This window comes from Gopherus flavomarginatus, chromosome 17 (genome assembly GCF_025201925.1).
Source record: "Gopherus flavomarginatus isolate rGopFla2 chromosome 17, rGopFla2.mat.asm, whole genome shotgun sequence".
Classification (NCBI taxonomy): domain Eukaryota; kingdom Metazoa; phylum Chordata; order Testudines; family Testudinidae; genus Gopherus; species Gopherus flavomarginatus.
Window position 1 is genome coordinate 26,655,043 of NC_066633.1, and position 68,588 is coordinate 26,723,630.

Genomic DNA, 68,588 nt, shown 5'->3' on the forward strand with positions numbered 1-68,588 from the left:
CAAGGCCTGTAGTGTGGAGGAGGAGCTGGCTGTCAATGGGCGCTGAGCACCTATTTTTTCTCTGTTGGTTCTGCAGCCATGCGAGTCGCTGACTTGGCTCTTTTCGCACTCTAGAGAGAGGAGCAGAACCAGGGCTATGGCTGATCTATGGGGCATCAGGTGAGTGGCAGAGGCTTCAGGTGCTGAGAGTTTGCCTGACCCCTCAGGGACACAGTGTGAGGTGGTGCCCCAGGGATCTCTATGAAAGGAGCAGAACAGGATTTACTTGGGATGGGGAGAGAATTGAGAGTGTCTCAGGGGGTTGTACAGAGGTGTTGCCGGGATTAGAGACTGGCTAAAACACAGGCCTCACTGGGAGCAGGATTTAAACCTGCGCAGGGAAACCCTATTGGATTTCAACTCCCACATCTTAACCACTCGGCCATCACAGCTGTGAACACAAAAATGCCCCAATGCCAGAGAAACTGGTAAAAAATCACAATGCCCAGGTGTGAAGTCATCTGAACCACAAAATTCCCACCACAAACCTGGCTCCCAAAGCACGGGGGGGATTGGGGTTTGTTCTCTTTGCTTAGCCATGTGCAGTCACACAGACAGAGAGTTTAAAAGTCTCCCCTCCTGCAGAGCGGGAATGGGAAATGATTCTCAACTTGAAGCCTGATGTAGGGTGACCAGACGTCCTGATTTTATCGGGACTGTCCTGATATTTGCTTGTTTGTCCCGCGTCCCGACCGATGTTTGGTCGGGACCCTGGACAAACAAATAACTTTGTCCTCTGCTCCGACACACAGGCATAGTCTGGAGGGATACTTGCCCCCCCCAACTCCGCCCCCTCATTCCATTGGATCCATCCCCAAATCCTGGCCCTGGCCCTGCCCCCAGCCCCACCCCCTCACTGCCCCATTGGATCCCTCCCCAAATCCTTGCCCTGGCTCTGCCTCTTTCCCAAGCACACAGCATTCTTCCTCCCTCCCAGGTTTGCACACAGGCCATGCCCATGGCCGGGAGCGCAGCGCGGAAGCTGCTTCAGCCCTGCAGCCTGCGGGGCAGCGCAATGGGGCTGGGGGCAGCGGGGAGCAGGCAGGGCCCAGGTGGGCGGGGGGCAGAGACACACGTGGGGCTGACACGCTCCTGCCGGGAGCTGCCTGGTTCACCCCTTGCCCGGGAGCTGCAGGAAGGGCCCAGATCATGGCTCGGCTGCAGAGCTCGGATCCCAGGCTGGGCCCAGGAGTGACGGGATGGGGGAGCTGGGGGTGTATTGGGGGTCAGAGCCGAGAGTTGGTTGGAGATGGGGCTGTGCCACTGCCGCTTGGCGGCGGGGCGGCCCTCTGGTTTTTTTTTTTGCTCCGCCCCCCATGTCCTGATATTTCATCTTTGACATCTGGTCACCCTAGCCTGATATAAAGGAGGAAGTCTGGACCAAGGGGCGAGGGACTGGCCTTTGCTAGAGAAACCACTGTCAAGTTTTAGCCAGTTAGGATAAGTCAGCAAATAAGAACAACTTCAGGTATCAGTAACTGCTACAGGTTGCAAATTCCTACATGTAGCAGTTTCTGGCACTACACCTGCGCAGCTCTGCTCCCCGGCTCTTCTCGGGCTCCTGCTCTCTCCTTAGCTCTGCCCCACTCTCACCCAGGCAGTTCCAGCTCACATGGAGGATGGGACCCCCTGGCCTGGTGACTCCCTCATTACACTGCCTGGCCTGTCAGTGCAGCTAACTTGGAGCTTTGGCCTCTCCCCATTGTCCCTGGGGACTGTCAGTCTCAGGGTCCTGATTTCCCATTGATCCTTCCCCCTTCTATTGGTGCTGGGAACTAGCCAACCAACCCCCACCCCAAACACACACTAAGTTTTAGTATAGAGCCAAGAGCCCCCTTACACAAGCCAGCCCCATGAGGGTCACCGATGTGCAGAGAAGGCAGCACAAGCTGGTCCCATGGTGTAATGGGCAGCACTCAGGACTCTGAATCCTGTAATCTGAGTTCAAATCTCAGTGGGACCTTGTGTTGGCTTGTGGTCATAGGCGGCAGGTTATATACATCTGCGGTGCTCGGGCCCCAGGAATATTCAGGGCTGGGGGCCCTGCTCCAGCAATATTTGGAGTTGGGTCTCTTCCCCTGGGCCCTGGCACCCCTCCACCTGCTGTGGTGCGTCCCTGCCTGACAAAAAGCAGCAGGGGCCTGTCTCCTGCCTGCTCCTGTTGCTGGAGTAGAGGGATTCTGGGTAGAACTGCTGCCCCAGAGTCCTAGTGCAGGCTGCCCTGAGCCTCTCCAACACCCCCAACCCTGAGCTCCCTCTGAACCCTGATACTCTGCCCCAGTCCTGAGCCCCTCCTGCATCATGAATCCCTCATCCTCAGCCCTATGCTCCCTCCCAGAGGGTGCACTCCTTCCCACCCCCAGAGCCTGCACCTCTCACCCCTGCCGGAGCCTGCACCCAGCACCCAAACTCCATCCTAAAGCCTACTAAACCCTGCACCCTAATCCCCAGCCCAGGATCTGAAGCCCAGACCTCCCGCCTAAATCCCCTCCCAGAGCCTTAGGCAGGTGGGGGTGGAGTTTGGGGGCAGGTTCTGGGCACCACCAAAATTTCTACAAACTTGCCACCGATGCTTATGGTAACACCCCAGAGCTCGACTTCCCTGTCTCCAGCTGTGTAAGAGTGAATCTTTCCCCTCCTGCTGGGTGTCTCACACCTCCTAGAGCCAGGTCTTTGGCTGGGATGGCCACAATGGGTTAGGGCTCTAGAACTTGTTACCCTGATAGTTGGGATTCTTGCTGCTGCACCTGATGTTCACAAGCTTGGCCCTTGCTTCCTACCACACTTTTCCTCTGGCCCATATGGCGCTTGAAGAAAGGAGTGACAGGGCTGGGATTAACAGTCAGGGCTTGGCAGGAGGAAGACTCCCAGACTGGAGCCCCACACACCTTCCCTCCTCCGGGCACCTAGAGCAGAGGCAGCCCAGCTCTGTCCGCTGGATACCTCAGCAGTGTAGGTGAGTTCATGTAAATACAGTCTGGTCCCAAAGCCTCCTCTCAACCCTGGTCATCAGTAGCTGCCAGGGGAGAGCTCATTCACACCTCGCTTACAAATCATCATTTGAAATTCTAAGGTTGGCCAACACTGCCGAAGCCAATGCACCGACATTGTCAGCAAACACAACAGCTGGGTGAGGAAACCTGGCTTTGTCCAGACTTTCCATACCTATTTTACTTTCTCAGGTACAAGTAGTTTTCATATGTTGTATCTGCTTTTAAAGTGTGTTAACGTTTCTATTTCCATTCAAATTTGCAACCAATGACAACATTGGCAACGCTGCGTGTAACTACCTGACCACTGAGGGAGGGGGTGTTGGGGAAATTCGGGGAAGGGGGTGCACAGCCCCCTGATTGGGGGGCGTATAGGGAATGCCCAGTTTCACTGAATTGAGTCTCCTACTGCAGCACCTCAGTTGGTTACATCAGAGAGGAGCTGCAGTGTCTAGGCAGTGGGATGCCTGTGCCTTTAAGAGCCCAGCCCTGGGAAGCCCATGCTAAGAGGTGCTGCCTGTGAGAGGGGAAGTAAAAAAGCCCTCTGCTCCCCCCACCCATGTTTGCAAACACTGGAGTCTCAGCCCACCGGGATAACTGTTACCCCTCTGCCCCTGCCTGTGCCAGGGTTTAACCCTCTGGTAGCACCTCCCTCTGGGCTTAACTCTGGATCCTTCCCCCCTCCCTGACTTTGCCTTTAGTCTCTCTCCTAACTCTGCCTCCAGCTGCTTGACCCCCTGACCAGTCAATTTCCACCCCCTGCTCAGACCCTGGCCACCCACTCCTCTGATTTGCCCCCCTTTGCCCCTTTTTAATCCCTGTAAAAAGTAGGGAGTGCTGGGTCCCATTCTCTGGAGGGAGGGCTGGGTGCCTGGCCCCTGCCAGCCCAATGCTCAAAGTGCCCGATGATCTTGTGGATGTTTGCTGAGTGCTGCAGGGTCACCCGAAGGGGGAGAGAGATGTGGTTAGGAGGTGATGCAGCCAAGGGTGCCTCACCCAACACTGAGATGCAGCTACCTCTGGAGTGAGTTACACAAGTCAGCAAATGAATATGGAACAAGAAACACATTGAAAGGACCAAGGCAGCTGCAGTAGGTGGAGAAAACCAGAAAAAGCAGTATCCCTGGATCCCAGCCCTGCCCCTCCCCCACTCTACCCCCTAATCTCCACTCCCCTCCCACATTTGAGGGGAGCCCAGGAGTCTTGGTCCCCAGCCTTGCCCACCCCCATATTTTGATATGGCTCCATCCAACAGCTGCCCCCACAATTGCAGGGCAGTGCCACAGGGCACACTGGGGCCTGCTTGTTTGCACAGGATGGGCAATGCCAGTGCTCCAGGATGGGGAGAGATGATGCTAAGGGAGAAGCAAGCAGCAGACAGCTCCCATGACAGAGAAAGAAATGCTAGGGGGTGCTGTGCTGCAAGGACTGAAGGGAGTTGGCAGGGAATGGGAGGATCTTCCCTCACAGCAGGTGCGTCTGTCTCCCTTCCAATTCCTCCCCAGCCCTACCCCAGCCCAGGCAAATCCCGGCCCAGCTACCAGGGTTAAATTTGGCCTGGATTCCCCAGCTGCTAGGGGTGGGGCGTGGGGCTGGGAAGCATGAGCCTTTACTCCTCCTTCCCCAGACACAGTTGCATGGGCACAGACCAAAGGAGCCTGCAGCACTGCTGCCTAGAGGAAACTGAGGCACCAGTAACTGATAGACACATCATGGCTCTCCTCATCCTCATCCTCTTTTCCATGTACAACCTGGCCAGGGGAGAGAGGGGTAAACTCAGGGCAGTTGCATAGTTAACCTGTGGAACTCCTTGCAAGAGCATGTTGTGAAGGCCAAGACTAAAACAGGGTTCAAAAAAGAACTAGATTAGTTTACAGTGGATAGGTCCATCAAGGGCTATTAGCCAGGGTGGGCAGGGATGCTGCCTGTAGCCTCTGTTTGCCAGAAGCTGGGAATGGGCAATAGGGGACGGATCACTTGATGATTCCCTGCTCTGTTCAGTCCCTCTGGGGCACCTGGCACTGGCCAGTGTCAGAAGACAGGAGGATACTGGGCTAGATGGACTTTGCGTCTGAACCAGTCTGGCCGTTCTTATGTCTCCCTTGGCGCAGCAGTGACACCCAGTGGGCAGTCAGAGTAATGCACAGGTGTTTTCCTTGGCGCAGCAGTGACACCCAATGGCCAATCAGGGTAACACACAGAGTATGTATCCCTAGGAGCAGCAGTGACACCTCGTGGTCATTCAGGGTAATGCACAGAAAGCGTTTCCATTGATAGAGCAATGACACCCAGTGGTCAGGTGGTGTAATGCACAGCATGTGTCTGCCCTCTACGAGCAGTGACACGCACGGACCAGTCACGGTAAGGCACAGAATGTGTTTCCCACCAATCAGGGTACCACACAGAGCATGTTTCCCTTGGAGCAGCAGTGACACCTCGTGGTCATTCAGGGTAATGCACAGAAGGTGTTTCCCTTGATACAGCAGTGACACCCACTGGTTAGGTGGTGTAATGCTCAGCGTCTGTCTGCGCTCTACTAGCAGTGACACCCACGGACCAGTCACGGTAAGGCACAGAATGTGTTTCCCACCAATCTGGGTAAGGCACAGAGCATGTTTCCCATGGAGCAGCAGTGACACTCAGTGACCAGCAGGGGTGGCATCAGACTCTTCTCCTCTAGTGGGGGACTGAGGCTACATCTACACTACAGGATAAATTCGAATTAGCTTAAACCGATCTTATAAAACAGATATTATAAAGTTGATTGTGAGCCTCCACACTAGGCACATGAATTCGGTGGTGTGCGTCCATGGTCCGAGGCTAGCGTCGATTTCTGGAGCAGTGCACTGTGGGTAGCTACTGTAAAATAATGAGGCCAATAACGTCAATTTGCGTCCACACTAATCCTAATCCGATATAGTAATATCGATTTTAGCGTTACTCCTCTCATTTTGTAGGAGTACAGAAATCGATTTAAAGAGACCTTTAAATTGATATAAAGAGCAGTGTAGTGTGGACGGGTGCAGCGTTAAATCAATTTAATGCTGTTAAAATCAGTTTAACAGCATAGTGTAGACCAGGCCTGAGATGGGGTAGACAAAAAAAATTGGGGAGCTGTGCCCCCCATCACCTGGCCTCACCCTTCACGGGGGCCAAGCCTCTGTTCCTTCTCAGTTAAAGGCCAGGCTCATCTCCTCTCCCCCCGGCTAGGGTTTACAGCAATACAAACTTTATTAAAATAAAATAGTAAACAGGGTTTACTTAAAATATTCTAAATCTGTCCAAATTTTAGTACTGAATCCAAAGTTCTCTTAAAGATCCCATCAGTAACCAAAACCTAAATGAAAAATTGAAACCAAAAACAAGGCTTAATTTAAAACCCAAACATTAAGAAAAACTTTGTTTGTAAAAATAAAAACTAACAAATGCTGTAAATTAATAATTTCAACATTTTATCAAAAAAGTGTGCTACAGCAGAATGATAAAATAACATCAAATAAATAAGCATGATCACTAAAACCTCCTATAAAGCAATTGAATCCTTGAATACTGGTCAAATCGTAATAAAATATGCAGAACTATGTCAAAACTAGTGTTGCAAGTCAGCCATTTCAATCCAGCAAATGTCAATTAAAAGCTCCATTCCAACTAAAAAAACCAAAACAACCCAATAAACCAAAATGGTCACAGCCTGAAACAAACCTACACAGAAGCAAAATTAAACCTGTACCAACATTGGAACAAACAATGTAAATTTCTATTTCTAACTTCTTGTGTCTCCCAGGAGGAAGGTGTTTTGCACCCCAGTAGCCAGGCTGTCACTGCAGCTTTCCTTTCACTAAATAAGATTTGTACCAAATATAAATTGCCCTCCAATTTCTCTAAGAGAAATTGAAATTGTATCTTTGCACTAATATCCCAAGTGTGCAAGTCTATCCCCTCAGAGCAGCCTCACACCCTGAGGCCAGGGGAGAATCCCAACTGGTTTGTGCATTTGTAACCCTGGGGCCTGAAGCTCATGAGAGAAAGGGAAATGAGCCATCTTGGAGCTTTCCGATACCATCTGCGGGGAGCACAGGGATTTGACTGAGTGACATCCTGGCTAATATTCACCTTGTTCTCCGCCAGCAGGCTCCACTGGAGAGCTCGGGAGTGACTTGACCATGGCAGCACCCTATTTACATATTAAAAGACGGCATTTTGGGGCCAATGGGGTAAAATGTGAGTACTTTTGGGGTTGGGACCCACATGAGAAGGAATGTGGACAAACTGGAGAGAGTCCAGAAGAGGGCAATAAAAATGATTAGGGGACTGAGACACATGACTTACGAGAACCTACAGGCCATATCCTGTATGTTAAGCTAAGGCAAAGTTAGCATATGTATATTGTGAGCTTTTACTCAGAGAGGAAAATCGACCTTTATCACGTTACTTAAAAAGGTAAGTACCCATGCCTGTCCAAGACCTTTACTTAGGCCATGTCTACATCTAAAATTTTGCAGCGCTGGTTGTTACAGCTGTATTAGTACAGCTGTATAGGGCCAGCGCTGCAGAGTGGCCACACTTACAGCAACCAGCGCTGCAAGTGGTGTTAGATGTGGCCAAACTGCAGCGCTGTTGGGCGGCTTCAAGGGGGGTTCGGGGAACGCGAGAGCAAACCGGGAAAGGAGACCAGCTTCGCCGCGGTTTGCTCTCGCGTTCCCCGAACCACCCTGCAAACCGCAGGGAAGGAGACCTGCTTGCTCGGGGGTTCGGGGAACGAGAGAGCAAACCAGGAAAGGAGACCAGCTTCGCCGCGGTTTGCTCGCGCGTTCCCCGAACCACCCTGCAAACCGCAGGGAAGGAGACCTGCTTGTTCGGGGAACGCGAGAGCAAACAGCGGCGAAGCTGGTCTCCTTTCCCGGTTTGCTCTCGCGTTCCCCGAACCACCCAGCAAACCGCAGGGAAGGAGACCTGCTTGCTCGGGGGTTCGGGGAACGAGAGAGCAAACCGGGAAAGGAGACCAGCTTCGCCGCGGTTTGCTCTCGCGTTCCCCGAACCACCCTGCAAACCGTAGGGAAGGAGACCTGCTTGTTTGGGGAACGCGATAGCAAACCGGGGAAGGAGACCAGCTTCGCCGCGGTTTGCTCTCGCATTCCCCGAACCACCCTGCAAAGCGTAGGGAAGGAGACCTGCTTGTTTGGGGAACGCGATAGCAAACCGGGAAAGGAGACCAGCTTCGCCGCAGTTTGCTCTCGCGTTCCCGGAACCACCCAGCAAACCGTAGGGAAGGAGACCTGCTTGTTCGGGGAACGCGATAGCAAACCGGGGAAGGAGACCAGCTTCGCCGCGGTTTGCTCTCGCGTTCCCGGTACCACCCTGCAAAGCGTAGGGAAGGAGACCTGCTTGTTCGGGGAACGCGATAGCAAACCGGGAAAGGAGACCAGCTTCGCCGCTGTTTGCTCTCGCGTTCCCGGAACCACCCAGCAAACCTCAGGGAAGGAGACCTGCTTGCTCGGGGTTCGGGGAACGCGAGAGCAAGCCGGGGAAGGAGACCAGCTTGATTACCAGAGGCTTCCTCAGGTATGCTGGGATACCTGCTTATTCCACGGAGGTCAAGAAAAGCGCTGGTAAGTGTCTATACTTGGTTACCAGCGCTGGATCACCAGCGCTGGATCCTCTACACCCGAGACAAAACGGGAGTACGGCCAGCGCTGCAAACAGGGAGTTGCAGCGCTGGTGGTGCCCTGCAGATGTGTACACCTCCTAAGTTGCAGCGCTGTAACTCCCTCACCAGCGCTGCAACTTTCTGATGTAGACAAGCCCTTAGACCAATCGACAATGGAGAATAGCATAGGGTTTTATTCAGTGTTGTACCCACAGATTTAACAGGTACACTACAAGGTAACTTATGTGCATATGTACATGTCATCAGCAAGCACAAACATACTAGCCTATGAAGTAAATGTACCCTAATTTTTTGTGAGTGAGGAATGAAATTTGAGCATAGGAGGAAGGATTTCCGGCCCTTGTGCCCTATAAAAGAGGTAACCCACCTCACTAGAGCACTTTGCTCTATCATTGTGACTTAATTCCTCCACTCTCTCTCTATGTACTATCAGTAGGCTGTACTTTTTCTTAAATTTTAAGTTTCAAGGGAACTAGGCTAAGTTCGGTTTCCCTACGTTTTTAGTCTTTGTTTATTAGGTTTTGATTTTAAGTTTAACATATTCAAGTAAACCCTAAGTAACACCAGCATTTTCTAAGCACTGCATCTTTCATTTAAGAATTGAGAAACCTGAACTGCAAGGCTGGTCCTGTGTCTCTTACCACCAGGTTATCAAGGAAGGCTGTGAGTATATTAACCAAATCTTTGTTGCATATAATGCCATATGTATCTTTTGAATAGCAGTAATGCAAATGTAACTTTGTAAGTCAATTAAATTAAATAACATGTAAGCTAATCAATTAAATTTTCATCAAATTATCCAAATTAATATTATTAGTACACCCTAAATCACGGTACATGGGACAGAGAGTTGGAGTGCAGAGGTATGAAGGCACTGGTTCTAGAGGTGCTGACTCTGAGGTGGGGTTAGAATGAGACATTCAGAGTGCAGTAGAGGACTCAGGGTTAGGATAGAGAATGGGGCTGTGAATGGTCTGGAATGAGGCCAAGAAAGAGAAAACTGAGATGCAAGAGAGAAATCAAGCTAGAGCAAAAACCAGAGAAGAAATATGCGATGTGAGCTGCAAAGGGGAAAAAAAACCTCTGCCTATCCCCTCTCACCAAAGCATCTAAGAACCAGATGAGAGACATCTCTCTCCCACTACAACAACAATTCCAGTTGACCTGGACTGAGGAAGGAAATCTTCTCCTTTGCAGCACTAGCAAACCTGGACTGAGTCATGAACACCTCCCCACATCCAATCTGGTGTTCCTGGCCTGGGACACGGGAGGCGCTCCTCTCTTCTCCATTTGGGACATGACGGGATAACAGAAGTGACAGGGCTTTATGGGAAATAATTATTTGACTGATTCATGTGCAAGTCCTAGTCCTTCTTAACACAAACAAATGGTTTATCCTGCATGCTGATGCCAGTTTGGAGGGTCTGGGAGCAGTCCTGTACCAGGAAGTGGAAGGAAATGTAAATCTGTAGGCTTTGCCAGCTGAGGACTGTCTGATAGCGAAACTCGCTATCCCATCCACCAGCAACAGTTCTTGGTCTTGAAATGGGCCATCACTGAGAAATTTCAAGACTGCTTGTGTGGTGCTCAGTTTCAGGTGTGGACAGAGAACAATCCACTGACTTATGTGTTAACAAGGACTAAGCTGGATGCTACAAGGCAGAGATGGGTGGCTACTTTTGCTAGCCATAACTTCGCATTCAATACCAATGAGTTAGTATAATAGGGAATGTGATTTATCAGGACCACCAATTCTTGGCTGGCGGGAGAATGTAAGCAGGGTCGCTATGAACCCTACCCTGCCATCTGTTGGTGATCTGTTGTAAAGGCTTTTTGAGGCTGATGTCATTTGCATGGTTCCACCCACCCCGGATTGCATGATGGGAGTGCTTGTCCAAACGGTCATTTCAGCTGCTGTGGGATCCCCAGTCTCTTTGTTATTGGGGCAGGAGTAATGCAGTGTATTTTGCTGTTCGTTTTGGATCAAGGAGAGAGTAACTGTAGCTGGCATTTGAGGCCTGAGAGCTTCACCCTCGCCTGAAAAGTACTCATCATTAAGGGGTCTGGGTTCCCAGTGCCCAAGGCTTGTGGGAGGCTGGAATGGATGTTTGTTTGGCAGCTGGTGCGTGTTGGTTTCATTCCTGCTGTTCCTGGTATGTAAAGACAGAGGTGTTTTGGAATCTGTTTGAGTTGTTGTTAGTGGTGCAGTCGTTGGCCTTAAGCTTATGCTGTTTGATTTCTTTCAGGGTGTGTTTTGGTTCTGAGAGGTAAAAGGCAGCTGCTGTGTGTGTGGTGTTATGGAGTGAGGTGGCAAAGGTTGATTTGCAGAGGTGGTGCATGTGCCACAAAAGTTGTAGGGGCCCACCCCCAGCTCTGGTCCCAGAGGCCAGAATTTGTGTAAACCTACCCATTGACCTGTTACTAAGAATCTGGTTTCAGAGTGTGGCACAAAAGCTGTGCCCCACAGCTTAACTCTCAAAATCCAACCTGCAAAATTTTTTTTGCTGTGTGAGTGGTGAGGAGCTTTTTCCCCAACTATGGAATTGTTTTTAACTTCTAGTGTGGAAAAGAGATCACAGCATAGCCCTTCAGAAAAACTGGAAAACTGCTTTGAGTTACTAACCACTTTTTATCTATGGCTAGTTCTAAACATGAGTTAGAAACATAAAACATCCTATTTTTGAACTGGAGAGACACAAAGAGCATAAAATGTGCATTTAAAGATTCCACAAGAAATCCATAGCATTAAGTGCAAATATCCCTTTTCAGTCTCTCTTATTTCACCATGTTTTGGAACCCATGTCCCTTGCCTAATGACATTCATGTAGGTTCGGGTGAGTCCCGAAATCATGAACCGCTAAGTTCCGTTCTACTGTCCTTGATTCATATCACCGGAATAACTGCACTTTATTACCACTGCCCTAATAAGAAAGAGACTGAGGATCCCACAGCAGCCGAAATGATCCTTTGGACAAGCACCTCCATCATGCAATCCGGGGTGGGTGGAACCATGCAAATGACAGCAGCCTCAAAAGGCCTTTACAACAGATCACCAACAGATGGCAGGGTAGAGTTCACTCTCACCCTGCTTACATCCTCCCCCCAGCCAGGCAGATTGGACAAATGACCCGGGAATAGTATAAAAATATTGCTCAGGCAGGCAGGAGTGAAATCAGGAAGGGCAACTCATGCTTGGAGTTGTAGCTAGCAAGAGATGTTAAGAGTAACAACAAGAAGGGTTTCTTCAGGTATGTTAGCAACAAGAAGAAAGTCAATGAAAATGTAGGCCCCTTACTCAATGAGGGAGGCAACCTAGTGACAGAGGATGTGGAAAAAACTAATGTAGTTGATGCTTCCTTCTGTCCCCATCTTCACGAACAAAATCAGCTCCCAGACTGCTGCACTGGGCAGCATAGCATGGAGAGGAGGTGACCAGCCCACTGTGGAGAAAGAAGTGGTTCGAATCTATTTAGAAAAGCTGGATGAGCAAGAATCCTTTGGGCTGCATGCGATGCATCCGAGGGTGCTAAAGGAGTTGGCGGGTGTAATTGCAGGGCCACTGGCTATCTTTGAAAAGTCATGGTGATCGGGGGAGGTCCCAGATGACTGGAAAAAGGCTAATGTAGTGCCCATCTTTCAAAAAGGGAAGAAAGAAGGAGGATCAGGGGAACTACAGGCCAGTCAGCCTCACCTCAGTCCCTGGAAAAATCATGGAGCAGGTCCTCGAGGAATCAATTCTAAAGCACTCAGAGGAGAGGCAAGTGATCAGAAGCAGTCAGCATGGATTCAGCAAGGGCAAGTCACGCCTGACTAACCTAATTGCCTTCTGTGAGGAGATAACTGGGTCTGCGGATGAGTGGAAAGCAATGGAGGTGTTACTCCTTGACTTTATCAAAGCTTTTGATACAATCTGCCACAGTATTCTTGTCGGCAAGTTCAAAAAGTATGGGCTGGATGAATAGATTATAAAGTGGACAGAAAGCTGGCTAGGTCGTCGGGTTCAGCGGGTAGTGATCAATGGCTCCACGTCTAATTGGCAGCCGATATCAAGCGGCGTGCCCCAAGGGTTGGTTCTGGGGCTGGTTGTGTTCAACATCTTCATTAATGATCTGGAGGATGGCTTGGACTGCACTCTCAGCAAGTTTGCAGATGACACTAAACTGGGAGGAGCGGTTGATACGCTGGAGAGTAGGGATAGGATACAGAGGGACCTAGAAAAATTAGAGGATTGGGCTGAAAGAAACCTGATGAGGTTCAGCAAGGACAAGTGCCCAATCCTACACTTAGGACGGAAAAATCCCATGCACTGCTCCAGACTAGGGACTGAATGGCTAGGCAGCAGTTCTGCAGAAAAGGGCCTAGGGGTTACAGTGGATGAGAAGCTGGATATGAGTCGACAGTGTGCCCTTGTTGCCAAGAAGGCTAACGGCATTTTGGACTGTATACGTAGGGGCATTGCCAGCAGATCGAGGGACGTGATCGTTCCCTTCTATTCGACATTGGTGAGGCCTCATCTGGAGTACCGTGTCCAGTTTTTGGCCCCACACTCCAAGAAGGATGTGGAAAAACTGAAAAGAGTCCAGCCTAGGGCAACAAAAATGATTAGGGGGCTGGAAGACATGACTTATGAGGAGAGGCTGAGGGAACTGGGATTGTTTAGTCTGCAGAAGAGAAGAATGAGGAGGGATTGATCGCTGCTTTCAACTACCTGAAAGGGGGTTCCAAAAAGGATGGATCTAGACTGTTCTCAGTGGTACCAGGTGACGGAACAAGGAGCAATGGTCCCAAGTTGCGGTGGGGAAGGTTTAGGTTGGATATTAGGAAAACCCTTTTTCATGAGGAGGGTGGTGAAGCATTGGAATAGGTTCCCTAGGGAGGTGGTGGAATCTCCTTCCTTAGAGGTTTTTAAGGTCAGGTTTGACAAAGCCCTGGCTGGGATGATTTAGTTGGGGATTGGGTTGGACTAGATGACCTCCTGAGGTCCCTTCCAACCCTGAGAGGCCATGATTTTTAAGCTGTTCCCATGTATCACGGTGAGCTGCAGCTCAGCGAACCCCAAGGATCTGAGGCCAGCTACTTTGCAGGAAAGACAGACCAAGCAGCAAGTACAACACGGGGTCGCACCCCGGCCGGCAGATAGAATCTCATGTCTGAGATCCCGGCTCCTGTTCTTTGCAAAGTGTGTGCTTTTGCTCCAGATTTTAGCTGTGGGCCAAGTGCCCTCTGGCTTCTCGTCCGGGCTCCGTCCTCCATGTGCCTGGCCATCAGCGGGACTGTCTCAGGAGAGCAGCTTCCCCACCCTCACTGCATCCCAATCTCCGCCCAGCTGGGGAAGGAACAGAGGCAGCTCGGAGAAAAGACTCCTTTGAGCACCGGAGACGGCCGGAGCATCTTATTTGCATACTCACAGTGCATTGCCTGCAGTGAAGCGAGTCCCTGGTCAAGGGGCTGGTTTTGCTCCCTGTGTCCCCGGTTCCCATGATCCAACTCAGGCTGTCAATCGGTTCAATTCCATTTCCTCTAAAAGCTAGCAGTTTAGTGGGCTATGAGAGTAGTCACCCTGACTTGTGGTAGGATATGCGGTTGCCCCGGCAGAGACTCTGCTTTTTTTTTTCTTTTTCTTTTTTTTTCTTCCTTCTTCTTCTTCTCTCCCCTTCCCAGTTTGTATAAATCTTTTGCCTTTTGCTAAAGATTTTTGTGGAGAGGAGCATTTATGAATTTATACCCAATTTTTTTGAGGCTTTGTTTTGGTAAGGCAGTTCCCTGTTGTGAAAAAAAACAGAAGGATACTATCTCAACTAGTGTCAGTAACTCAAGCTTTTCTATTAGTGTATGAAAACAACTGAGAGCTCTGAAAATGACTGTGTGGGATTTTTTGCCCTTTTTTTTTTTTGAGCTCATCGTGTTAGTGAGATGGCTTCCTAGCTAACAGGGGACTGTTTTATGGTGTGTATTCTGCTGGCTCTTTGGTTTCATAAGTTTTTGGTTATCACATTTAAAGAGCAGCAAAGAATTGCGTTGTTGTTTGTGTTAACGTTTGGTCTGTCCTAAGAGTGTATGGTTTGGAGTCATTTGTAACTCTTGGGTTAGTTATTGTCAACAGCTTATTTTTGGGTCCCTGAGTTGAAAGGCTGCTCTTGCGGATTTCAGTTTCTCATTGTTGGAAGGTCAGTTAAAGAGCTGCTTTCTTAATCTAGTCCATGAGGGTTCTTACGCCGCCCTCCTTAATATACCTTCCAGAAGGTAATTGCATGGTTTCCCTCGTCTCCCCACAGAAGAGAAATTGTCCATCCCTTTCCTGTTGGGAAAACACCAGTGTTTTTAAATGTTTTGCCCAGATGAGGGATAGTTCATAGGAGCAGAAGAGGAGGAAGTTTGTGGCCATTTGAGTCAGATTCCTAGCATTTAAGGCCAGAAGGAACCAGCCGATCACCTCAGAGGGACTAAGGGGCACCAATGCCCCAAATAGCGAGGAACTGCTTTGATGCAATTGACTGTATGTTTGAGATAGTTGCGTGGGAAGGAGCAGAAAAGAGCACTGGGGCTGCGGAATAGCGCTTGCATAGGCTTTCTTTGCCCTGGTTTCCTATAAGAGTTAACAGTGAGAGATTGGTAGTCACAGGTCAGTGGGTGGGTTTATGGAAATTAGGAGTCTAGAGGGGAAACCAGGGAGAGGAAGGCATCTGCAAGACTTGTCTGTCTTTGAACAGAATTGTGTGTTAAGGGTTCTTGCTTTGAATTCTTCCACTGGAGTCATTTCGGGGAAGTGAGTCAGTCTTCCGCAGAGTTCCCTAGTTATGGTGTTTGTTGCATGTCTGGGAGCTCGTCCTGGTGAGGTAGAAATGGGTGGGCGCAGGGGTGTGCGTGCGTGGCAGAATGTCAGTATTGTTTCTTGGCTCTCTGGAGCTAAGATCAAAGCATAGTGGCTGTTCATTATAATCTGTAATATGTATTTGGTGTAAGCACTGTGTATTAGCTTGATTTTTTGAAAGAGAAGAATTAGTGAGAACAGGAGCTTGCTTTGTCTACTCCATGCATGAATGTGGTATTGCAGTGTCTCCAGGAACAGTGTATCTGCTTTAGGAGAGAACCTTCTGGTTAGAAAAACAGAAAAGAGTTAAACTGTGATGATTTTTTTTCAAGCACATTTTTTTTTTGAAAAAGCAGAAAAATATGGTGTTTTTAGTGGTTTTGTTTCTTTATGATAAACACAATACAGTTACACTTTCTTGGAAGCGTTTTGTGAGTCTGCAGATGTGAGAGGTTCTTCTTTGTCTTGCTAGAGAATTATTTAAGAGGCTGGACTTCTTCTTTCTGCTGTGAGTCTTTTCAACAGTATGAGGGACAAATGCTTTCCAGACTCTGGGTCTGTTGGGGAGATGGTTGTTGTTTTTGTTTTTCTTGGGGTGGGGGCTTGGTAATATTTGAGATTACGTGTACATCAACAACTGCACGAGTTACACAGACTTCTCCGTACCCGACCTACGTTCTATGTATCTTGGTTCGTAAGATCGAGACAAGGCACTAGATGTCGTGCTGCATCCGGCACACAAGGGCCCCAAGCCTGATTTTTTCCCCCCAAACTGACTGTAATCTAAATGCTAAATAATTACCCTTAACTTCTCATTATTGCCACCCTCACTATTGGAAAATCCCCAAAATCACAACAGTGACTTACAAATCATGAGAATTCTTTGTTTAAAAAATGTAATGTGGGTTCTCTATCTTTCCCTTCCAGTTTTCTGAACCGGGCAAGCTTGAAACTTGCTTTTCTAGTGCAGCCAGATCCCCAGAGAGCAGGAGCCCCTGGAGCCTGGGGCTGGCAGGCAGTGGGGTTCCTCACGGTTGTGTATTAGACACACACTTTGATCTCACCCACCAAGCATCAAGTGTGATCTCCTCAGGCACAAGAACAGCCTTAACATGGAGTCACAGACAGCCCCCTTGGGCACCCTGACTCTAGCTTGCCACCCAGGTGTGGTAGAAGCTGCTGTAACACTCAAACTCTGTATGTCCTTTAGGGCTAACCCTAGCCCAAGAGCCAGGATCCCTTGCTTATGCTTAGAAGGCATGCCGTCTCCCTGAAGTCCAAGCAGCATCGCGGGTGGGGACAACAGTTTCTTTCTGACAGAGATTTTTATTCCATTCCCCCAGAGCTCAAGCTGATGGGGGCAAGTGTTTGTGCAGGTCTCTGCCTCCTCGTGGGTGTGTGAGGGGGAGCAATCAACCAGGTCTTTTGTCCATGGATGATCCACAGAGGCCTGTCTGATGTCTCACTCAGGTCCTTCTCCTGTTGGAAAGGAGATGACGCTTCTTCTGGTAAACTAGCGTTTCACACTTGGTAATGCTTCTCTCCTGACCGGTGGCGGAGTGGCAGCAAGGGGGTTTACAGCTTTAGTGCCAACGCTTATATATCACCTTACAACACAGGCTACGGCTATTATAGGTGAGAAGAATGCATGCAGCAACTGACGAGCTAGTCATAAACTCTAAACACATTTTTATGAATCTAATGCCTGTTTTAACAACACTAACAAACAGGTGAGCAAGACTAGTTTCCAGCCATGCGTTTGTCACTTATCAGTAAGGCCTAGGGGCCTTGGCGTGAGCTGGCACCTGGTCTGCCAGCGTCAGAAGAGGATCTTCCCTCTCTTATCCCCAGGTGTTTGTACTGGGAGCAGTACTGTTCAACTTATTCATAAATGATCTGGGGAAAGGGGTAAACGGTGAAGTGGCAAAATTTGCAGATGATACAAAATTGCTCAAGATAGTTAATTCCCAGGCAGACTGCGAAGAGCCACAAAGAGATCTGACACAACTGGGTGACGGGACAAGCAAATGGCAGATGAACATCGGCGCTGTTAAGTGCAAAGTAATGCACGTTGGAAAACAGAATCCCAACTATCCCTATAAAAAGATGGGGTCTAAATTAGCTGTTACCACTTGAGAAAGAGATCTGGGAGTCATTGTGGATAGTTCTTTGAAAACATCCACTCAATGTGCAGCGGAGTGTTGGGAATCATTACGAAAGGGATAGGTAAGAAGACAGAAACTATCATATCGCTTCAATATCAATCCACAGTACCTCCACATCTTGAATACTGTGTGCTGATGCCGTCGCCCCAATCTCAAAAAAGATCTATTGGAATGGGAAAGATTCAGAAAAGGACAACAAAGATGATGAGGGGATATGGACCAGCTTCTGTCTAAGAAGAGATTCATAAGATTGGGACTTTTCATCTTGAAAAAGAGACGACTAAAGGGGGATACGACGGAGGTCTATAAAACCATGACAGGTGTGGAGAAAGTAAATATAAAAGAAAAAAAAAGCTGTGGCTCTTTGACGGCAGCTCAACCACACTGCTTCTTCTGCGGCAGTTCGGCGGCGAGTCCTCCCTCCCTTCCTCTTTGGTAGACATTTGGTGGCAGCTCAAAGACTAAGACAGGAAATGGGGGACCCGCCGCCGAATTTCCGCCAAAGACCAGACATGCTGACCCGATACCAGACGGGCCGCCCCTTTGAATTGGCTGCTCCAAGCACCTGCTTGCTACGCTGGTGCCTGGAGCCAGCCCTGCTCCCGTGACAAGCAGGGGCTGGTGCAGAGCATGGCAGGGCAGGGAGATGACATCTCCTCTAATAGCGGGGCCCTTTCACAGCAAGGGAAGCACCTCCCCACAGTAGCACAGACCCACTTACTCCTCCTGCTTTCTCCTGACACCAGCACCACCCTTCCCAGCAGCACCTGCTTCCAGACTCGCACCAGAAATGGGAAGTTTAGGCCGGGCCTGGCAGCAGCTGTCAGGAAATGGAAGCAGGAGACACAAACACTCCCATTGTGCTGTGGGGCCCATCCTGGCTGGTGGGAGATGGAGGCAGTAGACACTACCACCCCCATGGTGCCGTAGGGTTTTCAGATAGGGTGCCCTCCCCAGGGTTGGGCTCCAGGGGAGGTTTGGCATCTTAAGGGACTGGGTGAAGAGGCTTGGAGGAAGTTTGAAGACCAACAGTGAAGGGGAAGTTGGACACTGGCCAGAATACCAGAGAGACAAGGCAGGTGAGGTGATACCTGTTACTGGACCAGCTTTGGAGTCACACAAGGTCTTCTTCATGGAAGGGAAAGGTGCTCAGAGCATCACAGTTCAACAGAAGGTGGAACACTCTGCCCCGAACACCAGACTTCCCCTACTTACTGGAAAGGGGCGGCAGTCCCCACTGTCCTGTCAACAGCCCCACCACGTAACCCAGAGGTGGCTGCATCTTAGCACCAAGACACCAGTGGTCACCGCTCCAGAGGAGATGGTACTTACAGGCCACTGCCCTACGTGGCCACCAGACGTCACAGACTGTGGTCTGTCTTAGCTGGCCCCACATGTTACTGCCCCAAGAGGTGAGGTAAACACAGGCTACTACTCAAACTGAGCACCTGGGGTCATTGCAGCAATGGTTAAGGGGGATACAGGCGGGGCACTGCCGCACATGGCCACCAGGTGGCACTGCTGCAATGGTGCTGGTGCAGTGGAGATGATAAACAGGCCACTGCCTGATGTGGCCACTACCACAATGGTGTGGGGAGAGGGGGAGGGAGATACCAATAGGGCACTGCCACACCAGGGCACCACGGGGAGGTCACTGCTCCAATTAGTAGAGATACACATCGGGTAGTGCCCCAACTGGGGGCCCTACCCTAGAGAGAGGGGGGGCTGGGGAGAGAAGAGGAAATCAAAGGCCACTGCCTCACTTAGCCATCGGGGTCACTACCTAAATAGGGGACACACACACACAGGGCACTGCCCCACTTGACCAGCAGGGGTCACTGCCCCAATTGGGGGATATACAGAGGGTATTGCCCCACAGGAATGCCAGGGATCAGTGCCTGCCATATCTGGCACACGGGTAGAGGGGATAGGGTGACCAGATGTCCCGATTTTATAGGGATAGTCCCGATATTCGGGACTTTTTCTTATGTAGGTGCCTATCATCCTCCACCCTGTCCCGATTCTTCACACTTTCTATCTGGTCACCCTGGGGGCGGGGGAGGGAGGGGGCTACACAAAGGGCACTGCCATACTGGGCCAACCGTGCACATCCCTAGTGGGGGAGTGATACACACCAGAAGCAGGGCTCACTGCCACAAAGGGGTTGAAAGACACCCAGGGCACTGCTTGACACAGCCACCCAGGCACCCTGCCCCCTTGGGGGAGGTGAAGAATACACCTTGGGCACTGACTCCTCTGGCTATTAGTGGTCACATGCCCAATATAGGGGTTGGGGGGGAGTAAATATACACAGGGGACTGCCCCACCTGGGGAACACGTGTCAACGAGATGAGAGTGAGATAGGCAGAGGGCCCTGCCCCAATGGCTGATATACACACAAGGCCCTGCCTCACCTACGCACCAGCGCTAACAGGCACAATGGCAGTAGTGGGGTCACACAGACAACTGACCTCAGTTGCCACCAGGGGTCACTGCAGCAATGCTAGGGGGGATACATGCAAGACATTGCTGCCCCTCGCCACCAGGAGTCACTGCTCCTACAAGAAGGCACCTACAGGACACTCCCGTGCCTGGCCAGCAGAGGTCACTATCACTGGGGAGGGGCTATGGGGAAGCTGAGAAAGAGCAACTAACTGCAGTGGGGAAAATCATAATCTACCGGGGAGAAAGAACGGACTCCGCTAGGACATCACACCAACTCCGGCCAGGCTGGATACCAGCAATTCGGGGCTGGAGCAGCTCCAGCTAGAGGCTGGGTGGAGACAGGTGACCTCGGTTTCTGCGCTGAGCAGGCTGCTTTGGCAGCGAGGAGGGACAGGGAACCCCCTGCCCAGGGTCTTGCTGCCCAAGGAAGGGGAGATCTGCGGCACTCTTTGGAGTAGCTGGTTCAGCAGCTGTGAGCCACACGCTTCTCCCTGCCTGAGCTCTCCAGGAGCACATTACGCACAGGTGTGCGCTGGATGTAGGCACCAGTGTAACAACAGGGCCAGACTCCGCTGAGTGCTGCCTGTGAGAGACAGGGCCAGAGTCACACGGGCAGATGGGGGAAGGACATGACAGAGCCAGCGGCCATGAGCTGATCCCATCACAAGTCCAGCCTGTGACATCACCATCCGTCCCTGCAGCTCTCCATCTGTCCCGCTGTCCGTCCAACCCTCAACCCCCCATCCAACCCCAACGTATGCCACACATACCCCTTCACCCATCTGCCTCACACACTCATCTATTTCCTCATGCATCCTGCTGTCCCTCTGATTGTCCCTGCAGTGCCTAGCACAAGGAAGCATAGTGGACCCTGAGTGAGGCTTTTGGGTGATGCATAATGGAGCTAGCGGGTGAAAGGGGCATCTCTAATCCCAGCCCCACTTCTCCTCTGCCCAAAGCCATGACCATGAGCCCACCCCTCTCAGTCTCAGACCTCACAGCCCCAAAGACATGAACGGCCACTCACACTGTGACCTAGTTACAGCAATGAGGTCTTCCCGAAGATAGGAGGTGGGAGGAGCAACCCTCAATCCTAGCAGGCAGGACACATCCTTCCCAGTATGGCAGAGACCCTGCCCATGGGCAGATAGACCCAGCTGAGCCCATAGGAGACTAGGGGAGGGGGAGCAGAGGAAGAGAATGCAGGCAACTGAACATGACAGGTGTCCATGAAAGGAAAGAGAGAGAGTTTGAGTGAAAGTTGGCCAACACAGAGATAGAGACCTAGGAGGACGAAAGAAATTCACAACAGGGAGTCACCCTCATGGATCCAACTTTCTGCTAGGGAGCACACACCACTCCTGGCCAGAGAGATGATCAGCTCTCGCAAATGGCAACATCATCTCCCCTGAAGCCAAAGCTAGTCCGGAAACCAACACCCAGGTAACAAGAAGTCCCTGCCTGGAGCCAGGACGGCTGTGACCAGAGCCCTTCCCAAACCAGATACACATCTCACCAACAGAGACGGTTACTCTTGTCCCAGTTAGGCAGCTCTTGCCTGACATCATCAGGATTCACGCTGTCACTGCTCTCGATCACTTTCCATCTCACCTCAGGGCTGGACTCCGTTCCTGCGACTTCTTTTCCCTTGGTATGAAACACAACACAAGAGGAAAAGAAAAAGCAATGGTGGTGAGGCTCCTCTTCTCGCTACTCCCGCACCCCAGGGCTTCGGCTTTAACCCTCCTCCCATTCTGCCATCACAGCTACAATTAGAAATCTGAACCCGGGGCTCACACCTGGTTGTCTCCCCAATCCTAGGCCCTGTCCAGTATGTCTCCCTCCACAGAAGTTTATCTGGCCTCATCTTGCACTCCATCTTCATATTGCTCTTCTCCTTCCCAGAGCTCCTACTCTGCTCCTCAGGCCTGTCTGTCCTCAGCTCTGCAGGCAGAGGGGAAGAGGCATGATGGGAACACACACACTCCATTCCAGACACCACACAGCATCCACAGGGTTACCAAAACACCTCATCTTCGGCCAAAACCACACCCCACCCCGAGGGAGCAAAAAGCCTTTGTGAGCACAGCACACACAAGACAGGAAAACATTAACACCCACAGCCAGCCCAGCCAAAGTAGGAGCTTCCTCACCTTCCCGGCCACAGGTCCATGGGGCTCATGGATGGAGAAGTTTGCTGGGCTGTGGGGGTCCCTGAAGAACTAGCTCAGCACGAGAATGACTGGGATGTATGTGGAGGCCTGACTGTGGGCTGGGGTGTCCAGGAGGACCTAAGGGAAGGGAATAGGGGGATTAGAGATAGAAGAGGGAGGGGTTACCAAGGAGCATTGTGGGAATGTGGGATTTAGAGAGCCCAGAGTGGATGGGTGTCGGCGGGTTGGACAACCCCACAGTGGTTGAAAAGGGGAACCTGGCAGGTTTGGGTGTAGCAGAGATTGAAGATGAGGAACCTCACACCCTGGGGATGATCTGGGGGAGTGGGAGGATGGGAAAGTGGGGCCCAGCAATGAGAAATGGGTTGGAGGCAATTAGGGGTGGGGCGCTGAGAACAGGGATGGGGGAGGAGGAGGAAGGGGGGGCAGGGTGCTGAGGACGGGAAGGAGGATGTGGGGGTGGGGCGAGAGGAGGTCAGTGTCGGGGTGCTGAGGATAGGGGGGAGGAGGAGGTCGGGGCAGAGGGAAAGGCCAGGCAGAGTGTACACGATGGGGGAGGGGATGCTGGGGGCTGAGGGATCCCCACAGATGAGGGTGGGGCTGGCGAGAGGGTCACAACAGATGATGGGACACTGGGGGGGCAGGTTGTGGGGGCTTTAAGGTGCTGTAGGGGCCCTACAGAGGGAGAGGAGGGGGTGGTGCTGGCCGGAGAGTCACAGAAAATGGGGGGTGGACACCGGGGGGGCAGGTTGGGGGAGGTTGAAGGCCCCGCGGCCCCAGGCTGCCGCTTGTGGGGCTGCTCCCAGGCAGCTCAGCCCCCCCCGTTGCCCCCCCAGGCCCATCGGGGGGCGGGTGAAGCCCTTTCACTCCGTGCTGCCTCTGCCCTGTGCCCCCCCCGCCCGGCTCCCACGGGCCCGGGGCTGCTCCCGGGGCAGGGGCTGCTCCTGGCGCCTGGAACTGGGTGTCTGAGCCCCCGGCCCCCCCGTGCGGAGCCGCCACTCCCCGTCCCGCCTCAGCGCCCCTCGGCCCGGCCCCGCCCGCCGGCTGCCCCCGAGCCCGCGTCCCCCCCGCAGCGCCGGGCGGGTCCCACTGGTGCCCCCCCTGGCTCCCCGTGGGGAGGGGGAGGGGGCAGCGAAGCCTCGGGGCGAGGGAATCAGGCCCGCACCCCACGTGCCGAGTCTCTTGTCCCGCGCTCTCTCCGCCAATCAGGGAGCGGGGAGGGGCGCGGCGATCTGACGAGTTACGGCCCCTCCTCCAATAGAGGCCGCGTGTGAGAGGGAGAACTACGCTTCCCAGTGTGCACCGGGAGGTGGCGCGTTGCCTGAGCAACTGGTCGTCACTTCCGCTCTGAGACGAGCCAGGAACTACAACTCCCAGCCTGCCCCGGGGCATTCCCGTCCTCTCGAGTGTAGGAGAGGGCGGGTCCCTGGGTCAATCGCACACCTCCCGCCCCGCCCCCCAGAGATCCCCGGCCCCGCCCTCCCCAAGCTCCGGCTTCTGACGCGAACTCTCGTGTCCCGAGGTCTCGGCCTGGCCACGCCCTCCGCAGGGCGGCGCCCCCCAGTGCGGTGGGGGCTGCCCGGCGCCTGCTTCTCCCCTGGCCTCGTCTGTGCCGCCCCGATGTGACCCGCGGGGCTGCCCCACTCGGGGGGGGCGTTGGGTGGAGCCCTATGGAAACACGAGGGTGGGCAGGGCTGGGAGCCAGGACTCCTGGGTTCTCCCCCAGCTCGGGGAGGGGAGGTTAGGAGGTAGAGTGGGGGAGGGGCTGGGGGGGGGTCTCCTGCCCAAGAGGCAAGTCCAGGAGCTGGTGTCGGCAGCAGGTCACTTGTGGGCCCCAAGTGTCCGATCTGGAAACAGCTGCCTGTCCCCGCGCCCGGGGACTGCGCGTGGCTGGCAACCGTCTCCTTGTACCTGAGAATTATCCATACACCCCAGGGGTGTGAGCCCTGCGCTCCCCTGCCAGTGCCTGGGGCACAGAGCCATGTGTAGGAGTCACTCTGCGGGGATGTCAGTTCGTACAGACTTTGCTGGTGCTTTTTCTGTAGCCTGTGGTAAAATGAGGCAATTAACTAGATGCGTTGATGGAAGTTCTCTGCGTACCCTCGGGGTACACGTACGCTGGTTGAGAACCACTGATGTAGGGGAACCCAGGCCCACCCCCTCCCATTCTGACTTCCAACCCCATACCCTGGGCAGCTGGTTCAGCTTTGCTTACCTTGCATCAGCCTCAAGTCAGCTTCACTGGGTCACCACTTCCACCATGGCCAGACATCAGAGAGAGGAAGTTTCCTCTCAGCTGTAAAAGCAGCAAGGGCTCCATGAGGGGTCGGTGCTGGTGGAGCAATTATTGACACTTTCTCTAGTCTCCTTTTCAGATTTTGCCCCATTTTCTCTTTAATTCTCCAATGTTAATTTAACAATCTCAGATTTGGGATATTTTCACACCCGTTTGACCTGCAGCAAATTTCCTTCCTTTCTTTGGGAAATTGTCCTGAATCATTCCCCAAAGGAAAAGGGGCTTAATGGATGCAGTTTGCAGAGCCCTGAGACACAGCTGCCTCTAGGGTGGGCTGGGGTGGCCTTTCTCTGCTGGCGAGGAAGGGGACAGGAGGAAAAAGTCCGCAGTGGAGACTGTCCAGCACAAGCTTACGCAGTCCTGGCTACTGCTACCCCCAACTGCCAGTCACCTGCCTGCCCCTGCTTCTGCCTCCTTCCCACTGCCAGGAAGTTTTCCTGCTCCACACTCCCCTCACATACCCTCTTAAAGCACCTCCTCAAAGGGCTCCCTGCTGCCATGTGAATGGTGTGTGTGTGTGTGTGGGGGGGAATTATTGCTGTCTGTTAATTGAACTTTCACTGTCCAATTACTCTCACTTAATATAAAATCTCTTCATATTCGGGTGATTTTCTCTCATTAGCAAATGTTTCTTTTTAGACCCATTTCTTCCCCAATTCTCAAAGATAGATATAAAATATCCTGTGTGCAGCGCTGTAGTAGGCAGGGTGGTCCCAGGGTATTGGAGGCTTCCACCTTGGTTTGTATACAAATGTTTGGTGTTATTCTCCAGACCCATTCCTTATGAATACTAACTTGATGTTAACTTTTTTGCTGGCAGCTGTGAATTGAGTGGAGCTTTTCACTGATCTGTCTACAGCAACATGCAGATCCCATTCTTGGGTTGTGTAGCCGATAATCTGTTCTGCTGCCGTCGCTAGGTGTAATGCATGTTCAGTAGGGGTTTCTCCCCTCTTCCCTTTTTGTATTTCCTCTCCCTACTAGTGTTGGAGTGTCCTTCTCCTCAGGTTAGTGTATTAATGATCTCATCTTGGGGTCATATGTGTCAATTCGTTGCTACGTCTTCAGAGAACTATCCATGATGACTCCAAGATCTCTTTCCTGATTAGTTGTAGCTAAATTAGCCCCCATCATATTGTATGTATAGTTGGGGTTATGTTTTCCCAACGTGACATTTATCCACGTTAAATTTCATTTGCCATTTTGTTGCCCAATCATTTAGTTTTGTGAGAACTTTTTGAAGTTCTTCGCAGTCTGCTTTGGTCTTAACTATCTTGAACAGTTTAGTATCGTCTGTGAACTTTGCCACCTCACTCTTTACCCCTTTCTGCAAATCATTTATGAATAAGTTGAATAGGATTGGTCCTAGGGCTGACCTAGGAAAATGACAGCAGCAAGATGGAGTCTGGAGTCACATGGGCAGGTCACATGTCCATGCATGATTCAATTTGCAGGCCTACGACATTGTTTACATGTTAGTTTGAATGTTCCCAGGAAAGCTCAGATGTGGATTGGCATTTTCCAAAGTCCATTGTCAGTGAAGCGTTTCTTGATTAGGCACTTACTGAGAATAGTCCTTTCTCAAGAAGCTGACCAAATGCATCACTGAGGCTACTGGAAATCAAATACATTTGAGATACAAGTACATAGCCCATATTCATAATTTCAAATACAAAAATGGTACACACATACAGCTAGTATAATTATAACCAGCAAATCATAACCTTTTCATAGACACCTCACATTACAACTTTTGCACAATATTTGTTGCAAATATATAATAGTGGTGGCAGCAATGATCTATATGGTCCCAGTTGATATTAATAATGTCACAGCCTACAGAGAAGTGAGAGGGAGGTGTCTTCTAGCAGGCGTTTCTCCTACATTTCTCCATTGCCGCTTGGGCGGAGGCGAGAATGGAGCAAAACACGCCTGGCTCAAGGTTTTGCGTTCAACTTTGAAGATTAAGCCTGAGCCTCCGGCATGGGTGCTGGGAGATGGATTTCTGAGTTGCATCCAGCACAGTCTTCGGGCCTGAGCTGAAACCACTGAGGCCAAGAGAGACAGGTTTGAGGTGGCCTTTGAGGCTCCCAGCAGGTCTTGAGGAGCAAGGGGTTACCGCCATCCCTGGGGGAGCTCAAACCACCATCCTTTTGATTAACAGCAAAACACAAAGACTCATTGCGCCACAGAGACACATGTCTGCTGTTACCAAGGCTGCTGCCTAGCAGCGTTCGCATCTGCCTGCCAGCGCTAGAGCTCGCAAGGCAAGTGTGGGTGCTGGAGGTAAAGAGCCAGTAGAGTGACACAGCAGCTCTAAAGGGTGATGAAGGCCAGGAGTGAGGGGTTCAGGGCATGGGAAGGGGCTCCGGGCTGGGGCAGGGGGGTAAGGATGCGGGAGGGGGTGAGGGCTCTAACAGGGGATGAAGGGCAGAAATGAGGGGTTCAGGGTACAGGAAGGGGCTCCTGGCTGGGCAGGGGGTTGGGGTGCAGGAAGGGGTGAGGGCTCCGGCTGGGGATGTGTGTAACCTTCCCCTTTCCATAGCCATGTGTCTGAGCCACCAGGGCCAGCACGTACAAGGCCTCGCTGCCGAAGCACTGACAGCGTCCAGTGACGCTACACCTGGCCCTCTACTGACAGCTCAGGGGTTTGGTGTCCTCTAGCACTGAGACTCCACAATAATTACAGCGTTATTTCTAATGGGTTAAAGCAGAACTTGTGCTGAGATTAACACGTCCCTCGTGGGTCTGGGGGTTTTACAGCATGAACTGGCTCTGCGTGTGGGTACTGTGCATGTGTTCGAGTGATACCAACATGGCTGAAACACATAACTCCCCATCCTGGGGGTTTCCATCCCCCCGATTCCTTCCACGGGGGGTGCTGACCCAGCTCCTCTACACCCAGATGCCCTGATGGGCAGCAGTCGGGATGTTGGGAGAGGTTCTGTTTTCTGTGCCTAGTGACAGCCCCAAAGTGACTCCCACCAGCCCCCATTGCCTTGCCCTGCAGCTGCCAGTCTCTGAATCCTGGCCTGGAATTCGATTGGAACGAGGCCCCTGGGAGCTGGAGAGACCACGGGTCAGACACTGCAACATTGTAGCCAGAACATCCATGTCTAGATTTTAAGGCCAGTCAAGACAACTAAATAATCCTGTCTAACCCCCATGCACGTGACAGGCCACAAAGTCACTCCTGCACTGAGCCCGACCACTGGGATTAAACCAAAATATTCCAGCCCTTAGGAGAATATCCCGTTGTGTGCCACAGACGGAGCATAGGAGAGGCAGAGGGGTACCAATACTGGAGGCCCCTGCACTGGAATGGATTTGGTGAGATGTACCCAGCTGATCTGGGCAAGTGACTTGTGCCCCATGCCGCAGAGGATGACAAAAACTCCAACATCCCTGCCAGTGTGAGCTGGGGGAAATTCCTTCCTGACCCCAGCAATGGAGATCAGGGAGACCCTGAGCATGAGAGCAAGGCCACCAGCCAAGCACCGGAGAGAAATGGTTTTCTATCTCACCCGAGAGCACTTTCTTCAGCCCCCCCGGTCCCCTCTTGCCACCCGCATTTGGGTGGAGAATCCAGCATAGCCCTGGGTACTTTGTTCCAATGTTTAATCACCAGATTGCAAATGTGTCCCTTATTTCTCATTTTAGTTTCTCTGCCATTAACTTCCAGCCACTGGTTCTTGTTCTGCCTTTTGCTGCTAGGTTAAAGAACCCTTCAGTACCCAGAATTTTCTCTTTGGGAGGGGATTTACACACTGTCATCAAGTGATCCCTTGGTCTTCTCTGTGATAAAGTGAGCAGACTGAGCTCTTATCTTGCACTGGAAGGCAACTTTTCAGCACTTTTTTTTCTCTTCTCTGCCCTCCATCCAATTTTTCATTCTTCATCTTAAAATGTGGCCAAGATGACTGTGTGCAAGAGTCCAGTGTTGGTCTGAACAATGTTGTACACAGAGATAACACTAGTGCCCGATATCTAGTCACTGTTCTCCTGTCTGTACATCCAAGGACGACCACAGCATCGCACGGGGATTTCATGCTGAGCTGTTTGTCAATTATGACACCTAAACCCTTCTCCGAGTCACAGCAGTCTGGTCTTGCTCATTAGTAAAGCTCAGTGTGTTTGAATGGCCACAGCTTCCCAAGTGCTCTGTAACATGCACAAGGGATTCCCCTCCTCAGTCCCCTTCACCTGCTGCTGGTCTCTTATTTCTTTCTTCTTCTCCAGGATCTGCATGTGTCATTGTGGGGGGAGTTCTCCTCCTCTCTTTGCCTGGGAGCGATGTGACCCCCCCCCGGGTGGACTGACCAAACCCAGGATTCCTTCAGCCTGAAAGCAGAGGGGAGCCTTCACCCGCTCCCTCTTTAAGGCTCCAGTCCCAGATCCTAAATTCCCTGCCAAAGCACAAAAATCCACCCTGAGCCCAACTCCTCTCTCGGTGGTGATTTTCTTTCTCCCACAAATCTGTCTTGAGGACACAGCCCTGGGAACAGGTGAACACAACCGCTGAGATTTCCCTTCGCAGCCTGCAAGGGGCAAACGCCCTATTAAACAGCTCGGGAATGTCGTCTTTTTCTTTTCTTCTTTCAAAAGTAACTTCTTGTATTTCTAGTCTCTTTATATGACCCCCCTGATTTGCCGCTTCCAATTCTCTGCTGTACACGCCAGCACTGGAGCGGGTGAGGTGCCTGGACCCATCCTGTACTAGGTACATGGGGGACTTGCAGGATCAGATCCTGAGATCACTTTGGAGGGAAATTCTAACCCCATTCAACCCCGACCTGTTCCTGGGAGGTGTCGGTATTGACCCAGGCTGCCGAGCACCATGGAGTGAAGAGACCAATTTTATCAGTAAGTCAGACCCCCCGGCTGCCCACTGCTTGGATCACCTCCCCCCAGGTGACGCGAGTCGCCCTCCAGAGCCATTGCTGGGCCCTGGGGGGCAGCCACAAAAGCCATGGGGATGGGCAGCTCCCAGGAGTCTCGGCAACGAATCTCCAGGCCGGAGGGTTTCCCCTAGTGCCGGATACACCCTCAGAGTCCAGCCAGCCAGCAGCTTCCACCCAAGGCTAGAGCGCTAACAGCAGCAGCGTGGCTGGGGGGCTCGGCCAGTGACTGGGGCCAGTCGCCTGAGCATGAACCCAGCCAACCCCAGGAGATGGACCCGGGTCACCAGCCCAACCCACCACGTGGCTGCTGCCGCTACCCCATTAGTGCGTGAGCTCCTATGGACCACGCTGGGGAGATCCCCCAGCTGCAGGGTAGATGCCTCTGAGTGCCTGGCAGGGCACAGCTCCTGGCTGCCCTGCCCTGCTGAGTTCTCTACTAGGCTGGGTGGATCTGGGGCCAAGGGTGCTGGGTGACAGGGGGGCGCTGGCTCTGGGCTGGGACTGTCACTTCTCCCCCACCCATCCAACGGGATCACAGCAAATGAAACCAGCTCAGCCTGCAGGAGAAGAGTTCAGTCCAGGGCCCGGTGCATTCTGGGAGTAGGGACGGTGCAGAGAAAGGGCAGATACAGGGCGCCTCTGAACACTCTGCGCAGAACTGCCTGTCCTGACCCACAGCCTCTGTTATCCCAGCCCTGGGCTCCCCTCTCACTGCTCTGCCAGTGCCCCTCACTCCCGATCCACAGACCTCCCTGCTCTGTATCTGTGACTTCTGCTACTGAACCACTAGTGTGCTGACTCCTATTGTGAGACATTTCTCTGCACAATACTGCTGCTATTCCAGTTATTGACTCCAGGAAACATTTTCCTTAGCCTGGTTCCACATGTTACTGGTTTCTATAGCAAAGGCCAGTCCCTGGCCCCTTGGTCCAGACATCCTCATTCACATTAAGCTTCAAGTTGAGAATCATTTCCCATTCCCGCTCTGTGGGGGGGGGAGACTTTTAAACGTGTTCTTTGTGCGACTGCACATGGCTAAGCAAAGAGAACAAACCCAAAATCCCCCCTGTGCTTTGGGAGCCAGGTTTGCGGTGGGAATTCTGTAGTTCAGATGACTTCACGCCTGAGCATTGTGATTCTTGACCAGTTTCTCTGGCAGTGGGGCAGTTTTGTATTCACAGCTATGATGGCTGAGTGGTTAAGGTGGTGGAGTTGAAATCTAATAAAGTTAACCTATGCTGGTTCAAATCCTGCTCACAGCAAGGCCAGTATTTTAGCCAGTCTCTAACCCGGGCAATACCACTCTACAACCTCCTGAGACACTCTCTATTCTCTCCCCAACCAAGTGAGTCCTGTTCTGCTCCTTTTATAGAGATCCCTGGGATACCACCTTGCACTGTGTACCTGAGGTGTCAGGCAAACTCTCAGCACCTGAAGCCTCTGCTGCTCACCTGGTGCCCCATAGATCAGCCATAGCCCTGGTTTTGCTCCTCTTTCTAGCGTGCGAAAGGAGCCAAGTCAGCGACTCCATGGGTGCTACAGGGCTGCAGAACCAACAGAGGAAAAAAAAAAAGGTGCCCAGCAAACACTGCTGCCCCTGCACCTCCCACCTGTTAGCAGGCCTGGCTGACAAGCTCCTCCTCTTCTCCTTCAGTGCCTCCCGCCGGCCATTGATGGGGTGTGCTGGAGGAGTGAGGAGAGAAAGAAGTGGGGCAGGGTGGGGTGGGAAGAGATTTGATGGTTTGCGGGCAGGGCCTGAGGTGAAGCAGGCATTGAGCACTGCCCGGGAACTCTCAAAGTCAGCGGCTCTGAGTGCAGAAGCCTTCCCTGAGTCTGAGCTGCCAGGATCCCTGCCGCACAGCAGGTGCCACAAGTCTCAGCCTCTCTGGCCCACCCATGGCTCTGGGCACCATCAGGAATCATTTGGCTCCTGGCACACAAGGCAACTTAAAAGCTGATTCCCTGGACAGCAGCTCAAACCCTGGCCTCTCCCATTAAGAGCCAGGCGCTCTACTGACTGAACTAGCCAGGCTTGCTAAAAGCCTCCACCCCTCCTCTTCTTCTCCACGGCCACTGCCAATTCCTCCGCCTCTTCCTACCTCCTACACCTGAGGATCACTAAATCTCCTCATCTAGACAGCCAGCCTGTTCACTGCACCCCACTCCCCCATGCCTGAGCCTCCCTGCCAAAGTCCTGCACCTGGCTCCATAGAATTAATTCTCACGTGTCACTGGGAACTCTACATCTTGTGCCCAGAGAGTCTCGGCCTCGCTCAGTAGAAGACCCGAGAAACACAGTGTCTGCCTTTTCTAAAGAAGTGCTTGGAGGAGGCTTTTCTCCCCTGACCATGTGGCCTAATTCTTAAGGTGTCTGACTTAAGATCAGGAGATTGAGGGGTCAAGTCTCTTCATGGTTGTGTTGCTACAGTTTTACCTTTGTGCTGAAAGTCCTGCTTCCTTCAGAGCTGGAACCTCTTCTTGGCTGCTCAGGCCAATGCTCTGGCTTCAGCTAGAGCCTCGGGAAGGAGTTGGGGTTGGATGTCACAAAGGCTGGGGCAGGAGCCCCAAGTCCTTCCAGTCTAGCCTTTGCCATTCCTGACTTGCCAAAGAAAATGGGCGGCTGCCTGGGCTAGCGTGTAGAGCAGTTTCCCTCTTCAAAGTGTGTGCCTGTCTCTGTGCTTGAGGGGGCTTGGTAAATAGCACCTTGGGAGCCTGGGTGTTTCTCTGCATCTCGCCAGCTGGGGAAAAGCCTCTTGGGGTAAAATCTCCTGCCCCACTGCAAAAGTGAGCACTGTGAGTAGGAACAGACAGAGGTCACACCAGGGGATTGGCCCTGCTTTCCTACCTTCTTCTTATGTTGGCCACAGAGCATCAGCAGCTGCCCTGCATGCTGGTCTGTGGGTCGCTTTCAGTGGGTGTTTGGCATGGCAGGAAGCAGCCTGGCTGGGGGTCTTTGTGGCTGTCTGCTGGCCATGCATAGGCATGGTCCTCCCCTCCTCTTGCCCCACCTTCAGTTGCTCTGTGGCTTATAAACCATCCCTTGGAGTTGTCAGCACCAGCCGCCTCTGCTCTAGGTGTGCGGAGGAGGGAAGGTGTGAGGGGCTTCAGGCTGGGCTCCACCTCCCTCCTGCCAAGCCCTGACTATTAATCTCGGCCCTGGCACTCCTTACTTCAAGCGCCGTGTGGGTCAGAGGAAAGGTGTGGCACGAAGCACAAGGGCCAAACTTGTGGGAATCAGGTGAAGCAGTAAGAATCCCAACCAGGTCAAACCACAGGACTACAGGCAGCCATAGCCACCTCTACACCCCAATCCATTGCAGCCATCCCAACCAAAGACCTGGCTCCAGTGAGTGTGAGTCACCCAGCAGGAGGGAAAAGACTCACTCTTAAACAACTGGAGACAGGGAAATTGAGCACTTTGAGCTCCAGGGCTTTACCACAAACCAGCACAAGGTCCCACTGACATTTGAACTCAGACTGCAGGATTTAGAGTCCTGAGTGCTGCCTATTACACCATGGGACCAGCTTGTGCTGCCTTCTCTGGCCATCGGTGACCCTCACGGGGCTGGCTCGTGTAAGGGACTGTGGGCTCTTTATTAAACTTAGTGGGGTTTTTGGTTGGCTCGTTCCCAGTCCCAATAGAAGGGGGAAGGGTCAATGGGAAATCAGGCCCCTGAGACTGACGTGCCCCTGGGGCAATGGTCACCAACTGGTAGAGAACAAGTAAGAATTTGTTAGCGGAAAAAAATTCCTGGTGAAAATTGGCAAAGCTGTGGAGATTTTGAAAAGTTCCAGTGAATTTACACATGAAGATACAAACAGAGAGACAAACACACAGAGAAAATGAGAAAATCACACACTGCACAGGCCCACACAGACATAAACAAAAACCAAACCCACACAGCACACAGAGGCATATACACAAAAGGGAAAGCCACACAAAACATAGAAAGAACAAATCCACACCAAAAAACACAGCAAAAGCCCGCAACAAGAAAGCACAAAACCCACATACCAAAAGAATACTAAGCAAAAAACCAATCTGCATGCAAAAGTCATACACACACACACACCTAAAACTATGCCAGTCATCCACCAAAATCACACAGGACCCACATGCACATCAACACGACAGACGAAAACCACGCCAACATACAGAAAGCCAGGCAGAGTTTGAGTCTCACAGCGAAGAGGGTGAGCACAAAGGTGGTTTGGGGAGCAAAGATTGAGGGTGAGTCGGGGGCAGTGCTCTGGACTCTGCTTGACCCCTGCTGACACAGTCGGCTGGTGGAGAGCAGAGTCTGGTAGATCTGTGGAATCTGCCCTGCTCTCTGTAAAGCAAGGGGACTTTGGTGTTTTCTGAGCTGTAATTGTATTTTCTGCAGGGCAAACTGATTGGCAGAACCCATTTGCTTAAAGAAAGCTAGTGCTCCAGGGGAGGTTTGAACTCACAGCTTCAGCATCACTCCACTCAGCACTGCTACTATTAGTTCTGGTGCACTAACCGATTGCACCTCTGCTGTCTGATTGAGAGTCTTGTCTCCTTGATTCATGGCTGGATTAGGGGTTGAGGGGGTTGCACTAACTAAAACAAATCCATATTAATGGCTGCAGAATGGCAGCAGCAGAGGTGGGGAGTCTCCTTCTGTGTGATAGAGCTGGTTCCCCCTTCCATTGCTGAGAGGAAGGTTGGTGCTTTGAACCCACCTGGTGCTGGAATGTCCTATGGGTGAGATTAACAAGACTCTTGAGAAGAGAAGGGAAGGGAAGTCTTTTCTAGTCCTACCTAGCTCCATTGGTCTCCTGGGGCCCTTTCGGCTCTCTGCTCCCCTGTTGGGGAGATGCAGAGACAAGCCCCCATCTGGGTGAGTCACCGAGAGGCTGTGTCCCATGGAGTGTGTGTGGGAGAAGGGGAGGGTTGGATTGGGCTCAAGGGGAGAAGGTTGTGTGTGACAGTGTGTGGGGGAGGAGGAGGGTGTGTTCCTTAGGATATAAATGATGGAAAACACAGGGGCAGTGACAGTGAAGCCCCATGTCTCAGTGTTATGACCCTGTGTGGTGCTGCCGTTCACCTTCCTCTCCTATGGTCTCATCTTTCATTGAATCCAGCATTTTTTCACCTGTCATCATCCCAGAGGTGTCCCACATGCCTCAGATACAGAGTGTCCCTCTTAGAGACGCCGAGGACTGGAACTGAATTCAGCTGCAGGACAGCTCTGCTAGGTCTTTATTCATTTGAACAGGAAAATGCTGAGTGTTTAAATTCATCTCAAGCCCCCTGCCTCCGTTCAGCAAACTCCTGAACATACTGGAGATGGGTCTGGAAATCGATTTTCATTCGAAAAAGTTTTTCAAGGGAATAACTTGGATGGGAACTAGGAAGCCATTATCCTGCATAGGAACATTCACCCACTGATCTATACTCTCAACAGAGAGTGTCATGTATAGCTCAGAGTAGGAACAGCTTTGAACCTGGGGGTTAGTGACTTTCTCTCTATACAAACACCACAGCTTACAAACTCCCACCCCGCTCTGTGTCACCAGAGCATAACAACAGCTCTCCTTGGAGCACACACAGCTCCCCAGCTCCATGCCCGTCAGTCTCTCCAGCATTACTCCAATACCTTAAAGCAGGGCCTCAACCTCAATTTACCTTAGGGCCAGTGCCAATCCTCCAATCCTCCCAGTGGTTCAATAATGTCACTCATACCGCTCAGAACCTGCCCCCCAAAACTCTGCCCCTCAACTGCCTAAGGCTCTAGGAGGGAGTTTGGGTGTGGGGAGGAGGTCTAGGGTTCAGGCCCTGGGCTGGGGTTGGGGACTGGGGTGCAGGAGGGATGCAGGCTCTGGGGGGAATTTGGGTGCAGAAGGGGTGAGAGGCTGGTCTCTGGGAGACAGTTTGGGTGGGGGAGGAGTTCTGGGGTGCAGGCTCTGGGATGGAGTTTGCAGCGCCATAACAAGGGCGAGGAGAGTGAGGCACTTGTCTCGGGCGCGCAAAGCAGAGGGGCACAGCTCTACCACGATCAGCGGCGCTTCGGTGGCAGCTCTACCGCTACTGCTTCTTCGGCAGCAATTTGGCAGTGGGTCCTTCTCTCCGAGAGGGACTCAGGGACCCGCTGCCGAATTGCCACGAAAGGATGAATGAAGCAGAGGAGGCAATTGGGCAGCAGGTCCTTCCCTCAAACAGGGACTCAGGTACCTGCCACCAAAGAGCCTGGAGCCAGCCCTTGCCTCGGTCACAAAAATTCCTTGTTATGGCTCTGGGAGTTTGGGTGCTGGATGCAGGCTCTGGGCTGGGGCAGGGGGTAGGGGGAACAGGAGGAGGGGTGGGGGTGCAGGCTTTGGGAGGGAGTTTGGGGGCAGGCAGGAGGGGGTGTGTGGAGGGAGGAGGTGCAGGCTGTGGGAGGGAGTCGGGGCAGGCATGTGTGGAGGGGCGTGCAGGCTGTGGGAGGGAGTTTGAGGGCTGAGGGGGTGTAGAAGGAGGGCATGCAGACTCTGGGAGGGGCCGGCAGCCACTGGAGCGAGCAGGCAGACACTGCTCAGCTCCGCTGCACTGCCAGGGCCCCTTAGGGGGAACACCTGGGGGGTGGCAGGTGGGGCCAAGGGAGTGACCCAGTCCCAAAACTGCTGGAGCCCCACTGGCAAGACCTGGGAACCAGGAATGCCAGCCAGTCAACACCTTTAAGAGGAGACGTCCCTCTCCCTGTCAAAAACTGATCTTTCTCCTTCCGTTCAGTGACAGCCTGAATTGTTCCTTATCCCGGCAGAGCCAGAGGACTGAAAGCAGCAACATCAAACCCCTGTGTAGCTCGCAGGGGTGGACATAAACACTCCCTGGTATCTGAGGAGATGTTTAGCTTTGCCCTTGGTCAACTACAAGGCTAAAGGGAAAGGAGGTGGCGCCAGGTATAAAGAGTGAAACACGACACATCATAGTTATGCCCATGGTGGCTGCAAAATATTTTTATATACTTCTTCTTATCATCAGTGTATTGTTTTCTCTGGAGTCTAGGCCTTGACCAAGAAATTTGTACCTCGATAAAATAATCAACTGCCCCTGGTGAAGGCAATGGACTTGACACCCACTGGGGTGTCCTTACACAGATACAAGTACTAACAACAATGGCTGCCTTTTAACCATAGATTTTAGCCATAAATTTTAATCAGGGCAATACATTGAAACAAACCCCTGTTAAATCATTTCTCAGCCCAAGTCCTTTACCCACATTCCCTAGAGCATTGGGCCACCATGTGGACGTTTCATTTCCCTCCTCAGTTTCACACAGAGACACAATTTTCTTTGCACAAATCCGTGAACAGCAAAACCTCCCTGTGTCTCTTGTCTGAGCCAGAGCACTCGATTCCAGTGAACCCTTCTCTCCTGCAATGGTGATGGGCAGACAGAGGGGTCGTGGCACCTGCATCCCTGCCAGGGATATATTAGCTCAGCTCTTTCTTTCTGCTGCTGTTGTTAGTTCAGGAAATATCAAGGGTGTAGTGCAAGGCTGAGTTCGCACACCAACTCCCTGAAATATTTCAGTGCCCCAGAGAAATCCTGCCCCCTGCTATTGGAACGATGTGCTGGAGATTTGACTAGGAAAGAGACTGTCTGAATTGTCAGAGTGGGGAATGAACAATCTACAGCAATGTCTTTAACACAAACACACTCTAATCCTGTTCCAGCCAAAAGGGAAATGGGCAGGAACTCTCGCTGTTCAGCCAAGGACACACTTACAATGATGTGCAGCCGTGAGTGTGCTGGGGAAGCTGGTCTGAGCAAACAATATGAAGTGACAATTCAGTGAGAACAGAATTATCGTGTTGTGAAACAATTGTACATCAAGTAGTTGTGGCCGAGTGGTTAAGGCGATGGACTTGAAATCCAGTTCAGAATGTGAGTAGTGACCTCGTCTCCTTCCTGCACCTGCTCTACATTGCTTCCCAGCAGCTTCTCCCCCTGCAGAGTCACCCCAGCACTGCAGTGTGGCTGCCCAGGGTTCAGCAGGGGCCCCTGGCAAGGACAGTGGGTGCAGCTAACAGGTCAGTATGCCTAGCAGTGAGGCAGCTGTAAAAAAGCAACACTCCCCCCAGAAGTAGAGAGACAGAATTCCCCAACTTTAACATCATGATCCCCTGTAGAAAGCCACGTGAGTCAGTTGCATTTTCACAGGGAGATGCAAAAAAAACGTGACACCAAATTTTAAGTTGAGTAAATAACGTTGGGGAGATAGTTATTAACCTCATAAAAATATACAAAAGATCCCTCAACATAACACCTGAAAGCGAAATATGAACAGAGACAAACCTTGTCAGCAAAGGCTCATTTCCCAAACGGTCCTCAAAACGTTACTAATTCCCACCCCTCCTCCATAGCAGCTCTGTGCAGTGTAACTGTTCTGCAGGCAGCTTCCCATTAAATGCTGTTGTGGGACATTCCCAGGCCTGGAAATGTACCAACAACAGAATTTGAAGCCAAACCTGGCTCCCTGCACCAGGCAGGATTTGAGCATTTTGTCCCCGTTACTTTGTCTTTGTCAATAGTACAGATGCCATGGTGGGCTCTAGGCTCTGCTTGAGGGATCCTGGCACAGGGGCTGATGGGGGAGAAAGGATTGTAGATTCTGACCTGCACTCTGGAGAAGAGGTAATAATTGAATGGGGTATTTTTAACTCCTCCCCTTCTCAGTGTCCCAGGGCTGGAATTCTACATTCTTCAGGGCCAAATGAGGGGGTGATGACACTTGGGTAATGAAAACCAGTACTCCAGGTGAGGTTTGAACTCACAACCTCAGCATAGCTCCTCGCAGCACTGCCCTATAAGTACTGTGCGCTAACCAATTGCACCACTGGAACACCTGTTAATTAGTATTGTCCGAGACCCCTAGGCTGATAAAACCAAGGAGTGACCCCAAAACATTCTCTGTGGAGCTGAGAGCAGGTAGTGACAAGTGTTATACTCGGTAGGGTGGATTCTTCTTAAGGATTCCAGGCATTATTTGACCCTTTTGTTGTTCCCTGTGTAATAACAGAGCTGACTGAGACTCACTGCACAGTCTTGCTGCAGACCAACAGATCTGAAATCACTGATAACCAGGTCTAAGCATTAGTCCTGCTTTGGGACAGTGTTTCTCATGCAAGAAACTGCCAAGACTGTGCTAGCAGTGAGGCTCCCTCACTAACAGCTGAAATCAGGGAGAGCTGTGTGAAGTGCAGGGCCCCAGGGGTGCCTGAACAGGGGGGAACAACACCCCAGGACTTTTCAAAATGGGAGGGTTCTGCCTTGCCACTTTGTAATGACTGTAAGGGTGAATGATGAGGGGAGGGGATGGAGAGCAGTGAGCGGGAGGAGGGGTCTTGGGGGAAGAGGCAGCGTAGGAGCGGGGCCTTGGGGAGAAGGGGGGGCATGGGCGTGGCCTTGAGTGGAAGGGGTGGGGCTACTGTTTGGGCTCTGGTGGCCGCCACTTTCAGGCAGGGCTGCCCGGGGGGGGGCAAGTGGGGCAATTTGCCCTGGACCCTGGGCCCCGCAGGGGCCCTGCAAGCCCTGGCCGAGGATTCCTTCCCTGGCTAGAGGCGCCTTTTTAAATTTTACTCACCCGGCAGCGGTCCGGGTCTTTGGATGCAATTCCGCGGCGGGTCCTTCAGTGCTGCCGAAGACACAGAGCGAGTGAAGGACCCGCTGCCACTGAAGACTCGGACGCCACCCAATGAGTACAAGAGCCACCGGGGGTGGACCCTTTTTTTATGTCCACTACCTCGCTTTGCCCCAGGACCCCAAATCCTCTGGGTGGCCCTGCTTTTAGGGAGCCTGTTCCACTCCTGGTGGGACCACAAGACGTCCCAGAGCAGAGAGGGTGGCCAGGAGAGCAGTGACAAGGTGGAATGGCAAGTGACTGGCAATGTGGCCAGACAGCAGAAGGAGAAAGGGGCTTTCCCCCCGGGAGGTGAGAGGTGAACTCTGGGTTTTCATTGACCCAGGACAGTAGCTGTGGGTGAGGTGCAGTGAAGGGAGGGGCACATCCACAGAGCTTTTGGTGTCTGGATTTAAGAGCCCGGGCCAAAAGGCCACTGCCCAGCACACTGTGGGGCAGGTGTTTTGCTCATAGTGTTGTGTTATGAATCCTCATTGTGGTGTTTTCTCAAGTTAATACAAGGTGAGTTTCCTCCTTTTTCTTAAAGTTTCTTTTCTACACTCAGTGGTTGTGAATGGGGAAAGTATCGCCTCTTAGAGGCATCCAGTGGCCAGGGCTAGTTTAGCCAGGTTACTGGGTGGGAGATTAAGCAGATTGTGTGTTGTATTGTTGAAGAGGAGCCCCAAGGACCCAGACAGGGAATTGTAACTTCAACCTTCAGAGTAAGAGCCAGAGGTGCTGCCAGCTGAGCTAGCCAGGCCACCTAAACATATTAACCGCTTTCACCACAAGAGCAAACACCGGGTACTTCTGTGCTTCTCAGCAGCTGGGAAAGAGCCTCTTGGGGGAAATATCTCCTGCCCCACTGCCAAAAGGAGCCCCTTGAGTGGGAACGGTCAGAGGCCCCACCTGCTTTCCAACCACCTTGTGATGCTGGCCGCAGAACGAATGCTGGTCTGTGGGTGGCCTTCAGTGGGGGTTTGGCACGGCAGAGAGCAGGCTGGCCGGGTGTCTTTGTGGCGGTCTGCTGGCCACACATAGGCATGGTTATCTCCTCCTCTTGCCCTGCCCTCGGTTGCTCTGTGGCTTTTAAGCCTTCCCTTGGAGCTGTCAGCACCAGCCGCCTCTGCTCTAGGTGCCCAGAGCAGGAAAGGTGTGTTGGGCTCCAGCCTGGGACTCTTCCTCCCTCCTGCCTAGCCTTTACTATGAAGCCTGGCCCTGGCCCTCCTTCCTTTGAATGCCATGTGGGCAAGAGGAAGAGTGTGGCAGCTGCAGGGACCAAAGTTGTGGACATCAGATGAAGCAGTGAGAAACAACCATATGGTCAACCCACAGGGCTCTCTAGCCAGACAGTTAAGTTCTAGGACCCCAACCTATAGCAGCCAGCCCTTTGAACTGGCCAGACTAAAGATCTATCTCCAGTGGGCATCAGTCATCCAGCAGGAGGGAAAAAACTCACTCTAGTTCATCCTGAGAGAGGGGAGCCAAGCACATTAAGCTCCATGGCTTTGCAGGAAACCAGCATTGCTCCAGGAGGTCCCACTGAGATTTAAACTCAGATTCCAGGATCCAAAGTCCTGAGTGCTGCCCATTACACCATGGGACCTGCTGCCATTTCATTTTCTAGACCCCTGTGGCTCTCAGCTGGATGGTTTGTACCCTGCACTTATTGCTTCCCACTAGCAGCTTCCTCTTGCGGGACTCTCTCTCCTCCTCCATCGACTGTGGTCCTACACTATCAGATCTGCAGGTCCTGCCCTGAGTCCCCACATCCCCCTGCTTTGTCTCCATTCCCTGCAGGCCACAAAAATGTTAGGGGAGCTGCCTCTCCCTTCACTCAGTGCTCCTGCTCATATTGGCCAGCTGCAGCCTCATCTCCTGGAACTCGGCCAGCTGTCGTTTGATCCGGTCATATAGTCACATGCTGACTGGCTCCTCAGCATGGATGCTCTTGTGGAAACCCCACAGGTGACGCTGCAGGACTTGGTACTGTTGGTTTCTTTAATGTTGTGGTATTTCCCCAGCAGCTGGAACAAAGCCGCCAACAAAGCAGGGGGGGCGGTGGCAGGCTCCGGGATGGAGTTTGGGTGTGGTGCAGAATCTGGGCTGGGGGAGGGGGTTGGAGTGCAAGGGGGACAGTGGCAGGCTCTAGGAGGGATTTTGGGTGCATGAGGTGCAGGTTCTGGCCTGGAGCAGGGGGTTGGGATGTGGCACCTATCTCAGGCAGCTTCTGAAAGTGACCCACACCCCCATTTGGCACAATTCCTACATGGAGGAGGCTGGGAGAGTCCCCTGGCACCACTGCCCACAGGCACCATCCCTGCAGCTCCCATTGCCGCAGTTCCAATGGCAGAGTTGGCACTTGGGGCAGGCACAGCGTGCAAGAGACACACCCCACAGGGGCCGCAGGGACGTGCCAGATGCTTCTGGGGGTGGTGCGCCGTGTGAAGCGAGGATGGGCAGGAATCTGCTTTAGCCCCACTGTGCTGCTGGTAGTGGTGGCAGGAACCCCTGGGCCCTTTCCAATCACCCGGGGCCAGCTGCTCAGGCTTTCTGAAGGGGAAGCAAAGGGAAGCCACAAGAGTGGTCATGCACCCCCCATGAGCAGTTCTGGGGAGTCTTTTGGGAGCTCCTGGAGTAGGCAGCAGAGAGGTGCAGCCTCGCCACAGAGTCTGTTTCCCTGGAAGGGAGAGGGGGCTGCAGGGTGATATCCCACCTCTGAGCATCCAAGAGACTCTGCTACCCACTGCCATGCTGGAGCCTCCACATTTATTTATTGGCAAATAAAATTTGCAGAATTTTAAACTACTGTGCACAGAATTTTTATTGTGCAGAATCTCCTGAGGAATGAAACCGACTCAGGGAACCTCCTTGAATTGTCACTGCTTGGTTAACCACTCAGCCACCACATCAATGCAGAGAGAGTGCCAAGCCCTACTGCTATGTGGGGGTGGGGGCTGGGGTCAGGTCATACACATTCAGACTGTACGCTCCCCCAACTACAAACCGCTGCTGATTTCCCATTTAGGACATTAGCCCTTACTGACAAGGTTTGTCTGTGGTCTCTTTTTATCTCATGCTGCTAGTTAGAAGGATATTTATTTATTTATTTATTTTTCAAAAATACACAACTCCCTAAACCTTCTTTTAGCAATCAGAAGAATTTAGTGTCACCTTATTTTTGCCTGCCCCAGTAAAAAAGAAGAGGCTTTTGTGGGTTTCCTGACTCAGAGGATGAAAACAAACGTGTTGGTCCCAGGGATGGCTCTAGGCACCAGCAAAGCAAGCAGGTACTTGGGGCAGCCCATTTGCAGGGGCAGCAGCTAAGAGGGATCCAGCCTGGGAGCGGTGACCTAGAATCCTACTTTTGTCATCTCCGACTCAAAGAATACTTCCAACACACCTCTGAACAACATCCTAACCCACAGAATCCTTCCTACCAATGTTATAATAAAAAGGATTCTGCATGGACTCCTCCTGAGGGTCAAAACAACAGACTGGACTTCTACATAGATTGCTTCCGTCAACATGCACAGGCTGAAATTGTGGAAAACAGCATCACTTGCTCCATAACCTAAGCCGTACTGAACACAATGCCATCAACAGCCTCAAGAACAACGCCGACATCATAATAAAAAAGGCTGACAAAGGAGGTGCTGTCGTCACCATGAATAGGTTGGAATATGAACAAGAGGCTGCTAGGCAGCTCTCTAACTCCACATTCTACAGGCCATTACCCTCTGACCCCACTGAGAGTTACCAAAAGAAACTACACCATCTGCTCAAAAAACTCCCTGAAAAAGCACAGGAACAGATCTGTACAGACACATGGCTAGAACCCTGACCAGGTGTATTCTATTTGCTACCCAAGATCCATAAACCTGGAAATCCTGGATGCCCCATCATCTCAAGCATTGGCACTTCAACAGCAGGATTGTCTGGCTATGTGGACTCTCTCCTCAGGCCCTATGCTACCAGCACTCCTAGCTATCTTCGAGATACCACTGACTTCCTGAGGAAACTACAATCCATCGATGATCTTCCAGAAAACACCATCCTGGCCACTATGGAGGTAGAAGCCCTCTACACCAACATTCCACACAAAGATGGACTACAAGCCGTCAGGAACAGTATCCTCGATAATATCACGGCTATCCTGGTGGCTGAACTTTGTGACTTTGTCCTCCCCAAAACTATTTCACATTTGGGGACAATATATACCTTCAAGTCAGCGGCACTGCTATGGGTACCCGCATGGCTCCACAGTATGCCAACATCTTTATGACTGACTTAGAACAACGCTTCCTTAGCTCTCGTTCCCTAACGCCCCTACTCTACTTGGGCTACATTGATGACATCTTCATCATCTGGACCCATGGAAAAGAAGCCCTCAAGGAATTGCACCGTGATTTTAACAATTTCCTTCCAACCTCAACCTCAGCCTAGACCAATCCACACAAGCGGTCCATTTCCTAGACACTACTGTGCTAATAAGCGATGGTCACATAAACACCACCGTATAGCGGAAACCCACTGACCGCTATACTTACCTACATGCCTCCAGCTTCCATCCAGGACACACCACATGATCCATTGTCTATGGCCAAGCTCTAAGATACAACCGTATATGCTCCAATCCCTCAGACAGAGAGAAACACCTACAAGATCTCTATCAAGCATTCTTGAAACTACAATACCCACCACTGAAGTGAGAAAACAGATTGAAAGAGACAGAAGAGTACCCAGAAGCCACCTACTACAGGACAGGCCCAACAAAGAAAATAACTGAACACCACCAGTCATCACCTACAGCCCCCAACTAAAACCTCTCCAGCACATCATCAAAGATCTACAACCTATCCTGAAAGATGATCCCTCACTCTCACAGATCTTGGGAGACAGGCCAGTCCTCGCTTATAGACAGCTTCCCAACCTGAAGCAAATACTCACCAGCAACCGCACACCATACACCATACACACTAACCTAGAAACCTATCCTTGCAACAAAGCCCGATGCCAGCTCTATTCACATATCTATACAAGTGACACTCTCATAGGATCTAATCACATCAACCACGCCATCAGGGGCTAGTTCACCTGCACATCTACCAACGTGATATATGCCATCATGTGCCAGCAATGCCCCTCTGCCATGTACATTGGCCAAACCGGACAGTCTCTACGCAAAAGAATAAATGGACACAAATCTGACATCAGGAATCATAACATTCAAAAACCAGTGGGAGAACACTTCAACCTCTCTAACCACTCAATGATAGACTTGAAGGTGGCAATTTTGCAACAAAAAAACTTCAAAAACAGACTCCAAAGAGAGACTGCTAAACTCGAATTAATATGCAAATTAGATACAATTAACTCAGGCTTAAACAGAGACTGGGAATGGTTGGGTCATTACATTAATTGAATCTATTTCCTTATGTTAAGTTCTCCTCAAACCTTCTATAGGTCATCTTAATTATCACTTCAAAAGGTTTTTTTTCTCTCCTGCTGATGATAGCTCATCTCAATTGATAAGACTCTTCCTGTTGGTATGCATACTTCCACCTTTTCATGTTCTCTGTATGTATAAATATCGCCTGTCTGTGTGTTCCATTCTGTGCATCCGAAGAAGTGAGCTGTAGCTCAGGAAAGCTCATGCTAAAATAAATTTGTTAGGCTCTAAGGTGCCACAAGTACTGCTGTTCTTTGCGGATACAGACTAACACAGCTGCTACTCTGAAGCCTGGGAGCTGAGAACCAACAGGGAGCCTTGGGAACTATAGTTCCTTGGTTAGCTCCCTGCCTATAGAGCCAGCCCTGGAGCAGGGAAAGAACTACATTTCCCAGCATTCCCTTGGCTGCTATCAACGGGGAAGGGAGGAGAAGGGAGTATGGTAGGTGAAACCTCATGCTGCAGCTTGCTGTGAATGGAGAGCTCACTGCTAGAGCGGGGTGGCACTGTAAATGGGGAACAAATGTGCCCAATAAGTAGAAGGCTTTGGCCCAGATACCCACTTCAGAAGACATCCCCAGACTGGCCTAGGGACACTGGTGTGACCTCACCTTGCAGCCCCCAAAGAAAGAATTGGGTGGACTAACTGGACAGTGCCCCTCTCTATCTGAAGCCTAGCAAGGGAGGTATGTGGGTCCCACTAGAATTTAAAATGAAAAGTAAGGGAGGGGAGGCTCTACTGGACCTGGGCAGCTTTAGATACAGTACCAGGCACGTAGGAGGATTTCCACTTCTGAGCCATGGAAGCAGAAATTGACTTTTCCTTTCCAGATTTCACTAATATTCAGAAAGGGAATCTAGCACCTGCCTTCCAGATCTGAACACCTCAAAATTCAGGAGTGCTCAAGCTCAGTTTGGGCAGCTGGTACTTCATTTCTCCCAAAACAAATATACTGATCCACTGTAATTTCCTGTAGAAAAAGTAGGATAAAATTGAGCAAGAAATGCTTCCCAGAGGTTTTTAGGACTGGAATTGCTATTTTCAACAGCCATTGCCTTTTTGTTTGTTTAAAAGGAAGACAGTGATATTGCACTGGCAAATTCCCCATACAAACGAAGAGTGGAAGAAAGAATAATAAAGGCACCTCAACTTTTCCTCATTTATGGAGGACAGTCTTACAATATGCATCCAGATATCTTCCAATCGCACAAGCTGAAAATTGTTCCACTTTACTGCAGCTCTGTAACCATGTGGGAACCAATCCTGTCTGTGTTCTGTGCACATCCGAAATTCCTGCTGAATGACACGCCCTGGGAGCAAGTTACCAGTGACCCAGGGCTGGGGCAGAAGGAGGGTGCAGGTGGGGGGAGGAGCCCAGGGCTGGGGCAGCAGGGGGTGCAGGTGGAGGGGGCAGAGCCCAGGACTGGGGCAGCAGGGTGTGTGTGGGTGGGGGAGCACTGGTGGGGGGAGATCCCAGAGCTGGGGCAGCATGGGGTGTATGTGTGCAAGTGCCCAGGGCTGGCTTGGCAGGGGGTGCAGGTGTGGAGAGGAGAGCCCAGTGCTGGGATGGCAGGGGGGTGAGGGTTAGGGGTTAGAGCCCAGGGCTGGGGCAGCAGGGGGGTTGAGGGTCAGAGGGTAGAGCACAGGAGTGGGTTAGCAGAGGGGTGGAGGGAGGCCCAGAGCTGGGGAGGCAGGGGGTGCGGGGTTGGGGGAGTGCCCAGGGCTCGGGCAGCAGGGGGATGGGGGGACAGACAAATTTTTTTTTGCTTGGGGCAGCAAAAAACCTAGAGCCAGTCCTGCCTCCACATACCGTAAGGTAGGTAGGAGCGGATCATTATTATCCCTACTTGAAAGAGGGAGAAGCTAAGGCTGAGAAAGGAGAATTGACTTGTCTTAGGTCACACAACCAGTCAGTGGCAAAGATGGGAGTAGGACCCAAGAGCCCCAATTTTCAAACTAACCATCGAATATTGAATTTCAGACATTGAATGACCTGAGTAAAGTGCTCTCTGATGAGCTCCAGATCAACAACAGTGCACAGTAAATTATTCAGCAAGTATTTGAGGAGAACTGCAATGTTAGAGAGAATCATGAACTGCTCAGAGACCATTAATGCAGAGAAGCAGCAAAATTCATCAAACATATAAGTGGTTATGACTTATTTACTTGGTCTTCAAAGAGAACAACAAGGACCTGAGTCTCCTCCCTGTAAATAAGCCCCTGCTCAGCCAATCAGGGTAGAGACTGAGGATGAGAGGCTGAGGGTTCTCACCAGAGAGCCCAAAGGATGGCCAGGTCACTGGTGGGGATCACTGCCCAAACACTATTTCAGCCCCTTATTTTTGGGTGGACCTCCCATAGTGGGAGCTGCCGAGCACTCCCCCGCGCACGCACGCACGCACGCACGCACGCACACACTCACACACACACACCAGAAGCAAGAGAAGAAGAGAAAGGAGGGAGAGAGGGATGGAGGAAAAGGTGAAACAAAAAGGACAAACCTTAATGTCCCCTGTGTTTCTGAGGGACAAAATCCCAGGTGCAGAATAAAATTCTGCCACCTTAAGCTCGTGTTTTCCATGCCTAGAATTCATCTGTCACCAGATGGATCAGACTGAACAGGTTTTAAACCTCGAGGAGGCTCTTACCTTCTAAACAGGGATGGCTGTTTTCTAGTAAAATCAGGAAAAGGGAAGGAGAAAACTCAAAAGAGATTCCTCCTGGTGCTCACGTACCTGAACCGAAATACTCTCTCAGTCCTCAAAGAGAGACCTGGAGATGGAGACTTGCTGAAGCAAAGCCACAGGGGTCTCTGAGGTTTCCCTGGCCCCTCGCCCCTCTCCTGCCTGGCTGATGTCAGCATCTCTCTATGAGGTCACCACCTCCCTACCACCTTTGACCAATAATCTGAGGTCCTGCAAAAGGCCTTTGTGATGTCACTGCCACACCCCTCCCTTGCTGTGCTAATGTCCTGCCCCTGGCCAGGCACTTTGGAGTTTTGAGCTACTCCCTGTGGATCACCCCACTCAAAGAACATTCATTCTAGGCAGCAAGCCGGCTAGACAGTAAAACATCAGACGCTGCTCCCAATGCTACACTCAGTTTTTCAGAAATTAGTCGACTTTATGGCCAGAAGAGACCATTAGAGCATCTAATCTGACCCCCTGCATATCACAGGCCTTCTGTATGACACAAGAGCTACTTTTGGGGCAAACACATTTCAGAAAGGCATCTAGTCTTCATTGAATGACATCAGGAGATGGCGAATCCACCACTTTCCTTGGTAGCTTGTTCCTGTGGTGAAACATCCTCGCTGTTGATTATTTGTGCCTTAAGTGTAATATGAATTTGTCTCTTTTCACCTTCCAGCCATCGGGTCTTGTTATGCTTTTCTCTGCTAGATCAAAGAGCCCTTTAATAGCCAATCTTTTCTCTCCATTAAGGCACTTCAATGAAGTCACCTTTCAATCTTCTTTTGATAAGCTAAACAGGTCGAGCTCTTTCAATAGCTCACTAGAAGGCATTTTTCTCCAGCCCTCAGAACATTTGGTGGCTCTTTGCTTCCCGAGCTCCAATTTCACAACATCTTTTTCAAATGAAGAAACCAAAACTGGAGGCAGTATTCCAATATCAGTCTCACTGATGTCGTGTCACCTCCTGTGACGTTATTGACATAATGTGTAACTCTGTAGATCACCGTTGCGATCACTGTTCTATATTTGCAGCCAATATTGTAGAAAGGTTGTCATGTAAGGGGTGTATGGAGAGGTTCTGATTGGCTGATTAGAATTATGCTATCTCTATATGTGTATCATTTTTGTAGTTGACGTTATGAATATTGGCTCTATGCTGTGTGTTTTTCAAACTTGTGCTATGCTTCTGGGGAACACCTCAGCCGGACAAGTTGATGTCAGTTCTGCCTAACTTGCTTGATGGCTCATTAAGGACCATGAGCTGTACAACTGACCCATTGAAAGAAGGCAGATATCCCTTGTGACTTAGCAAGATATGCAGGGACTTGCCTCTGGACAGAAATCTAAGGTTTTTCTATGCCACATGCTGGATAGAGTGTCCTTGAGACAAAGAAAGCAAAGATCACATGGCAAGAGATTATAAAAGTCTGATGCTTTGTCTCCAATCGTGCTTCATACCTCTGGAAGGACTTTGCTACAAACTGAAGCTCTCTACAAAGGACTGAATGACCCATCCCAGCTGTGGATGGACTTCAGAGACTTGATTTGAACCTGTAGAGTTTGCAGAGGAAGCTGTGCAGCTCTGTCCACAATGGCTGAGAAACGTCAGGTAATTGTTGCCTTCTGTAACTTCCACGGGAGCCCAGCACAGACAATCTGGAGAATGCGGCGGAAGCTATGCAGCTCTGTTCGCCCCAGAGCCCCACGGGGAGAATCTAGAGAAAGGGGAGTCATTCTTCACCTGCGCTCCCAGAAGAGCTGCTAGGACTCCTTCCTTTTCTACCCTCCGCCTCCCAGCAAGAAATGTTATCAAGGACCAGCGTTAGGGGAACTGGTGCCCTGGGCAAAACGTGTACTTAGGCACTTCCCCATCACCCCTGGATGATCCCCCTCCCCCTTTACCGCTAGCTCCTGCACTCCCAACCCTTGTGCCTCCTTCACCCCAACTCCTGCCCCCTCCTGTGCCCTAACCACTACGCTGTGTCCCCTTTGCCCTTAACTCCCACACTTCCCTCCTGTGCCACCAGCCATTGCCCCTCTCCTGCATCCCCTTCACCCCTAACCTCTGCACCCCCTTCTGCACCCACGTGAGGACACCGACCTGTGTGCATGGAGCAGCTGGCATTGCTGCCCGCACCTCCATGGAACGCTGCTCCTCTGGCCACCTCTAGGGGCTGTGGAGGCGAGAAGCGACATCATCCGAGCTCCCTGCATCCAGGTCACATTCCTCAGCCAGGCTGCATAAGGGGAGGGCAGAGAGCAGCGCTTCTGATGCTCCCCTCACAGCACAGCCCAGGTGGGGAAAGTGACCAGGACGCATGGAGCACATAGTGTTGCTCCTCGCTCCCCACAACCCTCTATGGGGCCACGGAGGAGCATTGCAGGAGGGGAGAGCAGGGAGCACCTTTGCAGTGGCACATGGTGCCCTTTGACCCCCTGGAGCCCTGGGCGGCTGCCAGGGGGCCCCATCCCTAAGGCCGGCCAGGCTCCCCAGCACAAACAGCAGACAACACAGGGAGACTGGCCACACACTGAGCAGTAGTAGCCTGGGCGGCTCGTAATAAGGCTCGGGGGGTGGGACTCAGCCTCTAGAAACCTTGCAGTCGCCAAGGGGGCAGTGGGGCCCATGACTAGGTGCCCTGGCCAAATTGGGCCCCCCTGGAAAAGTGCTGCCCCATGTCAGCCCCAGGGCTGGGGGAGCTCCCTACTCCCTGCTATGGCCCTGGGAGCTGCAGCAGGGGCACAGAGCTTCTCTGGTCTCAGTGCCACAGTGGTGCAGTGGTAAAGGAGTGCTAGGGTGGGGCCAGTGGGGGAAGGGGTGGAACAGAGGTGACTTAGTGGGTGGGGCCATGAGTGGAAGGTGTAGAACGGGGACAGATCCACAGACAATAGTAGGGGGTATGATTCTGGTGCTGGAGTCACTGCACTTGTTCTCCCTTTCCCTGGGCTTTGGCATCACTAACCCCTGATTAGCGAGTAGGCTTCAGTGCTCCCCAAAATGCGGGGTGGGACTCCTAGGAGGACACAGATGAACATTCATGGGGGCACCTCAGGGCCCGAGCCAGTCCCCATGGAGGGAGCTGCACTGAGCCCCACTCTGTCCCAGCTTTTCCTCAGCCTGGGCCTCTGGCTCGCAGCTCAGCCTTGACCCCCTTCACCCTTGTCTGCACCCCTCTCCACAGCAAGCAACAGCCCCACTCCCAGCCCCGGTTTTCGATTGTGGCTTCTGAGGGGCCACAGACATGGATAAGAGGGCACAGTGTGTAATGTTTGGGGACCACTGGTTTAGGATGATGTCCTCAATCACTTCTATACAGTCCAATAAAAGCTATTCCTCGCCCACCTACCCCTCCATCAGGACCCACTAGGTATGTTCTGCTGCCCTTCACTCATACAGGAAGGATAATAACATTTCATACCACTCAGTGCTAAAGTGATTTGTAACCCTGCCACCAGCCAAAACTGGTCATTTTGAGGGAAGCGGCCCCATGATGCTGCATAGCTAGGCTAGAGTAGGTGTGTCTATGCAAACACGAATCTGTTCCTGAAGTCCTTTCCCACAGCTGCCTCACTAGATGTCGATGGGGGAAGCTTATTCAGCCCCTGCTTCTGCTTAGTATTTAAAAACTCCATATTGTCCCTATCACTGCTGGCCTTAGATTTCTCCTACTGTCTGTTTTTTAGCAGGTCAGATGAGGTGGCCGAGAGGTTAAGGTGATGGGCTGCTAATCCATTGTGCTTTGCATGCATGGGTTCAAATCCCATTGTCGTCAGATGTGTTTAGTCTTCATCCCTCCTTTATAGACAACCATCTCCCCTTTGGTGTAATGACAGATCAAACAAAAACTTTCTCAGAAACTCAGACAACCTTCCCCCTCCCCTGCTTTAAATAAAATGTCTAAATTTCATATTTCTAAAAATAAAATTCTCTAGTTCTGTATTTCTTAGTTTTTATCTCAAAAGGTAACATCCTCATAATCTCCCCCAAACACCCTGGGACCTCCTCAAATTATAAATATACTCCATTTCTCAGCAAGGCCACGACAGTGACCCACAGCTAGAATGTCTAGGGCAAACTGTCCTGAAGAAGGCAACTCAAACATTTTCTCCCTGCTTCCCTTGGCAAGGTCTGACTGGGAAAAGAAAATTCCCCAAACTGAAAATTTTCTGCTGAAAAACCAATACTAGTATGTTTGAGAACTTTGATTTGAATGTATTATTGTTATTCTCTTCTGATTTATCTCATTTCAGTCTTTGTCAACCAGATGTGTTTCCAGCTGTTGAGTTGTGGGGGAGAGAGGCCAATTCATAATGTCTCTACTTCCCTTTCATAGTTTCTTCCAACTTGCTAGGAAGTACCTTTGCTACAACATGAGTCAAGCACTGTCCATTGTCTCTGTGCTATCTCGGAGAAGTCTGCATTGTACATGGTTCCTGGGATAGTCCTTGGGACTGTAGCCACCTTTAATGGGCCAGCAGGGAGTCTGGCTCCTCCATTTTTGCACCTGAAAGGCTGGTGGGGGGCATTTCCCAACCTCATAACATATTTCTGTAATGCACACAGAGCAAACTTCATCACTTCTGAAATCAATGTGAGCACATAGAATGCAAGAAGACATTAATGTTCAATAGATGAACAGTTCAAGATTTTTAAAATGATACCTCACCAGGCAGACTTTGATCAAAACGTATCATCACTATATGAGAGTTGTGAATATGTGGCTTGCAGGGTGCTGCTTTTAGCACAGCTTGTCATTTCTGGGCTTACATTGCAATGGGAGCGTACCCTTAGAGTCCATCTCTCCCGGGATAAAGATGGCAGGATGGCTGGCCTGGGTCATCTGACTTGGGCTCATTATGCTAAGGCTGAGAGGCTAAAAACTGTGGTGCAGATATTTGTGTTCACACTGAACCCTGGGTTCAGAAACCCTTACCCCTCGTGGGGTCTCAGAGGTTGGGCTCAAGTCCATATGTCTGCACTGTCATTTTATAGTCTTGCAGTCCCAGCCCCATAAGCCTGAGTCAGCTGACCTGAGCTTTGAGAGAACTGCCCTGGGTGTGTTAATCAGAGTGTAGACATAATGTTAGGGTACGTCTCCAGTGCAATGAAACACCCAGGGCAGGCCTGTGTTGGAGTAATCAGGGTAATGTGGCTTGGGCTGTAAAGTTGCAGTGTACGTGTCTGGGCTCAGGCTCAGTACCCTGCTCTAGGAACCCAGAAGGTTGGGAGGGAGTTTAGCAAGTGGAAATGGTAAAACCGCAGGGAAGTATTACCCTGGAGTCATGGCAGTTCTCCATTGGTCTGTCTGCTTTTGGGGCAGGGATAATAACTCTCAGTGGTGCCTTGTTGAGTGGCTTTTGGGGCACCTGCTCTTGGCTGCTGTCAGAAGACAAGATTCAGAGCTAGATGGTCCTTTGGTCTAGCCCAGTGTAGTTTTTCTTATGGTTTAAATTACACTCCAGGCACTGATAATAGAGTTACTGAAAGTTTAGGAGTTAGCAGCTGGTAGGTCATGGATGACCCTCCGCCCCTGAGGCTGGGGCTGGGGCTGGGGCAGGGGCAGGTCTGGGCTCTCACACCAAATGCTCTTTGTGGCTGCCAGAATCTGTGGGCTGCTCATTTAGGTTACACTGAGTGTTAAGTCCTGCTTTGTGCACCGTGTATGAGAATGAAAATCCTAAACCGCCCTTTGAAATAACGAATGTAGCAGGACGTGTTATTGTCCCTGCCCCAAAGCAGACAGACCAATGGAGAAATGCCATTGAGTCCAGGGTAATACTTCACTGCGGTTTTACCTTTTTTGCTTGCTAAACTCCCTTGCAACTTTGAGGGGGCCCAGAGCCCAGTATTGGAAGCACCTGACCTTTCTTTCTTCTCTTGCTCTTTGTCAGCAAGGGGAAGAAAAAGAAGCTCTCCTTCAAGCTGGAGTCAGAAGGGCGACGTCAGGATGACTTCTTGAGTGCTGGCTCCAGTCATTTGCTCTACCAGCTGACCTATCGAAGGGCTGCCACCTCTCTCTCCAGGTTTGCCCATTGGTGTGTTCAGAATGGAGAGGGGTAACTAGTGGTGTTCCCCAATGGTCAGTCCTAGGACCAATCTTATGCAATTTATTCATAAATGATCTGGAGAAAGGGGTAAACAGGGAGGTGGCAAAGTTTGCAGATGATACTAAACTGCTCAAGATAGTTAAGACCAAAGCAGACAGTGAAGAACTTCAGAGAGGTCTCACAAAACTGTGATTGGGCAACAAAGTGGCAAATTAAATTTAATGAGGATAAATGTTAAGTAATGCACACTGGAAAAAATACCCTCAACTATACATACAATATGATGGAGGCTAATTTAGCTACAAATAATCAGGAAAGAGATCTTGGAGTCATCATGGATAGTTCACTGAAGACTACCATGCAGAGTGCAGCAGCAGTCAAAAGAGCAAACAGGATGTTAGGAATCATTAAAAAAAGGAGACTAAGATAGAGAATATCTTACTGCCTTTATATAAATCCATGGTACACCCACATCTTGAATACTGTGTACAGATGTGGTCTCCTCTTTTCAAAAAAGATATACTGGCATTAGAAAAGGTTCAGAGAAGGGCAACTAAATGATTAGGGGTTTGGAATGGGTTCCATATGAGGAGAGATTAAAGAGACTAGAAATTTTCAGCTTGGAAAAGAGAAGACTAAGAGGGAATATGATAAAGGTATATAAAATCACGAGTGGTGTGGAGAAAGTGAATAAGGAAAAGTTATTTACTTGATCCCATAATATGAGACCTAAGGGCCACCAAATTAAATTAATAGGCAGCAGGTTTAAAACAAATAAAAGGAAGTTCTTCTTCACACAGTGCACAGTCAACTTGTGGAACTCCTTACCTGAGGAGGTTGTGAAGGCTGGGACTATAACAATGTTTAAAAGGGAACTGGATAAATTCATGGTAGCTAGGTCCATAAATGGCTATTAGCCAGGAAGGGTAAAAAATGGTGTCCCTAGCCTCTGTTCATCAGAGGATGGAGATGGATGGCAGGAGAGAGATCACTTGATCACTGCCTATTAGCTTCACTCCCTCTGGGGCACCCGGTATTGACCACTGTTGGTAAACAGATACTGGGCTAGATGGACCTTTGGTCTGACCCGGTATGGCCGTTCTTATGTTCTTATAGGGCACCTTCTACACGGCGATTGGGCAGTTGACTGACTTTAAATCTAGCTAGCTCTGTTGGTAGAGCATGATGCTCTTAATCCCACCATCATAAATTCAAGCCCCATGGTGGGTGGTAGCAACAGCCCTTAGGTGTCACTCTTCTGCTAATAGTCACAGATCAAAATGAAACAAACTCTCTACGCTCTTTGGCAGGTCATGTTTCTTCTTCTCTCTGAGCTTCACTAGAACATGAAGAGAGAACAAACTGACATTTGCATCCTCTGTTAAAAGAGTATTTTCTCCTCTTCCATTGTACCCCAGGCAAGAAGAGGGGATAATAACCAGTTAACGGATGATTGCAGAAGGAAAAGTTTGGTCTTTATAAATAGGACAATGATCATTTGGTCTCCATGTCCACTGATGGTAGGACAAGAAGTAATGGGCTTAATCTGCAACCAGAGAGATTCACGTTAGATATTGGGAACAGCTTTCTAATTCTGAGGGTAGTTAAGCTCTGGAATAGGCTCCCAAGGGTGTCTGTGGAGTCTCTATCCTAGGAGGCTTTTAAGAACAGGTTGAACAAACCTCTGTCAAGGATACTCTGCATATACTTGGTCCCATAGACAACCTGCTCTGGCTCTGGTTCCCTCCTTCTGCTCCCTGCCTGGACCGACTGCTGTGGGCACTTGATCCCACATGCCCCCAATGCATCGTCTCTGCTTGGCTCTGCTTCAGCAGTGAGGGCTGGATTTCCTGATCTCTCCAGGGCCCTTCCAGCCGTACAGCTCTATAATTCGATGCCATCGCAATACAATATAAACAACAACAAAAGTGGAAACTCCCCAATCTAACATCTAACAATTCAGCGTGAACTGACATTCCACAGCACAAAGTGACAAAACTTAGGAGTGCAAAGCCCGACAATTCAGCACCATGCAAATGAACGCCCCATGGGGCAAAATGACACACTGCAAAAGAGCTCAGCTCAAACCAGTGCAACACAAGCCAGTGCAAAACCATACAACACGAAACAATGCATCAGAGTGCAAAGTGACACTGTGCAAAACAGCTCAGCGTGGAACAACGACACAGTACAAACCCACACAACAGAATCATATAGAAAGGTAGGGTAGGGAGGGACTCTGAGAGTCAGGACCAAGTCTCCCTAGGCTGTCCCTGGCAGGTGTTTGAAAAACAAAGAAACAAAGGGCACCACAAACTTATGTTTTTTGGATGAGCAAAGAAAAGGGAGTAACATTGTCCCCCTCAGGTAGCCGCTGTTCAATTCCAGGTCAGAAAACAAAACTCTTCTGCAAGAATATCCAAAAAATCTTGTGTTTCACTTTACTTCATCAGTACAGTTGTGTGGCAATTAAATGATGACTCTAAAGTTTCACAAAAGTGTGGGAAATATGGATGTATCTGAGGAAATGGCTTGGAATGAAGGAAGACAAAAACTGATGGGTCGAGAGAACAGGCCCTGTTTCCCCCTGGTTTGGAACTTCTCTCACAACTACTGGAAGAGAAAAGCTAAGCAAATGGTGTTCTATTGTTGCAAAGGAGATTAAAGTGAGGCCATTTTCTGCAGAGAGAATTAAATGGTCATGTCAGGAGTGGGATTTGAAACCATATCTCCATGCAGAGACCAAAACACCCAATGGACTGGAAAAAAAGATACTTTTAGCTAGCACTTTAGACCAGTCCACCATCCTGATACTACAAAGAATGTGACTTATCAACCCTAGTTTTCATTAATAGTTGATGAACTCTTTAGGGAGGTCAAGATGGCACATCTCTTTCAACTCCTAGAGACCTTCTACAGCACAGCTGATTTTTAGACACACTCACCCAGACCTAAAGTTACATGTTTCCTGGAGCTCCATGAGTTCTGCGGTGTTGGAATCTCCCTGTTCACTTTTTAAGTGAACAAAAGATGGGTGCTGGCATTCTAAGAGAGTAATGGTGAACCTCAAAATCCTGCCCTGTGCGCCAGCCAGTTAAGCAACCAGCACCCACAACCTCTACTATGATAGCATCCTGTCTGGGAACAACTCACTTACCAACAGCTGGAGTGTGAAATCCTCATTTCTTTGTTGTTCTGTCATTGTAGCCCCCGCTTTCCTATTGCTTGTCTGTATAATCTCTGTCTGGTTCTGTAACTGTTTCTGTCTGCTGTATAATTAATTTGTTTTGTGTAAACCAGTTAAGGTGGTGGGGTATAATTGGTTAGAGAATCATATTACAGTATGTTAGGATTAGTCAGTAAAATGATTGGTTAAGGCACAGCTAAGCAGAACTCAAGTTTTACTATATAGTCTGCAGTCAATCAGGAAGTAAGGGGGGGAATGCGAATGGGAATTGGGGTAGGGGAATTGGAATTATGTTTTGCTAAGGGGGGGAATAGGGACAGGGAAGGGGAATGGGGTCACAGGCAAGCCTCTGTGGTGTCAGTGCTGGGAAGGGGGATACTGAGGAAGGAAACTGGAATCATTGCTTGCTGGAAGTTTACCCCAATAAACATTGAATTGTTTGCACCTTTGAGCTTCATGCATTGCTGCTCTCTGGTCACGTGAGAAGGACCAGGGAATGGGAAGGTGATGGGATAAACCCTCTAACTAGTACGTCTTTCAGGGTGTGAAACCCCCCAGAGCCAGTATAATTAAGCTGACCTAAGCCATGGTTAGATAGTGCTAAATGAAAGGAAAGATTGTTTTGCCAATGCAGCTATTACAGGGACGGAAAACCCTTCTGGCCCCTGTAGCAACTGTATACTACACACTGCTACAGCAGTATTTTAAGAATAGCCAGCCTCAGAGGGCAACAGGATCTGGTTCCATGGATGCTCAGGCACGAAGACAGCAGCAATGACAATACACTAATACTTCCGTAGTTGACAGGATTCAAAGCTGCGTGGGGAGACCCCAATGGATTTCTAATCCATCACCTTAACCACTCGGCCACAACTACTTGATAGACAGGTGCTACCCTACACGATGTTTCTGTTCTCACAGAATTGTCACTTCAAATGGCTCAGACCAACTCCCCCAGCACACTCACTGCTGTGCATTAGTGTAAGTGTGTCCATGGGGAACAGCAAGAGTTCCTGCCCATTTCCCTTCCAGCTGGAGCATGATTAGTGTGTTTGTGGCTAACGACATTGCTATAGAATGTTGTTCATTCCTCACACTGACAATTCAGACAGTCCCTTTCCTATTCAAATCTCCACCACATCATTCCAATAGCCGGGGGCAGGATTTCTCTGGGGCACTGAAATGTTTCAGGGGATCGGTGTGTGAGCTCAGCCTTGCATTCCATCCCTGATGTTTCATGGACTAACAACAGCAGCAGAAAGAAAGAGCCGAGCCAATATCTTCCTGGCAGGGATGCAGGTGACCACGTCCCCTCTGTCTGACCATTGCCATTGCAGGAGAGAAGGGTTCACTGCAATCGAATGCCCTGGCTCAGACAAGAGACACAGGGAGGTTTTACTGTTATTGGATCTGTGCAAAGGAAATTGTGCCTCTATATGAAATTGAGGAGGGAAATGAAACGTCCACATGGTGGCCCAGTGCCTTAAGGAATGTGGGCGATGTACTCTGGCTGAGAAATGATTTAAAAGGAATTTGTATCAATGTATTGCCCTGATTAAAAGCTATGGCTGTAAGGTGCCACTGTTGTTAGTACTTGAACCTGCGTGGAGACACCCGAGTGGGTGTCAAGTCCATTACCTTAACGAGGGGTAGTTGATTATTTTGTCAAGATCCAAATTTCTTGGTCAAGATCTAGTCAATGTCTAGATGACAGAGAAAATAATACACTGATGATAATAAGAAGAATTTAGTAATATTTACAGTTGCTATGGGCATAACTATGATGATCGTTTCATGTTTCACTCTCTATATCTGACACCACCATCACCTTTCCCTTTAGCCTTGTAGTTTACCAAGGGTAAAACTAAACATCTCTTCAGATACAAGGGAGTGTTTGTGTTCTCTCCTGCTAGCTACACAGAGGCTTGATGTAGCTGCTTTCAGTCCTCCGGCTCTGCTGGGATAAGAAACATTTCAGGGTGTCACTGAACTGAAGGAGGGAGATCATTTTTTGACAGATGACGCCTCCTCTTAAAGGTGTTTCTCTGGCTGGCAGCCCTGGTTCCCAGGTGTCTCCTGAGGGAAGAAAGTTTCTGTGCAAAATACTAAAACTTTTAACAGAGAGGAGGGAAAGGTGATGGCCATATGGTGGGGCCAGTGTGTATGACAACGTGATTCTTTTATGTGGGATGACTCTGAACATTGACTGATCTCCACTCCCTTGGATTTGAAGAGATGTTTAGTTGTGCACTTAGGAACCTATAAGACTGAAGCAATTTTATGGGTGGTGACACTACGATGGAAGGGTTTTTTAATGTTGTAGAAGTTGTTAAAAACACTTAGCTTAAACTGGAACTGCTTGTTATTAAAGGCTGGTTTCCCCACGTCAGTTCCATAAGCTCTCCTAGAAACACCCTGGGTTCTCTCCTGCCTCGGTGGGAACTAGAGGGAATCGTCCCCTGCTGCCCTTTGCTCTAGGCTGATTTTTCTGGGGAGGGGATGTGGAATTGATTTGTTCGCTGTTGAGAAGGGAGCCGGGCCAGTTCTCAGGGATCCAGAACTCCCAGCATCTTCCCAGCCCAACCCAGGCTGCTGCCCCGTCCCAGTCTCTGTTCCTCTGGGAGCCCTCCATGTTTGACTCTAGAGCAGGCTGGGAGCAGCAGCTGAGGCAGAGGACAGCCTGGGCCAGGCAGATAAGGAGTTTAGCAAGCAAAAAATGTAAAATGGCAGTGGAGTATTACCTTGGACTTGACGGCATTTCTCCATTGGTCTGTCTGCCTTGGGGCAGGGACAATTACACGCCCTGCTGCATTTCTTATTTCAAGAGGCAGTTTAGGATTTTCATTCTCACACACAGTGCACAAAGCAGGACTCAACCTTTGGCATAAACTAAACAAGCTGCTCACAGATTCTGACAGCCACAATGAGTATTTGGGTGAGAGCTCAGACCTGCCCCTGTCCCAGAGGGAGAGTGTCATCTGTGTGGGGACTGGACCACTGACCTACCCGCTCCTAACTCCCAAACTTTCAGTAACTCTATTATCAGTACCTGTGAGTGTTATTTAAACCATAAGAAAAACCACACTGGGCTAGACCAAAGGCCCATCTAGCTCTGAATCTTGTCTTCTGACAGTAGCCAAAAACAGGTGCCCCAACAACCAGTCAGCAAGACACCACTCGGAGTGGAACCCAGGATCTCCTGTTTACGAAACAGATGTTTTAGCCAGCTAACCCATGGTGCCTGTGGGTAGCTAAAATACAGTGTCTGCCCACACCTGACTCACTGCCATCACCACCAGGGCCTGACAAGCTTTGCTTGTATTTGGATTCTGCAAAGCAGAGGAGCAGGTGACGTTTTCCTTACAAGTTGTGTGTGAGTGAATCTTTGGCCAGGTCTGCACTACAAAGTTGTTTCAGCAGAATTATGTTGCTCAGGTGTGTGAAAAACACACAACGCTACCTCAGTCGGCAGCTTGTGGCAGGTGTACACACTGCAATGCCACATCTAGCTACAAAACTGCCCTGTTTTGCTGACAAAATAAAACAAGTTTGATGAGAGGTCTAGAGCTTTTTGAAGCAAACTTGAAGTGACAGACTAGACACTGCTGTTCATTATATCACCATAACTGGCCTCCTCCAGTATCCCACAATGGTCACCATGAACTCGCCTACCCTGCGTTCCTGCTACAGAGCCATGGGCCCCTCCCCTTTCATAGCTCCAGAAAGTTCTGACAGCTGAGCCAGCTGCTCTGCTCTGGCAGCCAGGAGCAAATCACTGCCGTGGATGCTGCTCTCTCCCGCACCACGAACACAGAGCAGGGTGGCGGGAGCTTCCTTACAGTGTGGGGGGCCACTGGCATCCGAACTGTGACATGTCCAGGACACCCCTTCCCTCGAGGAGGCTCTTACCTTCTAAACAGGGACGGCTGTTTTCTAGTAAAATCAGGAAAAGGGAAGGAGAAAACTCGAAAGAAGTTCCTCCTGGCTCTCACATACGTGAACCCGAATACTTTCTCAGTCCTCAAAGAGAGACCTTGAGAAAGAGACTTGCTGAAGCAAAGCCACAGGGGTCTCTGAGGTTTCCTTGGCCCCTTGTCCCTGTCCTGCCTGGCTGATGTCAGCATCTCTCTGTGAGGTCACCACCTCCCCATCACCTTTGACCAATAGTCTGAGGTCCTGCAGAAGGCCTTTGTGATGTCACTGCCACACCCCTCCCTTGCTGTGCCAATGTCCTGCCCCTGGCCAGGAACTTTGGAGGTTTGGGCTACTCCTGTGGTCACCCCACTCAAGGAGCGTTCGTTCTAGGAAGCAAGCCGGCTAGACAGTAAAACATCAGACTCTGATCCCAGTGCTGCACTCCGTTTTTCAGAAATTAGTCGACTTTATGGCCAGAAGAGACCATTAGAGCATCTAATCTGACCCCCTGCATATCACAGGCCTCCTGTATGACACAATAGCTACTTTTGGGGCAAACACATTCCAGAAAGGCATCTAGTCTTCATGAAATGACATCAAGAGATGGCTTATCCACCACTTTCCTTGGTAGCTCTTTCCTGTGGTGAAACATCCTCGCTGTTGAATTTTTGTGCCTTATTTGTAATATGAATTTGTCTCTTTTCACCTTCCAGCCACTGTGTCTTGTTATGCCTTTCTCTGCTAGATTCAAGTGCCCTTTAATGCCCAATATTTTCTCTCCATTAAGGTCCTTCAACACATCACTGAAGTCACCTTTCAGTCTTCTTCTGATAATCTAAACTGGTCGAGCTCTTTCAGCAACTCACTAGAAGGCATTTTTCTCCAGCCCTCAGAACATTTGATGGCTCTTTGCTGCCCCAGCTCCAATTTCATAACATCTTTTTCAAATGAGGACACCAAAACTGGAGGCAGTATTCCAGTATCAGTCTCACTGATGTCGTGTCACCTCCTGTGACGTTATTGACATAATCTGTAACTGTATAGATCACCATTGCGACCACTGTCATATATTTGCAGCCAATATTGTAGAAAGGTTGTTGTTTAAGGGGTCTGTGGAGAGGTTATGATTGGTTGATTAGAATTATGCTATCTCTAGATGTGTATCATTTTTTGTAGTAGACGTTATAAATATTGGCTCTATGCTGCTCATATTTCAAACTTGTGCTCTGCTTACAGAGAACACCCCAGACAAGTTGGTGTCAGTTCTGCATAGCCTGCTTCATGGCCCATTAAGGACCATCAGCTATACAATCGACCCATTGAGAGAAGGCAGATATGCCTTGTGACTCAGCAAGGTATGCAGGGACCTGCCTATGGACAGAACTCTAAGGTTTTTCTATGTCACATGCTGGATAAAGTGTCCTTGGGACAAAGAAAGCAAAGACCACATGGCAAAAGACTATAAAATGCTGAGGCCTCGCCTCCACCTTGTTTTCAATCCTGCTTCATACCTCTGGAGGGACTTTGCTACAAACTGAAGCTCTCTACAAAGGACTGAATGACCCATCCAGCTGTGGATGGACTCCAGAGACTTGATCTGAACATGCAGTTTATTCCGTCACTGCCACAAGCCTGAACCAAGATCTTTGCCATTACTGGATGTGAAGGGTTAAAATCCATGTGCAGTTTATATAACAACCTGGTCTATGGATTGTGAAGCTCTTTTCCAGACCCAAAGTCCAGAGCATGGTCAAGGGATCAGAGGCCTAGCAAATCGTGATCAGCTAAGAGAAAGCTGGGGTAAACAGAAAGCCTTGCTTGCTAAGATAGGCCTGGTCAGCAAATTGCCAGGTGTTGGAGCTGAGAACTAAAGAATTGTGTCTTATTCAGAGTTGCAGATTGAACAAAGAATCCCTGTTCCTATTGTGTTAGTCTCCTCTGTAGGGAGACATTCTTCCCACAAATCCAACCTGGAGTTTATGAGAAGTTGGCACATGTCAGTATAAGATATGGCATCCTTCCAGCTCCCTTCCGAGGAACCAACGCCTGCCTTAAGACACACAAAAAAGAATCTTTATTGCCATATACTTTTACTGTTTCTTTGCTTTAACCCCTAGGAATGTACCTGTTGGACAATCAAAGGAGTTGCTCCATTCCTATGGACCCCAAATCAGAATTCAACATAGATATTTTATACTACTAACATTTTATCAAAGTATTCATTAAATGTTAACTTGCTAACTTGAGACCATGGGTGGAGACATTATGTAACCTATTAACCATTGGCTAATATGCTTATCTTGTCTTGCTGCAAAACCTAAGCTGGGGTGTGGAACTGCCTACCCCGTCATTTTCCCCCGCCCATGGACAATCTATATATTCTGTTGTAATCAATTAATTGACAGTGCCTGTCATGAACAGATAGTAAAGGGTTAATGTCTTTTTTACCTGTAAAGGGTTAACAAGCTCAGTGAACCTGGCTGACACTTGACCAAAGAACCAATCGGGAGACAAGATACTTTCAAATCTGGGTGGAGGGAAGTCTTTTTTTTGTGCTGTTTTTCTTTGTTCTCTGTTCTCTCTTGGGATTAAGAGAAGCCAGTCATGTAACCAGATTTCTCCAATCTTACTGAAACAGACTCTCAGGTTCCAGATAGTAAGTAATAGATAGAAAGCAGATTCAATTTGTTTGTTTTCTTTATTTGCAAATGTGTATTTTGCTGGAAGGATGTTACCTCTGTTTGCTGTAACTTGTATTTTATGCTAGGGGGAGGGAGTCCCTCTAGTCTATATAGCTGAAGACTCTGTAAATATTTTTCCATCTTGATTTTACAGAGATAATTTTTACTTTTTTCTTTCATTAATTAAAAGTTTTTCTTTTAAGAACCTGATTGATTTTTTTTTATTCTTGTGTGAGACCCCAGGGAACGGGGTCTAGACTCATCAGGGATTGGTGGGGGGAAAGGAGAAAAGGGGAGGGAAAGGTTAATTTCTCTCTGTGTTAGGATCACTGTCTCTCTCTCAGGGAGAGTCTGAGAGGGGGAGAGAAGTGGGGGGAAGGTGAATTTCCTCTCTGTTTTAAGATTCGAGGAGGTTGAATCACAGTGATCTCCCAGTGTAACCCAGGGAGGGGAAAATCTGGGAGGAAGAAAGGATAGGGGGGAATGGTTTATTTCCCTTTGTTTTGAGACCAGGGGGTTTGGGTCTTGGGTCCCCCAGGGAAGGTTTTGGGGGACAAAGAGTGTACTCAAATACTATATTTTGGGTTGGTGGCAGTGTGATAAGATCTAAGCTATGAATTAAGCTTAGAAGGTAACAGGCAGGTCCCCACTTTCTGGACGCTAAAGTTCAAGGTGGGAAACAGACCCTGACAGTGCCTCTGAACCTAATAAGCAAGGTGACACTCCGACAGCGCTGTGTGCAATAAACTCCTCTGCTTGACCTCTACACGGTGTGATTTACGTCCTTCAGAGAACAAAGAAAGAGGTGGAGGCCAGGTGACCAGGTTGCCAGGGAAACAGAACAAAGGACAGAAGAGGGACAAAAGGGCCTGGCTGAGTTGGGCTGTTGGAAGCAAGGAGTCTGCTGGTTTTGAGACTCAAGGGGAGAGCCCAGGCTCTGAGTTTTGGGTCTCATGAAGATGGACTTTGCTGAATCTTCCTACTTCCTGTGCTAACAAAGAACTTTCCCAGTCTGTATTCCAGAGCACTAATAAACCTTCTGTTTTACAACGCTGGCTGAGAGTCACTGGGGATTGTGGAAGTTGGGAGTGCATGACTCCTTTGGAGGGGAGTGTAAGGTTTTCCCAGGTGTCCTGCTAAGGTGACTCACTACAGGAAGCGCCTGGCATGGAACGGGGGTGCTGAAAGGTCCAAGGTCAGTCCCAGGTCGTGCAGAAGGCAAGGAGGTTTCCCCCAGTGACAGCATCCCCTGGGCGGTGTCATACTGATGAGGACTCTGCCTGGGTTTGGCTCAGAGCTGTTCCAGAGCACTGAGCCTGTCAGCCCCCCAGCATGTGACCTGCAGGCGCCACTCTGGCAAAGCTCCCTGTCCCTGGGCTTTGGCATCACTAGCCCCCGCTTAGTGACTAGGGGTCAGTTTAGGGCAGTGATTCCCAAAATGTGGGGCATGCCTCCTAGGGGGGCACAGAGGGATGTTCATGGAGGCACCGCAGGGTTGAGCAAGCCCCCATGGAGGGCAGGGAGGGAGCACCACTCAGTCCCATTCTGTCCCAGCTCTTAGCCTACCCTACCCTCAGCCTGAGCCTGAGCCCCTGGCCCAGCCGCGACCCCTTTACCTGTGTCTGCACCCCTCTCCCCAGCAAGCCACAGTACCACTCCCAGCCCAGGTTCTCGACCGCAGCTTCCAAGGGGCCACAGCCATGGTTAAGAGGGCACAGTGTGAAAAGCTTGGGGACCACTGGTTTGGGTTGATGTCCGCAATCACTTCTATGCAGTCCAATAAAAGCTATTCCTCACCCACCTACCCCTCCATCAGGATGGACTAGGTATGTTCTGCTGCCCTTCACTCATATAGGAAGGATAATAACAATTCATTCCACTCAATCCTAAAGTGATTTGTAACCCACCACCAGCCAAAACTGGTCATTTTGGGGAAGCAGTGCCATCATGCTGCATACGTAGGCAGAGTAGGTGTGTCTATGCAAACACAGTCTGTTCCTGAAGTCTTTCCCACAGCTTCTCACTAGATGTGAGGGGGGAGCATATTCAGCCCCTGCTTCTGCTTAGTACTTAAAAACTCCATATTGTCCCTATCACTGCCGGCCTTAGATTTCTTCTCCTGTCCTGTTTTTAACAGTTCAGATGAGGTGGCCGTGTGGTTAAGGTGATGGACTGCTAATCCATTATCCTCTGCACCCATGGGTTCAAATTTAATCCTCATCAGATGCATTTAGCTTTCACCTCTTCTTTATAGACAACCATCTCCCCCTTTGGTACTATAACAGACCCAACAATGTTGCTTCTTGCAAACAAAAACCTTCTCAGAAACTCAGACCACTCCCCTTGCTTTAAATTAAATGTCTAAATCCCAGATATCTAAAAAAATTTTCTCTAGTCCTGTATTTCTTAGTCTTTATCTCAAAAGGTAACATCCTCATCATCTCCCCCAAACACCCTGGGACTTGCCCAAATAATTAAAAGACCCTCATCCTGAGCAAGGCCACAACTGTGGACCAGAGCTAGTGTCTAGGCCAAGCTGTTCTGAAGGAGGAAACTCAAACATTTTCTACCTGCTTCCCTTGGCAAGGTCTGACTGAGAAAATAAAGTTCCCCAGACTGAAAATTTTCTGCTGAAAAACCAATACTAGTCTGTTTGGGGACTTTGATTTGAATGTATTATTATTATTCTCTTCTGATTTATCTCAGTTCAGTGTTTGTCCTCCAGATGTGTATACAGGTATTGAGTTGTGGGGGGAAGGAGGCCAATTCATAATGTCTCTACCCCCCTTTCATAGTTTCTTCCAACTTGCTAGGAAATACCTTTGCTACGATTTGAATCAAGCAGTGTCCATTGTTGCTGGGCTATCTTGGAAAAGTCTGCATTGTACACGGTTCCTGGGATAGTCCTTGGGAGTGTGGATACCTTCAATGGGCCAGCAGCGAGTCTGGCTCCTCCATTGTCACACCTGAAAGGCTGGTGGGGGGCATTTCCCAACCTCAGAACATATTTCAGTAATGCACACAGAGCAAAACTTTATAACTTCCCAACCAATGCGAGCACACACAATCCAACATGATATTAATGTTCAACAGAACAAGACTTTTGAAATGATACCTCACAAGGCAGACTTCGTACAAACCATGTTATCATTATATGAGAGTGGTGAATATGGGGCTACCAGGGTGCTGCTTTGAGCACAGCGTGCCACACCTGGGCTTCCATTGCAATGGAGATGTACCCTTAGAGTCCATCCCTCCTGGGATAAATGTGGCAGCAGGGCTGGCCTTGGTCATCTGACTTGGGCTCATGGAGCTAAAGCTGAGAGGCTAAAAACTGTGGTGCAGATATTTGTGCTCACACTGAGGCCTGGGTTCAGAAACCCTCACCTTTCTGGGGGGTCTCAGAGATTGGGTTCAAGTCCATATGTCTGCACCGTAATTTTATAGTCTGGCACAGCCCAAGTCCCATAAGCCTGAGTCAGCTGACCCGGGCTTTGAGACAGGTGCCCTGGGTGTTTTAATCACAGCATAGACATAACATTAGGCTACGTCTCCAGTGCAATGAAACACCCACGGTTGGTCTATGTCACATAAATCAGGATCATGCAGCTAGGTCTGGAGTAAAGTTGCAGTGCACATGTCTGGGCTCAGACTCAGTACCCTGCTCTAGGAGCCCAGAAGGTTGGGAGGGAGTTTAGCAAGTGGAAATGGTAAAACCGCAGTGAAGTATTACCCTGGACTCAATGGCATTTCTCCATTGATCTGTCTGCTTTGGGGCAGGGACAATAGCACATCCTGCTGCATTTGTTATTTCAAAGGGTGGTTTAGGATTTTCATTCTCAGACACTGGACACAAAGTAGGTCTCAACCCTGGGTGTAAACTAAATGAGCCGCTCACATATTTTGGGAGCCACAATGGGCATTTGGTGTGAGAGCTCAGACCTGCCCCTGCCCAGAGGGTGGGGGTCATCCTTGAGGGGACTGGACCACTGACCTATCAGCTCTTAACATCTAAACTTTCAGGAACTCTATTATCAGTGCCTGTGAATGTAATTTAAACCATAAGAAAAACCATACTGGGTTTGACCAAAGGTCCATCTAGCTCTGAATCTTGTCTTCTGACAGCAGCCAATGCCAGGTGCCCCAAAAGCCACTCCCCAAGGCACCACTGGGAGTTGAACCCAGGATTGCCTGGTTTATGAAGCAAGGGCTTTAGCCAGCTAAGGAACGCAAATGTGAATTTTGTCTGAATGGGCCACTGACAAAAGCATCCCAGATAGAAAATCAGCAGGCTAAAAGGAAACCTAGCAGCTGTTGCAGTAGTTCAGTTGGGTGAGTGCTAAGCTAAAGGTCTGTGGTTCAATCCCAAGCTCTGGCAGGCTCTTCTTTCTCCCTTTGTGCAGGGCTGGACTGTTTTCTGACAGTGCAGAAGTTCCTTTAACTGCCACAAACCCCTCATTTCAGGCTATGCAGCAGGAAAAGACAGCATGGGCTTCTGCACTGAGCTGGCCCACCTGCCCTTTCATTCTTCACTTGTTCTTCGTCAGCAAAGGGAAGAAAAAGAAGCTTTCCTTCAAGCAAGGTTCAGAAGGGTGACGTCAGGATGATTTCCTGAGCACCGGCTCCAGTCCTCTGCTCTGCCAGCTGACCTATTGGAGGGCTGCCACCACTCGCTCTACATTTCCCCATCAGTGTGTGCCAGGGTGAGCAGAAGCTAAGTGGACAGAGTTTCTGTAGCGTAGTGGTTATCACATGTGCCCAATACACGAAAGGTCCCTGGTTCAGAAACAGGCTGGCTTCCTTTTCTCAGATCCCCTTGCTGTCCAGGAAGGCGCTCCTCCTTCTGCTATTGGCCTGTCCCTGGGATAACTCCAACCCCTGCATGACAGAGGGTGCTGATGTAAATGGAGAAAACACCTTGGTGTCAGTCTGGAGAACCTAGAGCAGTTAGGTGTGTCACCTTTTGGAGGCTTGTGGCTTGGTCTCCTCTCCCCTTGGAGGTTGGCCTATAGATTGACGGCTTTAGAGGTGGGGGCTGGGCTGGCCATGAGCAACTGGGATCCAGGAAACCCCCACCTGCCCTTCTGAGGGCCGAACCTATGGAGGTGTGGTTCACTTCTGGGAGATAGACCCCTTTACCTGCCTCTTGGCATCCCAGAGATGGCTACTTGTAGGTCAGAAGAAGTGGAATTTTGGGGGGAAGGAAAAGAAGCAATGGTGAGGCTGAGTGGGCTCCTTTCTGGCTGAGATTGTGGGCTGCGGGGGGTCTGGCAGTTGCCTGTAAGCCATAAGTGGACTTGGTGCAGTGAAAACTGCTCCTTCATTCTGGCCGACCTGGGGGCGCCACTGATGGCTTGGAAGTGGGGGCAGAGGGCTGGCTGTGTGCAAATGGGATCCAGGAAGCCCAAGCTTGCCTCACCAGGGTCCGAGTCTTCTTCTCTCCTGCCATGGGGAGCCCAGTCTTAAGCCTGCCCAGCATGTGCTGCAGCTCAA

The 68,588-nt window shown here is 50.3% G+C and overlaps 1 long non-coding RNA gene and 6 other non-coding genes across 7 annotated transcripts; 3 read left to right on the forward strand and 4 right to left on the reverse strand.

Moving 5' to 3' along the window:
• The first annotated feature begins 1,930 nt into the window (after window positions 1-1,930).
• TRNAQ-CUG (transfer RNA glutamine (anticodon CUG)) lies at window positions 1,931-2,002 on the forward strand. Its single transcript has one exon. It is a non-coding gene; the product is annotated as a tRNA-Gln (tRNA).
• A 5,504-nt stretch (window positions 2,003-7,506) lies between these two features.
• Window positions 7,507-8,380, reverse strand: LOC127036084 (uncharacterized). The gene is made up of 3 exons (XR_007770004.1): window positions 8,306-8,380; window positions 7,983-8,095; window positions 7,507-7,877 (listed from the first exon to the last, which is right to left on the reverse strand). It is a non-coding gene; the product is annotated as an uncharacterized LOC127036084 (long non-coding RNA).
• A 5,958-nt stretch (window positions 8,381-14,338) lies between these two features.
• On the forward strand, window positions 14,339-14,455 carry LOC127036322 (U5 spliceosomal RNA). The gene has a single exon (XR_007770086.1). It is a non-coding gene; the product is annotated as a U5 spliceosomal RNA (small nuclear RNA).
• A 1,126-nt stretch (window positions 14,456-15,581) lies between these two features.
• On the forward strand, window positions 15,582-15,776 carry LOC127036307 (U2 spliceosomal RNA). The gene has a single exon (XR_007770073.1). It is a non-coding gene; the product is annotated as a U2 spliceosomal RNA (small nuclear RNA).
• Window positions 15,777-38,248: 22,472 nt separating this feature from the next.
• On the reverse strand, window positions 38,249-38,342 carry TRNAI-UAU (transfer RNA isoleucine (anticodon UAU)). The gene is made up of 2 exons: window positions 38,305-38,342; window positions 38,249-38,284 (listed from the first exon to the last, which is right to left on the reverse strand). It is a non-coding gene; the product is annotated as a tRNA-Ile (tRNA).
• Window positions 38,343-40,652: 2,310 nt separating this feature from the next.
• TRNAQ-UUG (transfer RNA glutamine (anticodon UUG)) lies at window positions 40,653-40,724 on the reverse strand. Its single transcript has one exon. It is a non-coding gene; the product is annotated as a tRNA-Gln (tRNA).
• A 16,570-nt stretch (window positions 40,725-57,294) lies between these two features.
• TRNAS-AGA (transfer RNA serine (anticodon AGA)) lies at window positions 57,295-57,376 on the reverse strand. Its single transcript has one exon. It is a non-coding gene; the product is annotated as a tRNA-Ser (tRNA).
• Between the last annotated feature and the right edge of the window lie 11,212 nt (window positions 57,377-68,588).